We start from the raw sequence: 70,756 nt of genomic DNA, 5'->3' as shown, positions 1-70,756 counted from the left end.
CCTTGGGTGTGAATACTTCACGGCAGGAATAAATTGTGGCCATGCAACTGTGGAGCAGGTGGGACACAAGCCACAGAAGGCCACAAAGCCCACAGCCAGCACACAGGGCCAAAACAAGCTGACTAGAATGCTCTGTGTGACTGGGCAAGAGGAGAGGCTGCCAGATGCTGGTCATACCATTGTTTTGTCGTTTGCATCGACCCTGACTGGAACAGTCCGTTTACTCCGCAGCTATTGCAATGAGGATAGACATCTGGCAGTGTGTATATGCACAGTTAAGGTCAGATTTGGTGATGGTGGTTGGGGCCAGTTGTTGTAGGAGAGGGTGACCTTGTATCAATGCTCTCAAACACAATGCAGCAGGACTATGTATGGTCATAAATTATGATGGTTCTTAAACTGTACGCCGCTGCATCTTACATCCGACCACATGGACAAACGGACGGACCTGAGATGACTTCCAGTTATTTCGCTGCCGTCCACCAATGGATGACCATTCATGGAAGCGCTGCAGACACTGATCTCTTCTCGAAAACAATTCCTCTGTTTCGAAAACTGCAAATAAACACCAGGTCAAGAGCCCGCGGCAAGCACAGAGACAAGCTGGCTGTCTCTCTGCTCCACATCCAGTTCCTGGCCCCTGCATGTCAGAGCGGAGCCGCACGCTTTATTTAAAAACCAGAATCAAGAACCTGTGTCACAATATGCAGATGACGACGAGACGATAAATACAAAGACTCTCACGTTGTTGCTGTTCTTACACTTGTTTTGCCATCAGGACATTTGTGGTAAATATAGTTTAAACTCTCTTGAATTAGACCTTGTAATTAACCTTGGAGGAAAGCAAGCAGCCAGGACCTCTTTATGACCCCACACAGAGACTGCAGCTTGATCTGCCCGATGGAGAACAAGCTGTGGTGGAAGAAGACGACTGGAAATTAGAAAATAAACCAATCCCGGCATTTTTTTACCAGTTACAATGATGTATTAAGTTGCGGTGAAAAAGATTGGGTGACTGAGCACGCCGCAGTGATCAAGGCCACACAAAGCCCTTCATTTTATCCTGAGTCGTCTCAAAATGTAAGTTCATGCTTTCATTTTTGATGGATACGGACTGGGGGGAGCGGGACGGAGAGATAGGAAATCTGCACGGGTGATTACAGGAAGCAGAGTCCAATGAGGGTGGGAGAGGTGGAAAAAAGTCAGCGTGGATAATGACTGTGAGAGACTCGGAGACGAGCGGCAGCGAGAAGAAAGGGATGCTCAGACAGCAGAAGAAAAGAGGGATTGAGATAAAGAAAGATGTTGAGGAGCCTGACGCTGCGGTTGCTGCTGCCGCAGGGGATCAGCTGGTCAGGCTTCACACAGACACACACAGACAGAGGCCGTTAGGTCCCTGGTGGGTATCTCTGCACCTGTGTGTGTGTGTGTGTGTGTGTGTGTGTGTGTGTCATGTGTGTGTGTGTGTCATGTGTTTCTAGGTCAAGTGGGTCCCTGAAATCTAAGACGAGCCACAGCAGTGACTTTCTCCTTCTGTCACCGACACAGTATTCTTTTAACACAACGTCGTTCCTCTGTCCCCACCCCCTTGGAACACAGACACACAGACACACACACACACACACACACACACAAACACAAACAGACACACGTGCATGTGCATGTACAAATGGATATACATTATCACACATGCATGAGCACATGCACAGACACACACTTGCCAACCCTCCTTATCTCTCCTGTCTCCTCCTTGTGCGACTAATGAATTGAAACAGTGGGGATTGAGACATGATACACAGATGACTCTCCTCGCTTCTCCAGACACACACACACACACACACACGCGCACACACACACACACACACACACAAACTTGCCCTCTCCTAATCTGGGTCAGTGGTGCCCCTCATGGTCACCCCTGGCGGAGCCCTCCAGACGGGGGGGCAGAGTGGGAGCAGAGAGGTCTGGGCTCTCGGTGACCTGATTAAAAGCTCTTCCACAGAACGCTGAGCTCCGTAACCAATCATACACAACACACACCCCGGTCCACGCTACAGACCCGTCTCTCAGTCTGTCTGTCTGACTTGTCCTTGTCTGCATTCTCCATTTAGAGGTATTCCTCACACACACACACACCAAGATACAGTACTTTCCTCTGAGGTGGTGATAATCGGGGTGCTGGGATGAGCATCATGGGACGGACACGCTGCACAGACCTGGGGGACATGGACACTCGGCCAGCTGGTCGGCCGTGGTCAACCACGAATTATGGAGTGGGTTTTAATTGGGTTTGCCTGTGAAACGCAACATGTCCCTGTAAGACTGTAATAGTCTGGTGTGTTTGTCTTCGGCTGTGGGAGCTTTTCAAACTCATTGCTGTTCTTGCTGTGTCTAGGAACCATTTTAGGACACAATCTAGATTTAAAGAGACCATCCTCTCAGTCTGCGGCCGGCTGCAGCGTGCCAATGCGCCGCTCTACGCAAAAAATGCTGTAAATTCTGTGCTAAGTATTGTTCCTGAAAATAAAAAGCTGGAGTAACACAACAATGAGTCACCCTCAAACGCCACCAGGAAATGCCTATATCTGTGTAGGTCTGTGTGTATTGTGTTGTGGACATTTCCTGCTAACATTCTCTGGCTACCGTGTAATTTACTGAAAATATCCTCGTGCCACTGAGCTAAAAGTCTGGCCAGAGTTGAGGGTCAAAGCCACTTAAGATGTTGCTTCCTCCAGTCGTCCAGAAAGACCAAAAGAGGAATATGGATTCTGGTTCTCACAAACTGGAAACACTTAGTCCTAAAAAAGAGAAGAATTTCATTCATATGGCAACATGAAAAAAAACATTGGAAAAGAAGAGAAACATTAAAGGGTCAGTTCACAGAAATGATTAGAAATAACCCACATAGTCCTTTTGACCCGAAGTATTATTATATTTGTCGCTCAGATATTTACCTTATCAACAATGACGAGCATTTCCAGAAGCAGTGTTCTTGTTACTCTGGATAACCAACACAATCGGGTTTGTTGATCCGAACATTTTCTTGAATGTTTCCTGAGGGTATGTAAAAAGAATAAAGGATTATTTCAAGATAAAAAAAAGATGTGCCAGAACCCGCAGAAGACGCAGATGAAGATGTCTACTTGGAAAGATTTGAGAGCTTTGGATGATAGAATAATATTGTCAGGATCCAATTTTCCGGACATTTCATATCTGAAAACGTCTCTGGTGGTTTGAGTGGTTTCAGTTTGCGCTCAGAACAAACAGCCCTTCTTAAACACGACCTGCTCACTGATGTGTGGCTCCACCAACCAGTCAAACAGCATTTCATCCTGTTGTCTGTAATCAAAGTTATCAATACATCGACATGTTCGATTCCCCGGAACAGTGTTTGGGCCTGTGATCAGCCGCCACACTCAAACTGGCCGCCCTGGATCAAGTTTCATATATCCGCCCTGCACCTGTAGCACCATTTACCCACAGCAGTGCAGACACGTGCATTTTTTTTTTTTTTTGTTGTCGAGCTATTTTCAGTTTGAACTCTGGCTTAGACACCTGCATCGTTACTAGTTCAGTTCGGGGGAATCCATTTTTTCATGTTTTGTCACCTACTCTATTTTTTTAACCATGTTTATATATATACTTAGATATTTATATATATGTATATATATATAATATTATATGTTTTACTATAACATATTTGCATCCATTATCTACACCTCTTTTCCTTGCAGGGTCGTGGGGGTCTGGAGTAAATTCTACAACACTTTACTACACTACATTTTAGTTTATGATTTGATTTGATTGACTTTAATCTCTTTTATAATTTGCCTCCTATTTATTTCTTGTCAGTTTTATTTTCTTACTTTCGCTGTTTGAAGTTAGGTGTTTTTTCAATTCTGTCTCTGGTGTTTCCTCGTTGGTATCTTCGGGAGTTGTGCAGGTTTGCGTGGGCGGCTTGGCTTGCTTGAGTTTGTTGGGGACATTTTGCCTTTTTGTGCGATGGCTTCTTTGGTTCCAGGGGACTAGTGGGTAGTTACCTATAGGTGAAGATGCCTGGGACCAAGGTATAAGTGCTCTCTAAACAAAATCAGATTGACAGAGTCTGATATAATATATACTTTCAAAATAAAAGCAACACCATTACCACTCTCAAATCAGAACCTTAGCAAATAAAACCATAGTTATTAATATGGTAAGTTGGGGATTGAGGTTTTTTTTGTTGCCTTTTTTTTTTTATACAGCAGAAGTGACAGAAAAACAGTGAAGGCAGAGATAAGGACCCCCGGGTCAGGCTGCTGACCCCAACACAGTGAGCTCAGATAAAGACGAGCACTTCAAACACCACTGATAAGCTTCACAGTGAAGGACGCTCACCAGCTCCTTTGGCCAAAACAACAGATAGGCCCCGACAAAGCCCCGTTTATGAGAGGTGAGAATTCAGTGTTAAACTGATAGGAATCACCACGTCTCTGCATTGTATTCGCTAAAAAGAGGCAAGAGAGTAGTTTCCAACACGAGGGTCGATTGTCGGCAGTAAAGGTGTGGAGGCTCCTTTATCTAATCAGTGTTAATAAAGCCAACAGTGGCGTACTGTAACCGAATAAGCCTCAGTGTAACGTGACAGACAAGCTATGACAATGTCAGCGGGGCCAATCGAATTTGTGTGTGTGTGTGTGTGTGTGTTTGTTCATTCACGCCACAACAGCCCCATAATGACTGTTTAACAACCTGAGTAGCGCTCACCTGTGTCAACGCGCTGAGTGACTGGGAGTTAATTATTGTCCTCCAGACGTCTGCGAGGCCTCGGAGAGACGGAGAGATTACTGGGGACAAGCTGAGGATTAGCCGAACGCAGCAAACCGCCTCTCTTCTGGCCTGCGAGGCAAATCGATCGTGAAGATTTCAGATCCGAGAGGCGTTCTGCTGCCTCGGCGTCGCGGCTGGGCCAGAAGCATCCGCGCTGTTGTTCACGCTCGTTTGAGATAATGCTCATAAAGGACTTTTTCTCTGTTCACGCCAGATGTGCGCCCCCCTTGTTAGGGAGGCAGATGATTCCACCCTCCCCGACCAACAATAACACTCCGATGTTAGGCTAACCTCCTGGTGACTTTACCGCAGCATCTGGCAAACGTTAGGCTTCACCTAAACCCACCGTACGTGCTGTAATATGAGCACCGCTCTTACAGATGCGGCTTCAATAGGCCGGGCATTGTGTGCACATGTGTCTCTCTCTCTCTCTCTCTCTCTCCGTGTGTGTATGATCATGTGTGTGCCCCTGCATCTGTGTGCTCTCTGGGCTCGGCTCTGTTTGCAGGGTGTAAAAAAAAAAAGAAAGAAGAAGACAATTGCTCGGTTCAGGATGGGAACCAAAGAAGCCGGTGCAGGCACAGCAGGGGAGCTCTTTTCACTGCTCGCACAATAACCACCCAGCCCCAGAGAACACAGTGCCTGGCTTGCCTTGTGAACGCACAGCAGTGACAGTGTGGAGCGCACGTGGTCGAGACGGGTCTGTGTGTTCCTTTTGTTAGCAGCGACTGATAAAGAGGGAAAAAAAGAAGCAAAAAAACAGAGAAGACCTGTGAGACAATAATACCACGCTCCCTGCACAGCTGGCATATTTTCTGAGAAGCTATTTCCTGTAAAAAAAATTGTGACACGGGAATAATGATGGCTTTGATTGGGCCCCAGTTAACGGGAGGCACTTCCTGTTTCTTTGTATTGGTTTCATTGTGAGGCGATGGGGCGGGAGGGGGAGGCGGTGGGTGAGGCAGGGTTTGAGGGAAACAGCTGCTGGAGATGACACAGTCAAGAACATCCCTGTGACCCCCCCCAAACCCTGCACGCACGCACACACACACACACACACCCATGCACGCACGCATAATCACCTCTCGCTTTGGTGAGTTTGGTTGCGGCCGAAGTTTCTAAATCGACTTATTCCAGAAATCCCTGTCTGTCTGTGTGTGACTCAATGTGGACACGGGATACTTTCAATATTGATCAACCTTGAATAAACGGTTCTAGAAAGAAAGCCGCCACCAGCATCACCGCAGGCCGAGCACACAGGCAGGTTTAGAAGGGCCTGGACACGGTTGTGCAACATTCACTCTAAAATTTCAGGAGAATTGGTTTTTCAGAGATCAGCTTTCAGGCATCTCGACGTTCAGGAATAAGATACTCAGATCAGTCGTCTCCAGTTCCCAGTCCTGATGAGAATGTGTAGATTAGACAGCGGAGGGGACAATACCCACTGCACCGTATTACAAGAAACTAGGGTCAAACTAACTCCCCATTTATTCTAAACATTTCTTTTTAATTACAAGATAGAGAAGGTTTGTTTCAGCAGCATCATTTGGTTAAATTCTGGCTTGTTTACACATTTCTCCCTTGTTATCTGTAAAGGAAAGTCTGTGGTTCTCGAGTTAATCGCTGCAAAAGCCGACGCTGCAGTTGCATTTAGGACACTTTGATTTGTGAAGCCTTTGGAATAATAGCCTTTGGTTGCCTTTGGACAACCTGCAAGGCGCCTTCCACTCATATGCACACACACGCACATGCAAACACACACACACACCAAACACACGCACACCGGTGCTTTTGATGCACACACGCCCACGTTTTCCATTAGTGTTTTTGCAGAGATCACAGGTTGTTCTGTTTCCTGCCACAGAAGCTAACCAGTGTTCACGCTTTGTCTGCTCAGAAGATGATCACTGGAAAATCAGCACACCATAGTGCGCACACACACACACACACACACACACATCTACCACAAACACAGATGTTTGAGCCCAAACAGATAAATGAACACAGATACCCTTCAGCTCGATTTTGCATCACTGAAGGAAGTGAATATATCTTTAAACCGGTCTTTTTTTCTGCCATTTATCAGAGAGAACCATCCTCCTCCTTTTTCTCTGTGCCTCTTATCTTTTGTTTTCAGTTTTGTTGCTTTTCACTTTGCTTTACCGGTCTCTGAGGACGACTGATGTGAGCTCCAGATGTTGACGTAGACTGGCTGGAGACAGGGAGCACAGGGGGCTCTACCACACCTCCTTCCTCTCATCTCCAGCAAACGTTTTACCTGATCTTTTTATGTTTTGTTTTGCCTCTTTTGTCCTCTGAGGCATTTTTTTAAAAACTTTTTCGGTTTTTGAGGATACAAAAGAGAAAAGTTTGATATTTTGGGAAACATGCTTGACTTGCTTCTGAGAATTAGATGAGAAGATCGATGACACTCTCATGTTCGGGCAATACGTTCGGGGCCTTGAGCCAGCAGGGAATTAGCTTAGCTAAGCATAAAGACTGAACACTTGGGGAAACTGGCTCCGAATGTCATAAAGAAACATACCTACTGTGTTGAGCATTGGGTAAAGGGGATTATTTTTCATCTCAATCTTTAGGCCAGACTTTGTGAAAATACACAAAAGAAACACATTCCAGTGTATCCCTTTAAACTCCCATTGTTTATGTTCTGTTTAAATCCACGCATGTATTCTTATTTCTTTAAAATGTCTTTGTGATGTGAAAGATAATAAAACTTTATTAATGAAAAACGCACCTACTGACACCCCTTACACTCACACAATGTAGTCATAACAACTTTATAATCTAACTATTTGAATACCTAACTCTAATTATAGTGCACATGGCCAAGGCCGAACAAGCGAAGGATTGTTTAGTTCTTACAGTAAAAATATTCAAAATAGGTCTGATAACCTTTGCGATTTATTTGTCACGAACATAAATAAACCCTGGATTGGCCTCTCGTCCTCTTCTGCATCACAATGTTATGGGTTCTTCCCAGGTCCTATTGCTCCAACAAGTTTGGTGGAAATTGGTTTGGTAGTTTTGTATTATCTTACAATTAAATCAACCAGAATGTCACTGAGTAGAGCACATTCCTCCGCCAAGGCTCAGCAGTTCCCTTGAATTCACTAGATCTAGACATCTAGACAATTACACACACTCATAAACACCAGCTCCCTATATCTGTCTGATGGTTTTAATCAAAACCCGGGAATAGTTCTTTGAGAAATCTGTAAAAATGTCCAAAAACATGCAAAAAAAATAAAACCTGAATCTATAACCTTAATCGAACCCTCACCAAAATGCTATGGTTTCTTACTTGGCGGATCTTCAATCCTTCTGCCACTTTTTGTGGTGATCCGTCCAGTAGTTGTTGTGTAATGCTGTTAACTAACAGACAAACTCCAAGTAAAACATACCCTCCTTGTTATGGGCAAAATCTGAGTACATTATTCACACATATCACAGCCCAATGGTAAAGTATCAATGGCACCTAAGACGTCATTGTTATAATTATCCGTAGGACTCAACGTGTGCTGCACACAGTTTTTACCATCTCTCTTTGGTTTGTTTTTGAGTCTGGTCTCTTCTCGGCCAACTGACCCCTCTCTCGCTCTTTCTGACCCCTTACTCGCTCTTTCTCGGTTTCACAAATGAAGCTGAAGCTGTGTTCTCCCCATTAGGCCTTACTGGGGTTGGGTCGGAGGGGTCACCGAGCCTCTTAAGATACTATCTCTCTCTCTGGGAACGTCCATCCATCACCTGCGATACGACGTCACCTTCCTCACCTCTCGTCCCGCACCGCCTCTCTCCTCCTCCTCCTCGCCCTCTCCTCCGTCATCCACTCATAGGTCCTACGCTCGCTCACTCTTTCTCCCCCCCACCTTCAACCCCCCTCGGTGGGTGCTTCCCTCAAAGGAGACATTGATCACCGACAGACACTGATAGACATTTTAAGTGCGTGTGTGTGTGTGTGCAGCAGCAGGGGTCACACCATGAAATTAGGCTGCATGCCGGGGCTAATTGAACTAACATGCATGATCCACCATGCACGTTACTTAGCATATCTTAATGTACTGATAAGATTTAGAGGTTCTCTTCTGTGTGTGTTTCACAGGTAATTTGAGGTAAAATCAACAAACTGAACAACAAGGTAGCTGCTTGTAGATAAAAGGAGGGAAGAGGAGAGTTAAGTGGTTTTAAGTGTTATTGCTTTACGTTACGGGAAAACACTGCAGCTCTCAAGTTTTCTGCAATAAAAACCACTGAAGCATGACCATTTGATTTAAATTGACCAAACCATGACTACTTGAGTGTTGTTGTTGATCGCAGGAGGGATGGAGCTTGTGATTAAAAGGTAGAGCCGGTAATTTGTTTTTCTAACACTTTTAATCGTATATGTCGAAATCCTTTTTTACGTCCCATTAGCCATTAAAAATAAATAAGATCAAAGTCAATATCTTAGGCCCTTGCAGGACTGTAAGAAACACGATCAATGAATTTGATTCATACAGGATGAAACGATAAGCTGGCGTACCTCTCTGTCACTGAGATCTGACTAGCCTGCCTGCGTGCACCTTACCCAAGCTCTCACTGTGAGTCTTCAGCCTGAGAGAGGGAGAAGGTCCGCACAGTCGGGCCCAGACCTTCCCCTGAGTCTGCAGAACTCTCAGGGAGCGTTCAGGTGACGAGTGGCAACGCGCTGCAGAGACAGGATGTAGCGCGTTGCCACAGTAAATCAACACCCTGAATCAGCTCTTATCGCACGAAGCTCTCGACACCTTCGTCTGTGTGGCACCTCTTTTCCATCCGGAGATATTTGGTTTTCGTTGAATTTTTTTTTCATTTTTGCGTCATTTCCCGTGAGGATCTCCTGTTGTGTTCACACATCTGCTCATTCGGACACTTTCTGGAGCTTTTATTTTGGGGAATAGCAGGAGAAACTCTTGAGGCTCTCACTTGGACATTTACATTCTTACTTACAGCTTCTTTGGAGAATGTTGGGAGATTATCCGTGGCTCAGTGCACATCCAGAATGGCCGATGGGAGGCGGTGGGGTGTATCAGTTGGGTTTTTTCAAAGTGTAGCCTCCAGGATTACAAACCCTGGGTTTAACAAACTTAAGTTTCTATACATATGAATCATATATACTCGTGAAAATATGAAATAAAGAAGTCATGGTCAGTATTAACAAGGCCTTGTCAGGGATGCTGGAATAAACAGAAGCATAGGAAATGAAACATTTCACAGATCTCATGACTGCTCTCTGGAAACTTTCCGTCTCAATGTTTTGGCTGAAGTCTCTACAAATCTTCTATAACTCAATTTTATGTCCACGTCACTCTCAAAATAGAACATTCACCTTATTTCTGCAGCTGCAGGAACGAATGAGCAACAACTAACTTAAGAGTCACACACTGTCTATCTATTCAGAGGTCGCGTTAGGTAGGGGGCCCAGTTTGAAATAGCTGCTAAATCTACTTTGGTGTAATTAGAGCATTTAGAGCAGCACGCAGATGCGTCGTGCATTAGTCCGGTCCCATCCAGGCGAGTGAGACTGGTTTCATTTCACCTGCTGCGAGCACACGTCTCCTGCCCATTAGCCTGATAAGAAGCTGCTATTCTGGATTTCCTGAGAGAGTTAGAAAACGGAGAATCAGGCCACAGTTAGTAGCTCATGCAGTTCTTATCAAGAACGTGCACACTGCTTAAAACTAGAATGGCACTCAGGAGAGCGCAGTGCCTCCGACAAGGCCCAACAGTCCCCTGCACCATATTTCAAACACGCATAGATATCAGATCCCTACGTGCACCTGAATTATTCCCTGGGAAAACGGTCGAAATGTTTAAAAATGCCCACAAGGTTAATGAAAGTGAAAAGACAGTGAGCAAATTGACTTGGTAATAGTAGCTGCTCATTTCACAACAAGTGAAGCTGGAACAGTTAAACCTCTCCACTGAACCAACGTGTGCTTGACTGTTAATGAATTTAACTTATCACGTGCAACTGTAAAAATCGTTTTCATTCATTTCGTCTTTCAAGCACTGAAATCATTATAGCGAAATATTTTCAAACTTGCATCCTTCAAATTATCGTTACAAATAAATACTTTATGGCAGCAGTTTGGTTTTTACTTTCCGACCTCCAGAGAGTGAAGGAACACGCATTGTGTATTGAACTTAGTTGCTGTACAGATGTTGACCCTTGTTGTCGAGCCTGACCTCTTATCAAACCACAACTCTGGCAGACAAGCTGCAGGAGGGGCTGTGTGTGTGTGTGTGTGTGTGTGTGTGTGTGTGTGTGTGTGTGTGTGTGTGTGTGTGTGTGTGTGTGTGTGTGTGTGTGTGTGTGTGTGTGTGTGTGTGTGTGTGTGTGTGTGCGCGTGTGCGTGTGCTTACTTCAGAGCAGACACTCAATGCCTTCTTTGCTAATCTGGGGCAAAGATTCAAGAGTTGCAAGAGTATTGATGATGACTTTAATGAATGTATGTGATAGGGTGAGTGTGTGTGTGTGTGTGTGTGTGTGTGTGTGTGTGTGTGTGTGTGTGTGTGTGTGTGTGTGGTGTGCTTGTCGCCCCTGTGCTCCCTTTTCCTCTGCTGCGGTTCTCTGTGGCTTGACCTCTGACCTGCTCCTTTGACCTTTGCGACGCTGACCGCTCCTTGGCCGTCCAGCTGTGAAATAGGCTTCATGAGCACAGATGAGCACAATGAATGAAAAAGCCTGATAAACACATTTGTTTGCTTCCTCTCTGTCCTCCTGCAGGGTTTCCTCTTATCTGCGGCCTGTTTGCTCAGCCTTTAAACCAGCACTGAAAAATCCTTCTGCTCCACCATTGTGGTTCTCCCAGATTCCTTGCCCCCTCTGCAGAGGACCAGAGGAACTACATCCTAGTGTAGAGTGACACTTTCCAGGTATCTGACTGTGACACAGGAGAGGAAGGAGACCGGGCAAACAAACCACAACTGACTTAAATCAGTTTAAACCAAAATATAAATAATTGTAAGTGCTATACTTGTTTCCTGTCACGTGAGAGATAAATTATGACATTTGTCCAGATCGCATTAACAGGACTGTGCAAGATGCACAGGAAAAATGTATTAGTTAAAGTGGACGTGTTTAAGAAGACTGTCAAACCATCAGCACAGAGACAGAACAGAGCTCGCTGGTTCCCTCCCAACACCACGTGGCTGAGTCAGAAACTTTGTCTTTGAGGAGGAAATCTCATTTTCAGAGTGCAGCTCCTGTGAGTGTGCAGCTTGAAGATACAGTGTAAACCCAACGATGGCCTGAAAATCGAGTCCCTCCATTTCTGCCCATATCCTTCGACTTGCCGGGTACAGCACACAGGGCCCCCTTTTCGTCTCCTCCCATCCCTCTCTCTTTCTTCCTCTATCTCTCTCTCTCTCTCCCCCCTGCTAGGATCCCCACAGCTGCGCGGACCAGGTGCGTTCCGCCCCGACACACACACACACACACACTCACATACACACACACGTGCAAATACTCACACACACCCTCACACCCGCCAACGGACGCAGCAGGAAATGCCTAATACCAGTTTTAGAATGATGCCACTATGCCAGCGTGACAGGGAGGCTGCAGGATCTGTCACCAGAGAAGGCAAAGGAGACACAGAGAGAGAAAGTGAGACAGAGACGGAGAGAAGCATCTCCCAGGAACAAGCGGAAACTCAAAGGGATCTACTGGCTGAGACTGAATATAAAAAATAAACCTAACGACGTTTTCACTGGTGTGTTTCATCTAAATTGTAAGAATTGTATTTTTTTAATTAAAAAATGTATCATCGGTAGAGGGTCCTCTCTGTGGAGGCCGCCATGTTTTTTACAGTAGCCCAGACTGGACAAACTAATCACCTTTTGAGATTTTATGGCAACTGAAGGCTATCACAGGTTCTCCTTCATGTTTGGAAGGGGAGGGGGAGTTAAGGGGTATTCAGCTGCTACATGCAACTTCCCTTCTAGATGTTTTGAAATTCTACAAACTGGACCTTTAAAGAATAAGACAACTACCTTCCATTCACAAGCATTTGGTCCTGGTTTGAAGTCTTAACAGTCTCCTAAACAGTGTCTACACGTGCCCAGTTTCACTCCTCATGGTGGTGCATCTCCAACAAACACACACAAACACACACACACACCAAAATAAATCCATCCTACCCTTCTCTCCCGGCATCCTCATGTAAAAGGTGACCTCTGAATGTGTGTTAGTCTGCACGCATGTGTGACTTCATGTGTGGGTGGACGCACATGTGTGTATTTTTTTTTTTTTTTTTTTTATGAAGAAAAAGAAAGTACCAGTTATTTTGGTCTGTGGCTCACCACAGCTCACACTCTGCCCTGTCTTGTACTCATCTCACAGGGCCCCATGAGAAGAGGAGGCGCAGCAGTGTGACAGGCGGAGGAGCGAGACAGAGACTGATAACCGGAGGTTAAGACAGAGGAAGAGGAGGAAGAGGAGGAGGAAGGCAAACAGTATTTGTCAGATTTCCAATAAGTCATAAATCCGTATGGAGCAGTAGGAAGCATGAGGTGCCCAGTCATCTCATCTGCTCCTCAAATGTACTCAACACTTCATCTAATACATCACCAGAAATGATAAATGACAACATGAATACTATGACGCCTGAATGGACTTTTAGTTTCATTGTAACTGCGTAAACAATACATGTCCACCAATTCTGCAACTTATGGTTATTTCCATCACCAATTAATTCTGGTGTTGTTTCGTCAATCACAAGTCGGAAATAGTCAAAAAGCCCCAAAAAGGTTCAGATTAGCATTAAATTGTAAAAAAAAAAAAAAGTCTATAAAAGAACTGAGGTTAAATTTGGCTTTCAAGAAAAATGACAATCAAATTATATGAATAAATAAAATATCTATATATTCTTTTCAGCTGCATGTTTGATTTCACCCAGCACATTGCCTTGATACATAAACATAAATATTTTTGATTTAAAGTTCCTTTAGAAATTGTTTACTTTGACCAAGAAAGGCTGATGAAATACCTGCAAAAAAGAGTTGTAAACAAAACCAAACAAATTCTGTTCTTCAATATTTCCAAGCTCTAGTTTCCGTCAGTAATAGCGACTCAGTGTGAAGTGGCATCACTATAATGTAGCAGCTGAACACGTGCTGCTCCCCATCATTAGACTGTGGAGCAGCAGATGTAGCCAGCTCCAGCAACACACAGTAATATACAGAGGAGAAGCCTCCAGTCCTCCCAGTATCCACATCCACTTCAGTAACTGTTGGACAACATTTGATTACGTCTTGGCTACGGTCTGCATGTTTGGACACAAAGAGAACAACTGAGCTGACGAGTTGATTTTAATGACGTGTGTGTTTAGAAACATTTGTTGACTTCAGGCTCATCTGACTGTGAAGCAAAATCTCCTCTTTCTGCCTCTGTTCACTTACAAATTATATTGATTAAACATAGTCCATTTAAACTGGGTTTAGTTGGATTTACGTTCACTTTAAAAAGTGGAATGAGACTCAGGCCGCACCAACATGAACACACTCATAGATATCATCCCTGAGATCCATGAATCATTACCAGAGGAATTGGCGACTATTCAAAAATAACAACTACTTCACAATGCTAAAGAAATAATAAAAATAAACATTCCTGGATCCGCACCAACATTTAATGGGTTCTTCCCCGATCAATAACATATCCTTCTACAGAGTTTTGTGTTAATCAATTTCGTGTTTTTTTGTGTAATGCTGCAAAATAAACAAGTTCCGTGGTGATAATTAGCATTCCAGAAAAGAGTAACATTTATGATGATTATGCTAAAGACTTTATCACATTGTTGACGTGTTATGATAAGGCAACAGCTAATTTGTTTCATAGAAAGCGTTGACTTTCTCGCATTCGAATCAGAAACACACGTGACAGTGATGTCTCTGCAGAGGGCATCAGGTCAAAGGTCAACCTGAACAGATACAAAGGCGTTCTAAATAACCCTGCAGTCCATCTGAGCAACGTGGCAAAAGAAAAAAGCATTTCATTGTTATGGAAACTTAAAAAGACCGCCAAACACACATATACACACACTCACATTCGCAACTACACATTCGCACACCCTGCTGACACCTCAGTGTGGCCACACTCTCGCCTCAAACCTTTCCATTCACCGACTGCCAGGCCAGTGTTTCCACTGGCGGATGTTTTTTGAGGCCAGTGTGAAGTTCAAAAGACGCGGCGGGCCTGAGGAACAATACATTAATCTACTTTAGACCTCATCTTCTGTGGGACGCCTGAAATTTGACTTTTCAACACCACAACTCAACTGCTTTTGTTCGAAGCCATTTGATTGCCGAGGTCTGATCTGTCCTCACAGGGTGATTTTTTAAATTGTTTTAAAAAGAGTCAGACCACTATTGTAAAGCACCCACAATGAAATGTTACTGCATTAACATGTGTATCATATATGAAATGCACACGTACATTGAACCAGTCAAAATAGCAGGAGAATACATATTGATGTGCTTGAACAATACAGGTTCCTCTTTCCTTATGTTTTAGTAAAATAAACACACAAACAGACAGACAGACAGATAGACACACACACAAAGATATAAGTACATGCACACACACACACGCACCCACTCCAACAGGAAGAGAGTGGGTGTTTGGGAGCAGCTGCATGGAGAAGCATCAGACCCAGCTTCCTCCTGGTGCAGCCGGCACCATCTCTCCTCTCATTTCTCTCCTCCCTCTATCTGCTCATTTCCTTCACATCTATTTCTTCTCTTCCTCTGATTTCTTTCTCTCTCTCTCTCTCTCTCTCTTACACAGACAGACACATTTAGTCAGTCAACACCATCATTGCACCATCTCGTGTTGGCCCTTATCAGAAACCAAACAGCGGTTTCAATCTGCAGCGCAGGCAGGAATTAGCTGGCTGAAGCAATCGCAGAGCAGAACAAAAAACAGTTTGTGCATGTTGCAATGCAAACTCTGCATGTGTGTTTATGTGTGTGTGTGTGTGTGTGTCCTGTTTCTGTCCTGTTTCCTCAGAATTGTGACACGTCGATGCATCATGACCTGAAAGCCAGAATGTTGCACAACCCTCGACTTTCCTGTCTCCTATGCTAATCGAGGTCTTGTTGGCAAGCGATAAAAACACACCTGTGCAAGGGTGAGGCTCAGATGACTTAAGGTACAGATGGACGCAGCAGATGAAAGCCTGAACATGAATATGAAAGGGAGTGTGGGGGGGGGGTGATATGGAAATGTAACTGTTAGATTAGAGCCTTAGCTGTAAAATGTCAAAGTCTGATTGTTGCACAAGGATCTTTGTAGTGGTTTGATTATGAAAACATCTCTGCGTATGTCAGTGAATACGTTTAAATGCAAAATATGTGTCTGGATCAAAGCCGGTGGAAACTTCCTCCAGCAGGAGACTGCACAGGTGCATCAACATCTCGGTTTTTCACTTTCCTTTTCGAATTTTCTATTCTTGTTCAAACACCAGCACGCCGCACCATTCCAGCCGGTCGTCCTCTGTCTTCTGCTTTCCTTTACCCAACTCTCCCCAAGCCCCTCTCTTGTCAGCAGCACCCCCCCCCCCCAGCGAGTGGTTACCGTGCAGAAGACACTCAGCAGTTATTTCTGTGTTTCCTGTGTGTCATGTGGTGGTGAGCTTGAACCAGCGAGCATGGCTGACGACTCTCGCAGGCTTCCCAGGTGCAGAGTGTCACTGTGTGGGCCGTCAGCCAGAAAGCCAGTGGGCCAGTTAGAGAGCCAACCAGGGCCCTCCACCCCCCCCCCCACCCTAAACCCATCACTATTCCCAGTGGAGCGTAGAGCAGGCATGTGACGATTCCTCCACGGGAACGAACGTACATCTGTGTGCTGTGAGCGTGTGGGAGCTTGTTTTTAAAAATTTGCAATAAGGGCGATGTTGCACCAATCTGTTAGGATGATACAGTTTCTCGAAAAGCTGTTATCAACCATGTGGATGACTGAGACACAAGTACTTCTCTGCACTTCTACTGTATTTAGGAATAAGCTTGTCGTTCTCTCCTGGAGGTCAGGGGTCAGGCGGCGTCGCCGGAGAGGACCTCGAGTGAAACCGGCATGCAGGGGCACCAGGGTTCGCCCTCTTCCCCCGGCTCGCCCCCAGGCCGCAGATGCAGCGGCCCAGACAAGGGCTGCACTTCTCTGGACAGCACAGAGAGACTGCTGTGCTCCGGTTCCCGGGGCCCTGACGCTCTGATTGAGACCCTGCGCCCATGCAGGAACCAGAGGGAGGGGAAGGGAGAGCTGGGGAGGGCACGCAAACACATCTGGCAGCTGCAAAAGCCGGCGCACAACTATCGTATCGTCCTGAAAGAAATGTACGCGCCATTTATGGAAGCGTGAGCTCGGTTTCAGTACTGCTACAACGCAGGAGAGTATTATTTGAGAGGCAGGACAAGAGGGTACGACTACTCTCCAGCTGGTAGGACATCATCGGAACCCAAATACTCAAATATAGAGCTGTGGCTCTATTAATAAAGCTCACCAAACAATGCAATGCGTTGGTGTCTTATCTACAGAGGGGAAAAACCAAGGCTGTATAGTCTCAATGATCCAGGTTCATGTACATTTACATACAGTAAGATCTATTGGTGCTGTCGGGGGGGGGGGGGGGGAGATAAATGAAAAGCTGTGAAAGGAGGACACAGTACCGAACATATCAGAGTGCAAGAAAAATTTGTGTGGGTGCACGTCTCTGCAAGGTGTCTTTCTGGAGTGTTTGTTTCTCTTGCGTGGGCGATGCCGTGTGCATTAGACGCCAGTACAGGACGAAGTCAGAGGTAGTGGTTGGGACGTGTGTGTGTGAGTGTGTGTGGGTAAGAGTGCAGAGTACTTCTGATAAACAACCAGCACCTCCTCTCTGTTTCAGCCCACTGTTCCACACAACCACGCGTTTTCACGAATCCATTCTTTAGCACACATAACGGGGCAACAACTACTCTTCCGGAGCTTAGAGAGTCTGACACCGAGGACAGGGAACGCCGGATGAAAGAGGACTGTATATAAGAGTATAATAGAGTAAGATATTAAATTCACCAACATGGCGGCGCCCATGTGCCCCTCAGCCGCCTCCTCTCTTCGGGGTGAGCGAACATAGGTCGGTGAGAGGCGCAGCACCGAGCCGGAGTGCTGTGCTCTTTGTGGCCAGCTGTGGGGCCACCGAAGGCCCATCTGCAAACAATAGGCTCTGTCTGAAGGGCACGCACGGCCTGGTTCGTGTCCTGCCCTGCCTCACTGTGATTGTGTGTGGATGCGTGTATATGAGAGAACCACGTGTTTCCATGCCCCATTTGAATCTATCACAAAAGGAATACACTGAAAACATGCACTCACACATGCAGCTACTTGTGAGTGCTCTTCCTACATATTATCGACTCATGACCTTTGCATCTTCATATAACAGCTTTCTAATGTGGCAGAAATAAGAATCATGCCGTGCGGTGAAGTCAGATATCATTGCAGATGGGGAAAAAACGGATTTCTTCATGCGATTAAAGCGTTCACGCCATCGTAGAAGTGAAGATCGCTTTTATTAAAAAGGTTATCTCCTCTCGCACACTCGTCGTAACACAACAGCATGCAAAAAAATACAGACGGGCTGGAAAACAGCTAGCTGGCACAACCACATGTCACTCAGCGTGGTTCGATCAAGCAAGCCACAGCTTCACACGCCCCGGCACACACACACACACACACACACACGCACACCACACACACACACACACACGCATGCATACACGCACAGACACAAGCACACAAACACAGAGGCTGCTGCATGCAGGCACATGCAAAAATATCCGTCCCAATATTAAAATAGGCCCTGAGAGGTTGCACCTGCACCTGTGCCCTGGTCCACACCTACACACAGGTGTCAGGATGTGACACATACACACAGAGAAAGATAGATAGAAGAGAGGGAGGGGGAAAAACAAGAGCGGGGTGAATCACACTGCTGTGGTCGACCGAGAAGCTTTTTTCTCCCCAGATATCATCTCTGTATTTTGGAGTCAAACCATGAGTGTGATTTTATTTTTTTCCAAAAATGTCAGGTTAATGTGCGTGTTAATGTTTAATTATAACAAGAGAGGCACACAGAGCTTGTTCGGTTACTGACGGTTGCTCCGTGATATAATTATATGATGTGAAATAGGACTTTTATTCATAATTACCGGTTGTGGCGGGGGGGAGTGGAGCGGGAGATTAAGCAAAACGTTTATCATATTGCACACACGAGTGCCTCGGGTGTGTCATTGTGCAATTCAGAATGAGTAGACTCCGAAATGTGTGTGTCTGTCGCGGTGAGTCATATCCATTTGTCCCTCATAGAAACAGTGATACACACACACACACACGCACATAAGGTCAGACACCTGCCTGCATGAACACACGCAAAATGTCTGTTTTGATTGAGATTACTTCATACGCCTCGGTTATTTATGATGAAATTATAAGAGCAATCCAAAACAGAGTTAAAGTAAAGCTTATTGTGTTGACCTTGTTTGTAAAATACATATGATTATATTAATATCTGAATTTAAATCGTTACTTTGACAATAACGTGTGAACTCTCACTGTGTTCTGGCTTTAGGATGGGGGTGAAAAAAACAAAAAAGAGGATGTGCTGGTTTTGAAAACCGGTGAGGTTGATACATTTTCTTTCAATCCACAAACTGTAGATTATTTTCTTTGCCACAGTAGCTATTTTTTAAGAAATGTCGCCACCCAGTGGAAGCTGAAAGCTGCTACAATCCAACAGACACTGCTGTATCTTAAAAGCTTAATTCTATTATTTATCTTCTTTATTTCTTATTTGTATATTGTACATCACTCAGTTTTAATCTGAACAGTGCTACACAAAGACAGCTACTTTACTGTACACTGAGTTCTCAAGACTGACAGCAAGTGAGCACTTATTGAGGACTTAGTAATTAGTAATGATTTGACATGACCTTAAGTTAAAAATACTTACACATACAGTAGAAATATTCATACATAAAATAACAGTAAAAGACAACATTAGTACCCATACAAAAATACTCATCCATCACCTGATCCCATCTCTATATGTAATCTCACACTTCATCCTCTGTGGCTCCGATGGGACACGAGACTCCGGTGCCTTTGAGGCCGCAGAAGCCTTTCGGTACTTTCTTCAGGTACTGCTGGTGATAGTCCTCAGCGTAGTAAAACTGCTGCCCCTCCCGGACCTCTGTTGTGATGGGGCCGAAGCCTTTTTTATCCAACTCCTGGGGGTGAAAATACAGAATTAAATCCTAAATAAATACTCCTCAAAAGTGGAGCCAAAGTGTCTTGATTGCCACCTGGTGGCTGGCTGCAGTACACGTCATAAAGCCTGCCTCCTGTATGTTACAAGAAGGGACAGCAAAGACGGACTTGGGATTGGACGAAACGGGTGTGTATGCGGGACCACAGTCCTATGGCTACATCCGTCGGTTGCTACTGGGCAGACTCGTTTAACTTAATTTTTAGATAGGAGGAAGTGGAGACGTGTCGTCCATCTTTATATACTCAATGTCTTAAAGCATAAATATACACTAAGACTTTCCTCTGTAAGAATTGATTCCAAAGGGATCCTCAGATGTGAACAAGTTAAAACGATTTCTCTATGAGTATAATTCTAGTTGCAGCCAAGTGTTCCTGCAAACCCTTTCTGTCACCAAAGTCTTGGCAAGGATTCAACTCTTCCTCCTCAGAATGAGCCCAGCTTATAAGTGGTGTATTCGGTAGAGTATTGGATGTGAACTTTCGATACCTATCAGTAATACAGTAAAGAGTTTGTGCTCCACTCGAAAGCAGGGTGATTGAGTGACAGAAGAAAGGAACATCTCTCTGTCTTTCTTCTGCAGCGCGGCTTGCCTCTGTGGCGCTCTCCGTGGGACGACGCATCAAAGCGTAGCCGCTCTCTTTGAGAACTCCTCGAGACTCCTTCACACTTACACTTTTCTAAACATCCCGAGAGGAGGCTTCAAATGCACTTAAAAAAAAAAGAAGAAAGAAGCACACATACACACAATAAACACCTCTGACAGATGTATCAAAGGTGTACCTGCTGTGCTGAGTGGTTCTTTCCATCTAATAATACAGCCCTCTGTAGATCAGTGCTCCAGAGAGCTGACGAATTGGCACATTGTAGGTGCACTGAGGACCGTCTGTGGGCAACAAGTAGCTTGCATTCAGCGCGCTGCACCTTAGAACAGCGCAGCACCAAGGAGCTCGGCTCTGTGGAGGCGTCGATTGGCAGGGTTCAGCGAGCACCGCGATACCGAAGCAAAACGTTCCTCAATCCAGGCTCCACCTGCTCTCATCAGACTTCAGCATACACACTGTCTCTCTATGATACAGTCAGGGATGCTGTCGGGACAACTGTTCATCTGAAGGTGGGAGACCTGCAGAACTTTGAAATGTGTTGTCTGAGTTTGGTAGCTCGCTCCTTTATCGAGGCTGTGCCCAGGATGTTTTCACAGAGGTTACAATGGATTCTATGAGGACAAATGTGTAAGGCAGTAAGTGTCTGAAATGAAACATTTTAATACAAAAGCATTATAATTCACCTTTCTAAGCACATTGTTAAGATGATCTATTTTCAGAAATATGTTAAACATGGCATTTAATACTTTGGCCCAGCAGTCCCCTTATGAAACCACTTTGAATTCTCTAGATCCAGGTTTCTATTTATATCCGCACCAAATTGGACACATTCAAATAATGGTCCCCTACACATGTCTGATATCTTCATGTAGATCTATGAATTTTTCTCTGTATTGTGAGAAAACTGGCCAATCTCACAATACACAGAAACCCCTGGATTCCTTTCTTGACCTGAACCACATTCTTTCACCAAGCTTTGTGGTGACGTGTCCAGTAGTTTTGCGTAATCCTGCTGACTAACAAACAAACAGAGTAACAAACTCAGACAAAATCATCACCTCCTGGGCGGAAATATTCATGATCATACTTTGCAGATGTTGGTTTCACTCTCATTGCTCTCGTACTTTATTCCAGCAAACGTTTTCAGTAAAAAGCTCTAATAAACCAACTATACAACACCTGCATTGGAGTACACACAGACAAAGTAAGAGACAAGCAGGTACGGTGGAGAACTTCACAGCTAATGAGCCAGATATCTCCTCCAGGAGCTAGCTCAGTCTTAAGTCAATAGGTGGACAATAAAGTTGACACCTTATTGATCAATATCTTTCATGTCAACATGATTAGCTGCTGTGATGAAATGATCTTAACTCAATGGGTTGACTCAATGTTATGTAGAAAGGTTGCTTTGCTGCCACCAAGTGGCCAACGAGTATCAAGAACATCCTGAACAAAATGTATACTGTCCCGAGATGAGCCACAAATCAGATGAGTCTAGTCTCTTGGTATGAAACTGGATCAACGTGAGCCTCCGGTTCAGGTTATCAGCTGATCTTATCAAAGTCTCTGGAACTCTACTGTACCAGCGCTCTTTTATCGCTTCAAACCAACTGACTCAAAGTCTCCCATTGGTATTAATGCGGGCTAGGATCCACTTCATATTGAATCATGTGAATGTTTCACATCATTAAAGCAGCAACAGTGACTCATCTCCTGAGGAGTCACATCAATGTCACCTGAAGCTGCTTTAGAAGGCGTCCGTTTAAATAATTCTTTTAAGAATAAAAGCCAGTATACTGAATCCTGAAAGAAATCTAATTTAAAAATAGTATCTCTGAATGTTAAGTCAATAAAATAACCTCCAAGTTGTGTCCTAATATCATTTAAGTTCCAGCCAGGGGGATAATATTTCTCAGCGTCCTCAATAGAAACCAGGTCCCAACAGTCATCTCCTTGTTTGTCAACAGTCTGTTTATCTTATTGTTTAAAAATCCTCCAGTATTTGGATATGAATTTCATGAAGACAGCTGAGATGTTTCCTGCTGAAGTAACCGAGGAAAACACAAGTCACAGAGAAGGAACACGTGTCTCGCTGATGCTGGAACAGAATAACCGAAGCACTGAAATGAATTATTTTGGCCAGAACTATGTTTGCAGTCGGCACCTCCATTACCCGGGCGGCTGGAACTCTGCATGGTTTTTCTAAAAAGAAAAAAGTGTCATGTCATTTTTAAGAGGAAGAACTGTCAGTGAGGGGCAGGAGGGTAATGTGTGATTTTGTCCACATGGAGGCAGTGTGGTATTAGGTGTGTGTGTGTGTGTGTGTGTATACATGTTAGTGTGTGTGTGTGTGTGTTTGCTGGAGGTGATGCAGTGGAGTCAGTAAATCAAAGCTCCGCGCCCCACAGAGAGGCTGAGGCAGCAGCTGACCTCCAAGTCCTCAGTGGCTGCCCGCTACAATGTGAGGGCTCTAATCTCCCTGCAGGAAGGACCCGACGTCCACGCACACACGTGCAGCCTGAACGCAGCGCTCGCCACGCGCCCGCACAGAGCGTGTGTGAGTCAGAAAAACCAGTTTGGCCTGCTTAAATCCAACAGCACTGTGGTATAAAACGCCCCACACACACACATGCATGGAGACCAGTGCACCATGGCCTAATTAATCAGTCATCACCACCAAACCAGAGTACAGTGAAGCCTCCGGGGCGCGGGGTGCTGCTTCATGTGAGGAGAACACTACGTCCAAGGAAAAGGTCTGCTCTTCCAAGCAAGCGCTAAACCCCCACACCACTCCCTCGCCCGCTCTCCATCCAACCAACCCTCTACAGCAGTCACAACACGGCGGCCATTTTAGATCTATAAATCAGAATGCATGGCGTCACGCCACTGTGTATAACCTTATGTGGCTTTGCTTTCTCTCTTTCTCTCCCACTGCAGTAGCAGCAGCAGCAGAGGAATGGAGGGTAACAATGGCAAAGATGGAGGGAATGTGCAGAAGAGAAATAGACATCATCAAGTTGAGCATTTTGATGCCGCTGATGATGACGTTCAAATTTGTGTGTGTGTGTGGGTGAGGAGTGAAACCAAGGGATGCGTCATGTGTGAGTGTGTGTGTACGTACTGCTCAATTGTGGTGTCATAAAAAGACGCCTTATGGGGACTCGCCTCCTGCAGGTCCCCACAATGTAGTAACATCATGGCAACACTGTAAGGTTAAGACATGGTTACTGGTTAAGGTAATGATTATAGTTAGATTAAGAGTGATCATAATACTGAGTTAAATATTGAGGGAATGAATTCAAGTCAATGCAATGTCCACTTAAGTGACTAGAACATGTTGTGTGTGTGTGTGTGTGTGTGTGTGTGTGTGTGTGTGTGTGTGTGTGTGTGTGTGTGTGTGTGTGTGTGTGTCCAGGGCTGCGCTCACTCAGCCCAGTCAGCCTTTCCTTTCTTCACGCCTGTCGGAAAGACTCCCCTGTCAAAGACATGGCTGAACGGGTGCATCTCTCTCCCTCTCTCCACCTTTCTGAATCTCTCCATCTCCCTCCATTGCTGATTCTCTCCCATTCTCTTGCAATCTCTCTCTCTCTCTCTCTTTTCCCTCCCACGTGAACACAGACCATCTATTCGTGCCACAAAGTCGTCCCTGCTATCCAGCCAAGCGAGAGAGAGCAAGAGAGAAAGAGAGAGAGAGAGAGAGCCCCCTCTCGCCATCGCCATCACCAGAGTCAGCCCCGGGACACAAATAGGACGTGACACCCTGAGAGAGGGTTGAGGTGGCGGTGGAGGAAGAAGAAAGGGGAGGAGAAGGAGGAGTAAAAAAAAAATGTACGCTCTCCTCTCTTCCTTTAACCCGCTGTCTTGTTTCGCTCTCTTCGTCTTTTTTTTTTTTTTTCCTATCGGAAGGCCCACGGCTGGAGTGGTGGGGAAGAGAGTTTGTGACACCCGATGACTCATGGCGGAGACATTTGAAAAGGGATATGACCTCAATTCGGTGATTTATGTAATCACCCATTAATCCACTCCTGTTACTAGTGAATGGTTTATTACATCTTTTCATGAATTACTCTTTTCACCTCTCCCGCGGCATTCTTTTAATTTATTTTAGACTTCTCTGACTTGATTTCAAATTTAAAATCAAATTTGCTTAACAGGCCCAACAAGAATTAAATCCGAGCTGGAAAACTTTTTGTGAAAGATTAATCTACAGGCAAATTCTTATATCTTCAAAATCACTTAAAAAAAAATCTATTACAGTTGGGCTTGTTGATATCAGTATCAAAAATACTTCATTGATCCACGGTGGAAAATTGGGTTTCTGTGAGTCAGTGCAGCCCGGAACAGAAATAAATAATATTCCATAAACAATAAATAGAAATATATAAAATAACTTTATTGACACACCTTATCCCTCCAAACCCCTGGGTTACCCCTTTGCCGTAAAATGGAAGATCCTTTGTACGATGTTAATGAAAATGAAAATACAAAATCTTTAAAACTCTAGTTAAATAAAGCCTTTAGCTACTGTAACTCAGATTTTAAAGACAAAAGACATTAATGCAGAACGCAGATCGCTTTCTCTCACCGCAGCCGCACAACAGAACAAGTGTGCACACAAAAAAAAGCTTTAACATCTTACAAATTTAAAAACCCTATCGCTGTTACATAGAATGTGTCTGTGACTGAAAACACATGAAATGGCCCCGACATGATACTTATCAACTAGTCCACTGCACCACGCTTGCCCTCAATGACCTCAGGAAGAGAGAGAGAGAGAGAGAGAGAGAGAGAGAGAGAGAGAGAGAGAGAGAGAGAGAGAGGTTGAAGGAGAAAGACGGACAGGGAGAGAAAAGAGACACAGAGATGGTGCAGAGACACGCAGGGGAGAGAGGGAGCAAAGTGAAGGAGGAGAGGAGCCTGGGAGATTACACAGAGAGAGTGATGGAATGAAAAACAGCAGTGAAAGAGTGAAATAGAATGGAATGATCTGAAAAAGAGAAAAAGGTGGTGGTACGGTCGCTATGCTTCTTGTTGCTGTGAGGATCTATAAAATGCCCTACACGTGAAACAGCCATGTACTCACTATGACTGTGTGTGTGTGTGTGTGTGTGTGTGTGTGTGTGTGTGCTAAAGGATGTCTATTCCCTCCGCGTGTCTGTCTATGCACAGAGGATGAAGAGGGTTTTTTTCATCTCTCTCTCTCTCTCTCTCTCAGCGCGGGTCAGGCATCCATTTTAGCTGGGCTCTAATCTTCAGCGAGCGCGCCTACATTTTGTGAGCGAGGAAGCCAACGCTCCTACATTCTGAGAGGGAGAAGATGACGCACGCACTTCAGTCTCGGAGCGAGGCGGCGAGCGCTGCAATATGTTTTGGGGGTTTTGATATTTGTGTCTGTTCTTTTCCAGGGCAGACGACAAGTTGCTCAACATCTGTCGGCAGAAAAAAAAACGCAGAGATCAGTCAGAAAAAACGCCTTTTAGCGATTCAAAGAAAAACTTATTTCAGAAAATTAAACCAGTACGATTTTCTATTGCCGTCTTGTTTTGGTCTCGTTATCATCAATAAGTTTTGCACATAATCAGAACGAATGAGATTTACGTGTGAAACCCAGACAGACTGGAAAATGTGAGAGCCGGGGGAAGAGTTGGAGGAGTAAATCCGACTCTTGAACACTTTCCAAAACCAGAGACGAGAGCTTGTGTGACTTCGAGCCCGATTACAAAACCTGCTGATGCTGTGCCCCCTTTTAAATCAAACCCCAGGGCTTCTCCTCGAGACTTCTAGCCTCCAACGATTCCCCGTTTCTTTTTTTTTTCCACACATCATCCAAACCCCTGCGTCCCCCCCCTCCATCCCCCTTTCAAGCTCATTAAGTTAGGATGCCTTATCAGAGGGCACACTCACCCCTCCAAGGCCCTACACACATGCACGTGTGACAGACACAATATTCAAGCCGGCTTGATAAAGCCTATTGTCACACACACACACACACACACACACACACACACACACACACACACACACACACACACACACACACACACACACACACACACACACACACACACACACACACACACACACACACACACACACACACACACACACACACACACACACACACACACACACACAACCCCTGTTCTCCCGTTTTTCTCTCCTAACCCTAACCCATCTCTGACCCACCCCCACCCCGCACTCTCCTCCTAATCAACTCTTCCCAACCCTTCTCTCTTACCCTCCACTCATCCCCCCCCCACCCAGCTCTGGGGAGACACATTTTAGCAGAAAAAAAGGGAGGGATGGAGGGAAAGAGAGAGTGAGAGAAGGGGCAGACGGAGGGAGAGAAAGAGAGATGCACTCCTCCTCCTCCTCTCTGCTCTGCTGCCACAGAGGCTCGGCTACAGAAGCCTTTGATGTTCTGCAAATTTCAAATTTCATTATAGAGAACTCCCTTCTCCTCTCCCCTGCTCCCTCTCCTCCCCCTCTCTGCTCTTGCGCTTAAACAAGCTTTTCTGCCTCACTCTCCCTCCGCCTCCCCCCCCTCCATCCCCCAACCTCCTCCTTCGAAGCTGAAGTTAAGAAACTGAAAGCCCTGCAGAAGAGACTCTTCGTTTGGGTTAATTATTCATTGGGCTCTGCGTGTATGTGCCAAATGTATGTCTCTGTGTGTGTGTGTGTGTGTGTGTGCTACATGCGAGCGTGGCAGAGGACGGGCATCGGGGCTGAATCTGGATTTCGTGCCGCCCGACGATCTCTGGTCATTTTAGGTCGCCTCCACCTTCTCTGCCCAATGCACTTCTCTTCCGATAAGAGAGCATCAGCCCTTTTGGGATGAAACTCACACATAACCGCACACGCACCGACGGACAGACATGCAAACCGAAGCCCTGCTCCGTGGAGACGCCATCTTCAAGTCGGGCGTTCTTGAGACTCAGCATCAATGCGGCGATGCAGCCATTTCAGGGCAGGAAGCTGCCATTTTGGTTCATAGTGTGTCAGCGGCCTTGAGAAGATGCGTGTCCCAGTGGCCCTCAGATGAAACTGGGGTGCCACTGAAGTGGTTGACAGATCGGTGGTGTCAGCAGCGTTGGTGGGGAGAGAGAATAGTCGCAGTGTTGATTCTCCTGTGGGTGTTTGTAAATGTGCGAGTGTCTGCTGCAGTTCCTGCTGTAATATTAACTCAGTAAACCCTATAGGCTTGTTTTCTTAGTTGGGTTTTGACTCCGTGTGTTTATTAAAGACAACGTGATATCATGTCATTTAACAAGTACTTGTATATATGGCTGGAGGAGAATGTTAATGTTTCAGGAATAAAATTCTCCCCCAGATAAATTAAATGTATTATATTAGGTGACTGATTCTGTACACCTGTAAGAGGACTATAGGGAGAACCAGTATTTAAATGCCTCATCCCGCACAGAGGCAAGTCTAACAAGGACTGAAACATTTGCACCTTTGCACATCTTTCCATGTCTATAAATCCCTGCTATGTGTGAAATGAAGACAACTGATATATTTGTTTCTTCTGTCGTCCTCTTCTGCTTCATTGTGACCAGAAAAGACAGTTTTTCAAGATGCAGCAGCTCAACCCATCCCTTTCATTTCATATTAAGTGTAAAATAAAGCAAATGAATTTGATTCTTTTCCTTACAGTTGTTTTATTCTTTATCCTGTTTTTTTTTGAGAAACAAATCTCACCTCAAGGTCCATTTACTTGCTGATCTGTCTGGAGGTATGGAGTTAATATTCAGGAGACTGTGTCACATCGTCTCAAAAGTTAAGTTTCAAGTTCATTTAACTATTATTATGTTGTTATAATTATTAAGGGAATCATTGTATACAAATAGAAGTTGGATTTTTGTTTCCAAGGTCAAGAAAGAACTTTTAAGACAAGGATGATTAAAAATGTTATTCTACAGCTACAAGGGTTTTGAGTTGAGATTGTTTCATTGTCTCCTATTTCAAGTCAAGAAAGTTACTTATAATAATTTGTTTGTACCGAATATATTCCAACCTAACAGATTACAGTTGTGGCTTCACTTCGCAAACACAGGGATGGTGTATTCTGTGCGTGTGTGTGTGTGTGTGTGTGTGTGTGTGTGTGTGTGTGTGTGCGTGTGGGGTCACCGTCAGTTGATGTCAGTCATGGGCCTCTGATCTGATTGCCTCCATTCTTTTTTGGTTTGTTTCTTCTCCTCCCCCTCTTCCCCACCTTGCTGGTCCCAGCTGCGACTCCTATCTCACCTCTGACCCCAGCCCAAGGCCAAGGTCGGGAGGTTGTCGTCATGGCAACGTGGCAGCCCTGTGGCCCGTGACTGCTGACCCTCGGTGTCCTAAGTAACCATGACGAACATAATTTGCTCCCCTCTGCACCCCACAGCTTGTCCATGAATACCATTTAGAGAGTGAAGTGATGGAGGGATCAACGGATGGACGGACGGACAGATGGATGGAAAGAACAAAAGGGGGACGCGTGTGCCACTGAAAGGGATTTAGAAATGAGGTAGATGACCTATCGACCCCCTTTCCACTCTCTCAGTTTAATAAAGGGGACAGTGATTAGATGTAGGTGGGGATCAACTAAACAGAGTTGGCGTTGCTTAACTAAAGAGTATCCAACTCCGAGAGGTCACCACTCCAGAGGCTTTTGTTTGTTATTCAAATAACTGGAGCAACTCCACATTATACAGCCTAATCCCACTTAATGGCCGAAAAAAAGATATATATATATATACATGGTTTAAGAATAGCAAAATCATGTTTAGTTCATGCTGATAATTTTCCTAAACTCATAAACATCTATGATTAAAAGTCATCGCTCAATCGAAAAATGTTTTAGTCATTAATTATGCTTCTTTTATTGTTTTCTTTTACCAGTACTTCTAACAATGTTATACACTTTATCACTTATCTTAAATTCAACATGATTAGATCAGTTTTTTTGGGATTTCAAACGTTGTACTGTAGCATTTGCTGTGGTTTGAGTTATTGTGCTTGGTGTCTTCTCTTGTTACCCGTTAACGCCTCTGACCATTCAGCAGGATTACGCAAAAAAGAGACCTGGCGGAAAGATCAGAAAAAGGCCAAGAAGGAACCCATTCAAGTTTGGGCGGATAAGGACAAAATGGAGAACCAGGATTCTTTATAACCATTTTATGCCATTTTCACACATTTCCCAGGGAATAGTTTAATAATATTGAAGAAAATAGAAAATTAGGCACATTAATTGGAACTGATGTGTACAATATCGTGCATATCCAAATAAAAAGCAGGATCTAGTACATTTAAATGTGGTTTAGTAAGGGGTTTGTGGGCCATACTAGTTTTTGTCTACATATATAAAGTTATTTTTTAAATCGTTAACAGAATTTACATCATGACTTACTTTTCTAACAGGGATGTTGGGGTCATGCGTTTTATGCTATGTGTCAATACTGAATAAGAAATTACAACAAATGCTCTGCTGCTACTGCTTTACTTCTCACCTGGTTTGGTTTATGTGTAACCTGCTTGAGTAAATGTCATAAAGAAACCTTGTGGTGGCTGTGTGGGTATTATACCTGCTGGAAGACCACTTTGCTCTTCAATGCCAGCTCCAGTTGAGTGGGGCTGGATGTGTAAATAGCTGAACGATACTGAGAACCGTGGTCCCCCTGCTGCCTCATACCTGCATAAACACACACAGAGAGAAAATAAGGCTCCCCACAGATAAGCAGAAGTGCCCCAACAATTACATGAAAACGTTTTTCACAATCATGTCATCATCCTGCATCTTGAATTGATGAAGCCAAATTAATTCGGAGATCACAGCAGATTCGGGCTTTCATTAAGGAGGCCTGCGGTGGGTAGGTGTACGGGCTCACGCAGGTGGGCGCATTCTCTTCTGCGCTTTTGTCATCAATGTGGCACTGTCAGAATTTTCATCAGCTTTACATCAGTGTGTTTGGAGGAGGCCCAGGACCAGTGCACCTAGGACGCTTAAACAGCTTCCATCACTTCTATGCCTTTCAGATCCTACAATAGCTGCTGTTACATCCGCGGACCTCTCTCCATGGCAGCCGTTTCTCTGTCTTCTTCTTTCACCATCACTTTTTCAATCTTCGGCCCTCTGTTACAGGCTGGGGCCAGTGTCACCAGTGTTTCTTTTTACAGTGTTGCCTTTCAGCCTAATTAAGCTGCTTTCAGACATGCACTGAACTGGAGATCTCCAAAGGGACCGTATGTGTGAACGCAAATGTCAAACTGAGATCCTCCGGACTTTCTGCAGAGTTTCTCCAGCCAGGCCCTTTGTAAAATGTCCACAGAATGTCTGAAGGAGCCGATGTGAGAACACTGCAGGCGATCCGGGCGAGTTGACGACGTCTCTAACACATGAAAGACACAAACATTTTAAACACAAACAGAAAATAAGCATCTCAAGATGAAAAAAACAGTGTCGTACATGTAGAAGACACAGATGAAGATGACAAGAGAGCTTTTGGTGATAAGCGGCTGAGTTCATCTAAACAACAGACCTCCACCTCTTTCCTGCCTGGATCACTGAAGTGGCTCAAACGTTGTCTGCTGGTCAGTGATTTCCAAACAAAGATCCAAAGAAATAAATATCAGAGGAGACATCAAATTAAAGGGCTGATTCTGAATGTAAATTTGTTTACATGCAGCTTATTTGCCAAACAACAGTTTCTGCCTTTTTGTCGTTTCATATAATGTTTCTATTTGTTCTTTTGGCCACTTGCGGGGAGAGAAACAAGCTGTAAACACAACAACATGTATTCTCACCTTACAAAGCCAATATGCGAACATGTTGGCAAACAGTTGCCTATTTACACATCAGACACTCATCCACATTAGCATTCGTTTGGAGTTGAGTCTGTCTCTTTCCGATACATGAGAGTCCAACATTCACTTTCCTTTTTAGCTCTATTTTGCTCTCCACCAACCCCTCAGGGAGACTTCTGGCCTCTTAGCTGCTAAATTCTCCACCATGTTCTGCAGAAAAACTGCTGACAGTATCCAGCTGAGGTTTGCTTGGCAGGTTGTGCACAGGGAGGTTGTGTGACTTTTCTCTGCTGAACTGAGCAGAAGGCTGGGGCGGAAAATGAGGAGGATGAAGGTGGTGACACTGAGCAGTAACGTGGATGGCTGTTAAACCAAAACACAATCTGCTAAAAGACACAAAAATATCTGAAAGACACTTCAGGGTGGATATTTGATCTGCTCTGAATAAAAAAGGGCAGCTTTAAACTAATGAAAGAATCCATCTCCAATCTGTAATGGATGGTCTGAGTGATGAAATAATGTTTTGCACTTCAGCAGGTGTAAATATGTCAGGTCGTCTGAGAGCTGTGATCGGTAGGTCTTGTTCTCTTTAAATGAAATGTTATCTTACATCGCAGGGCGTCACAACCTTTCTGTGACACAGTCAGTCAGTGTATAACTGATTGGTCGCAGCCTTTGGGGGACTCGCCAAAGGTCTATACCACCTTTGTAGGCCACGTACAGTAGACCTGGTAGATCTACGGAGGATTTCCTATTTGCGTCACCAGCTTGTCCATCTTAACCATAGCGACATTAGCTAATTTGAGCGGCTGCACTTACTGGATTACTTACTGGAGGGGCGGCTGTGGCTCAGGGGGGTTGAGCAGCTCAGCAGCCGAAGCTTCCTTGGGCAAGATGCTGAACCCTGCCCCCCCACCCCCCCCCAAAAAAGGTCCCTTATAGATGTAGAATGCACTAATTGTAAGCTTGGGATAAAAGTTAAATGACATGAAATGTAATATAATGTACTGAAGCTAGGCCACCCGCATAAGTAGCTTGTTATCTTGGTCACCGGCATGCAATCCTGGGATAGGTTGGCCCACGAAGGATCATCCCGTTGGATCCTTGATTGCTCAAGAATGGAAGGACTCATTTTTACGCCTTGTTTGAAAGGAGCCTTCGATATGGGACAAGTCGTGGCGCTCTGACGCAATCAGTCTTCAAATGCAGTGACATTTAACACGAGGAAGACTGTGTGCCTCCCACTTTGCAGAAATTTCTGATTCCCTCATTCGTTTCCAGGAACCAAGTCACTGTAGTACCGAACAAACTTTGACCTGATATCTCGGCTATATAGGAAGATGGGAAATAACTAAAACTGGTGATTTATCTCGAGGCCGAGTGCATGAGTTACCAAACTTCCTGACAATTCATCAAGTAGTTGCTGAGATATTTCAGTCTGGATCAAACCGATGAACTTATTTAATATTGTACCATATTGTTAACATAAATTCACCAATTTGATTTATTTAAATCTTTTCTTTCTCTCATTTTTCTCCCTTCATCTCTGCATCCATCTCTACCTTCACCCTCTTTCTCTGGATGTCAGCCATCTTGCTCCCAGCGCTGTTGTTCAGTGACAAGGCTAATGGTGGCCCCTTCATCAAAGGCCACCGAGCCACTCTGTCATTGGCTGCCCACCAGAGCCTTTAATCTGATTGGCTGGCTGGCTGGCTGGCTGGCTGGCAGGGGTCTTGTGGCTTTACTGTTCCCTATGACCTTCCCTTCTGACCCTGAGGTTCTGACTAACACACACACACGCACTCACACAAACACCAACTTACATGAAATGGATTATGTATGATAAAATTATGCATAATATTTTTGAGAAGGCAACCTGTCATTTATCATCAAACTAATGGTTTGAATGCTTTAATTACATTAGAGCTGGACAAATCCTTTTTCTCTCTCTCAAAAAAAAAAAAGGAACAGCTTTAATATCTAAAATATAAAAACGTGAAGTCAGGGAAGGCTTTTCATCTGAAAGAAATGCTTGAGGATATGGGATATCAGAGCAAAGTCAGGAGACTAAAAACCCTCGAGTTGTAATAGTTGTCTCTGACACAAAGACAATTAAGATTAATCTCCTCTTCAGCGCTGCCTCCGCCATCAGAAGAATAACTGGTTATTGCCTAATCAAAATATTAACACTATCCCAAATATCAGCCTGGCTTTTGATTTTATTATACCAACCCTGAATCCATCCCCACAAGCGTTCAGTCCTCAAAGAACTACAACAGCAACAATACCACCCCCCCAAAAAAAAACACTCCGCTTCTTTGCTCCCGCCGCCATCCCTCTCCATTTTTAACAGCCCCCTTCGTTATTTTCTCCATCCATCAAAGGCGGCAGTAATTATTAATGAGAGCCTCCCTGTTCCCTCTGCATTATGCATGAGATGCTTGCCACTGAAAGCAGAGGGTAATGGGGGGTGGACAAAAGGGGAGGGGCAACGGGTCACACACGTGCACACTCGACGCACGCACACACGCCGCCTCTCGGGGGTCACTGACCTACACCCACATAAGCCAAAAATATTTATTAATTGCTCCACCCCTAAGTCCGGAAATTTAAAAGTCAACACAATTGGAAGACAAAAATCAGACAAGGTGGGAGGATGAAGTGACGCCCTCCTTTAAATGTGCATTTCTTCCGGTGTTCACCCTCGCACGGGAATAAAAATGGCTCCACTCAGCTCGTGACGGCACTGTTGGGGATAAACGCCAGCTACTTCATCTAATTCCAATTTAAACATCTCCTCCTTCTCACTGAAAATCATCCTCATTCCGTTGTCTTTCTTTCTGGCTCTTTCCTTTACCCATCCCCTCACTGATGTCCTTCCAACATCCATCCCATGTGTATATCAATATGTGTGCTTGAAGATTGGTGAAACGAAGCAGGGTGGGCTTAGTCAGACTTGAGGTTTTCAGTTGGAGGCTAAAAACGGGAATTAAACCGGACGGGACTGAAGAGAGAAGAAAGAGACGGAGGAAGAAATGAAAGGCCGAGAAAAAAGATGAGGGGACTCGACCAATATGGGTCGTACTTCTACTTGTCCCTTTCTTCCGGCCCCTGAACCTGACCCGGCCTCCTCTCCCGTCTTTTACACAATGATCTGTAAGTAAAAGTAAGAGCTGAGAATAGCCCAACCTCTCCACCTCTTAAGGTGATGTCCCTCCTGCAGCTCTCTCACTCCCTCTGCATTTCAGGAAGAGCAGTCAGCGCATCAAATACGTGTAGAACAAGAGGAGATCGCAAATGATGCAAAACACTTTTTTTATTAAATACGTCAACGAACTAATAAACATTTCAAGATATTGTCAGTGTCTGCAATCAGAAATGTTTCTGCCTAATTGGTGACTTTTTGCATCCTTCTGAGCGCAGAGGGAAAAAAACCATATGAAGTGAATTGGGAATCACTGCACTCGGCAGCGCGTACCAATTAGACTGCGGCAGAGTGAGCGCTAATGAAACAATCTAATGTAGTTTCTTTTCTCCTTTACCTCCCACTGACTCCAGCTCCCTGCACTGTCATTCAATGTAATATCACCCTCACTTCAGGCCGAGGAGGCAGAGACCCTGCCTTTTCTTAAACACATCGTCAAAAATCCACACTGACCAGCGACCGTCGTTTCTACCGTTCTGTCCCCGTGTGTGTGTGTGTGTGTGTGTGTGTGTGCGCGTGCGTGATAATACTCTGCGTTGTGCTGTGGCCTGCGGTCCCGTTACAACTGTGTGCGTGCCAGCAGAGCGCACTCCTCCTCCTCTCCTCTCTCAGCTGCTATTTTTGCCCTGTTCTTATGTAAGCTGCTCCTGACGGGCTGGAGACAGAGGCAGAGTACGGGAGCTGGGATGGTGAGAGCATCCCCAGCAGATACACACACAGACACACACACACAAGCACATATGCACTGTACATTTGTTAATATATGTATAGGGGATTGAATACGTGACATATGCAAGAGCAAAACAGAAGGCGATGCTCTGCTGGCTGTCGGATGGTGACACTACACACACTGAGGCAACCTTAAACCAATAGCAGAGCTGCGTGTGCCTCAGCCATGGTGCTCTGCATTTGTGTGTATACGACTCTACATGCACACCGTGTAGATACCTGTAGTTACGACTGTCATCTCGGTTTTTTTTGGGGGGGGGGGGGGGGGTTCTCTAGTGGAGCAGTGCTCTCTAACATGATCACTTCATGGTCCTGGACATGTTGTCAGAGCTGGGACTCTGGTCCTTGTACCGTTTATTTTTAGCCGCGTCTAAATCTGACAAGTGGAGCCTGCTCGACTGTATTAGCCGAATTTGTCCGGGTGAGGAGGATGAATTCAATTTTATTTAAAACTAGGATGTGATTTTTGACAATTACAAAAAAAAGAAAGTTAACATAAGACAGTTTTCTGGTCAGCAGGTTCAGCAAATGCTACACACATTAAACATTAAATAACATGGTTGCTCTGTCACATTTGTATCGTAGCTTTCGATCCCTGTCAGTATTAACACACAGTTTTGGGAAGAGAATAAAATCTTTACCAAAAGAAAAAGAAAAATATTTACATCGTTAAAACATTTTCAAAATAAACAATTATCCTGTTGTCATTGCTCCATATTTAATTGCAGATAATATTATTTTAACAAAAACTTACTCTAAGATTTTATGCTTGAAGTGAAGAGTCAACTTCACTCCCCTGCAGGGAATATTTGTAAGAAAATACAGATTTTTCCAAAGCTGCACATCTCATTTTAGAACAAAAATGTTTTAGTTCATTTTCTTATTTTTCTTGACTTTTTTTTTATCATTTGAAATTAAGACAGTCAATGTTTTAGCTCTGTGTGTTTCAGTGTGCTGCATGAAGTAATGTTTTATTTAAAATATTTATCATAAATCTATTAATCATATATTTATCATATGTATTAATTATAAACACCACCGATGCTGTCTAAAACCAAATATCAAAGCATTTTCTGAAGTTTTTCAGGATATTAGTTTTTTGCCTCTCTGTTCCTTATCATTTCATCTATCTCCCCCTCCTTTAATTTGCTGTTTTATTTATCCCTTACTGTTTCAGTTCTTATATGTGAGAATTGATTTCCAGGCGAGGTTAACAAGAAAATATAAAATATGTGTCTCACAAACACAACAGGACTTATAGAAAAACCACAAGTTACATAACTTATAACCTCCAACATAATCGAATGGACTCACATCTCCACCCCCACGCTGTGCACACACGTGCCGCAATCTCCATAAATTAGGGCTGTCGGCGTGTGTGAGGGTGTAATAAATGACACCTGGTAATGAGCACGCCATTCTCCGCCAACCAGGGGAGATGGAAGAGGTTGGATGGGTTAGAAGTGTGGGGGGTGGCGCAGGTCACAGGTCAGGGGTCAAGGTCAGATCCTGTGGGGTTTGGCTTTTAGATAGGAGGGAGACCCCTAAATTATGGGATGGGTGACACAGGGAGGACGTGGGGGGGGTACCCCCACAGGGAATTGGCGTGTGTCGCCGCCAGCTGGGCTGAAGATATTATATAAATGGAATATTCATGCTAATTTTGATTGTCAGAAAATAACGGCTGCCAGCGTGACTTAGCACATCCATCACAGCTTCATATATATGTCTAATCCCCATCCATGGTAAGTGTGTGATACGTGATAAGACACATTTTCACTTATCATAAGCTACTTTCATACTTTAACAAAGATTCGATATTTTAAGCAGCAACTACACAAAACACCTTACAATCATACGAAAAAAGAAAGAAAAGAAAATATTTTTCTTGAATTCATAAAAAAGGCCACATCATTGGTTGGTTTTGGAAAAGCATTTCCCCGCTTCACAGATCTGTTATACACCTCTTTTTCTACTGCATGACTCAAACATGTACCTGCAAGGGTGAGCGTGCACGTATGTGGGGACGCTATCAAACGAGGAAAGCCGCGTCGGCCATCTTAGCTGTGCATTTCGTGTTCCTGTGTCTACTGACGCAGCATCAGCAGCCAGGCCCATAAATATTGCATGGCCTCCAAAAGGATGGAGGGAACAAGGGAAGACGAAGGAAAGGAGGAGGAAAAAAGCAACGAGGAGGAAACAAAGAGGACGGGGGGGGGGGGGCTCGGTTGTTAAGATGAAGGGCAGCGGGGAGGGGGGGTGGAGGGGAACGGAGGAAAAGGGGTGTGGGGGGGTGACTAAGAGATAAAAGAGGAGTGAGTGAATGCGAGTGTGTTTGTGTGATGAGCGGATGGCCTCGGGGAGCAGTCAACTCCGAGCTGCGGTGCGGATGTGCTGACGGGCTCCGGGCCAGTTGCTCACTCGCTTGCCCCTCCGCTCAGCTCACTGCGAAGGAGAGAGAGGGGTGAGGCTGGGGGAGGGAGGTGGGGGGGGGGGGGGGGGGGGGGGGACAGGTGAAACGAGCGAGGTGTGGGGGGGGTGAGACAGGAGTAGGAATTTGAAAAAAAACTAATGGGGGTATGAAATCAAGAGCGGGGCAGAAAGGCAGCGAAAGAAATCAATAAAAGAAGTGCTGTGACCGTGTGCTAGTATGGGTTGAGGGAAAAAGTAAGAACGGTGACTAAGGGGGGGGGGGAGGAGTAGAAAAACAAATTGGAGGGGTGAGTAGACATGTTGGGCCGGGTTGGGAAGAGGCTAGCTCAGGCGTTTCTGTCCTCCACTGGGAGCGAAGGGGACATGAGATTCAGGGAGAGAAACGGGGGGGCCTACGGACTTCTGCAAGGAAGTGATCAAACTGACACGCCATTGGTGCAGCTGTGTGCACCCTCTGCATGCATGGTACGTGTGTGTGTGTGTGTGAGTGTGTTGTGCCCATTCGCATGCATGAACAAATGGAGTAAAGCTGTCTATGAGCAGACATAATGAGCATCTGTGCATAACGTGAAGTGAACAGTATGCTCGTCTACGGAAACTGTGTGGGCAATAGATCTGCAGTGTGCAGGAAGAGCACAACGTGTTTGCGTCTCCGCTGTGATCATTCTTCACGCATCAAATCCATGTTTTCAGCCAACACGACGAAACACAACTGCAGTTAGCTTCCGACATGTGGGCGTCCCTTCGACTGTGCCGAGTCGGCCTGTGCATCGGTGCCTCTGTGCACACTCACATGAGAAAGTTGTGTTACCGAAGAGTTGTCATAATGCAGACATAAGAAACTTATAACATGGGAGCGTGTTGAATCAGGGGTCTTTATGCAACATCCCAGGGAAGCCAGCAGATTGAGACTAGTGTTGCTGAATATGGAAAGAGGGCACACAGCAAAGGCTGCTGGGAGTTTCTGATTGGCTGCTAATGTTGCTATCCAGGCCGGGATTGGTGGAGCTGACGCAGCCCGACATCACGTTGTCGGGACTAAACCCTTTTGAACTGAGGCAAAGCAGGGAGGCACAGATCTCCAAACACATGTACACACAGACACACATATGTGCATAGACACACTCGCAGATACACATCCACATTAAAGGAAGTATTGCATGCATCTGATTATGTATATACATGATAGTTCTACAGGCGCTCCATGAGGGTATATATGAAGCAGGCTGGGCTCCGTGTTGATACGTGTCAGGAGAAAACAGAATCCCTAATGTTCCCGGGCGCGTCTCCATATACGATGATCTCTGGTGAATCTGCGCAGTTAAAAGGGAAACGAGCGAACTTCCTTAATTTATCCATTCTCTCTTAAGCCCAGCTCTAAGGTGGATGGAATAAATTGGAGCTTAAGCATGCGTGAAGGCACAGCCAGCGGGCCCCCTTCCACCTCTCCACACCACATTTGTCAAATCAGAGGAATTTCTGCAAGACATGAACTCAGAATCGGAGAGGAGATGAACACATCCAGAATGGGGGGGGGGGGGGGGAATTGCATGTTTAAGTTTGCGTTTCGAAATAGGTCACCTGGTCTAAACTGTGACAAAAGGACCAAAAACTTCATACACAATAAGCTGCGTGCTATTAATAAAACATGAGATGAGCCAAGGCGGTGAGACAGGGGAAATGCATGACTAGTCTTTTGGCCTCATTGCCCTGTGGCGTGTCGGCTCAACTCTGCCGGTGCCTTTGCCCATAGTAAGATGTGTCTCTGCCCTCGGCTACGGACGAAGAGCCGAAGAATCTCTCCCGATCGACATCCTCGTGGATCTCGGACGAGCCTCAATACTCAATCGATTTCTTCCTTCCCTTTGCCTGCTGCTGCAAATCCACCTCTGCTGTAGCCGGAGAGGGCGAGGGAAGATGTGAGGTACGTACGACGTATTTAACTGGGGAGTCAAAATGGCTGACGTTTCGGAGTAATCGGGTCACACGGTGTTCGAGAGCAGCGATCATGACAGATGTAAAAGAGATGATAGAACTGACATGGGCAGAAACGAGTGTGCATGTATGTGCGTGCGTGAGCCAGTTTTAAAGGTCTGGCTAATAAATCTTTGATCCGTCTCTTCCCAACTTGTCAGGCCCCTCCCTGACTTTTTGATACGAGTGAGCAGAGTACATCTTCGCCTGTCATTTCTCTCACACACACGGACACACACCGTACCACTGCAGTAATGTTCTTACATCACCTCCTCCAGTGAGCAGAGAAAACAAGAGACTTGAAGAGAGGAAGGGAGAGATGGCTTTTGGGGGGGGGGGTTGGGGTAAATGTCACGCACACTTTGCAGCGTATATATCTAAAGTTGGAACATGGTTCAGAACCCGACAACTAACCAAATATTTATCATGTGAATGAATGAGGCACCGTCGCTGCAAAGTTCCCTATGATTGACAATTTCAGAGCTGTCGTCAGGGGAGTAAACCCACCAATGAAACACAGGGAGCGCACTAAAACAAATATTCATTCGTTATTATTTGACCCAGAAAAGAAGAAATGTGATATAATGAGTGAAACAGACATCCACCTCACACGTGACGTGAATACCTGGTTCTCGTTGGATGAAGTACATGCTACTCACATGCACTAACACAGAAAGGTTTTTTTTTTTTTTGCAGTTGGGGCTGGAACATGCAACACACTGGTGTGGCTCTCTATGGATGGCTGGATCTCAGACACATTAACACTGTCTGGCGTTGACTTACACCCATGAGACCCTCCCCCCAAACCACAACGCACACGCAGGCACACGTCTGGGCATCAACCTTCTGCTCTAATACACCCCGTGCCCCTCGGGATCAGTCTTATTTGAGGGCAACGTTCGCGTGAGTGCGTGTTGCTACCTTGTGTAGGATTGTGGTTCTCCCAAAAGCGTTTAAGCAGCTCCTCAAGACTGATGTCTTCAGGGGAGAAGACCACCCTCACCACCTCAGTGTGAACCGTTAGACCTGAAGAAGAAACAAAAACGTGGATTAATACAAATCAAGATATATAATGTCTTTCGCCCCAAATTTCAAAATTTGCTGATCAAAATCAACTTGTATGGAAATTCATTGTGATCATGGGTAAGAGCCATTCAGGGTGAATCCACACAGAGCGACGCTACTGCTTATGGCACAAAGGGAGAGAAAAGAAGAGAGAAGGCACAGTTAAGGTTGGAGCTTATGGTGGAGTTTGCGGAAAAGGACACACACACACACACACACACTTGCGCCTGTCTGCAACAAGCTGCCAGCAGGCATTCTCAAACTAGGGGCTGCTTATGACTCACATGTAGGTGCACACACACACACAAAAACACACACACACACACACAAACCACTGAACGCATCCCACACCTCATCCCAACATACTTTAGCTGTATGTAAATACCAAGGTGTTAGCTTAGCGTTGTATCAATAAGAGCCATTCCCCTTAATTTGTTCACACATTGCAGACACGTGCGCAGGTGTACTCCCACTCACTAACGCACACCATTTACACAAAAGCATGCCCACACAGAGAGATGCATCAGGTGCATCCCAGAGAATAGGAGATCGCCATACGTCATATTCTTGCATCTGGCCTGAGACCCACTCTCTGTCTGGAATGACACTCGGCACAACAAGCGGATCAGCCAGTGCCAAACGATCATCGAAGACTTCACCTGTTTAAACGGCTGTTATACTTTTTTTATCTTTCATCTTCTATATATTTTTATCCAGAAATGTTTATGTAAAAATAAATGTTACTTTGTATAAATATTGGAAAAAAGTGAGTAAATAATAAGTAAACAGTGATATTGTGTTTTTATGTCCTATGTTCATTGTATGCACCAATTACCAGAGCAAATTCCTTGTAGGTGTAAACCTACTTGGCAATAAAATACTTCTGATCTGTTTCCTACATAAAGAACAAGCATCAAGATTTGCAAGCCCAACTTAAAAATGACTCATCAATAAGGTAAATACACCTACTTTGATAAAATAATAAACATTGTTCTGTTTCTGCATGTGTTTTTTCAAAAGACTATATATTCACCCACTGCACACGATAACACAGTATGTAGATTAACCATGCAAATGATTGGTATTTCAGCAGAAGAAACATTAAAGACAACTGTGTACTGGGCTCATCGCAATTCATTTGGCCATTCAAACCACGATTTAAAAATACTGTTTCATCTTTAATACATACTATGTCTCTCACCATATGGGGCTGCATGAATGTTGCGTGGGTTGTATGTTAACAATCTTGGCACAGGAAATTCAGTAAGAACAGTCGAAAGCAGAGAAAACAGAAAATTCAAATGAAACAGGACCTGCTGGAAAAACAAGGTGAATATGCACCATGCTGTTTCACACTTGTCCCATCTGAAGGGGGTTGAAAGTGCTGCAGACCAGCACCACTGAAGCTGCTGCGGATTCAATGTTTTGCTCAAGGACACTTCAGCAGGGTGAATGGCCTTCTGGGTTACGACCTCCCTCCCAAATCAACACGCCACCATGTTGCCCTTTTTTCATTTAATTATTCAAAAACAGTCAAATGGGACTTCATGGAGTTAAATTTGACTTTACTTTATGTGCTGCCATGAGATGAGCCCGGCATCACTGACTAAAGAACAGACAGATATAACAAACGTGTCCTCACCAAAAAGCAGTATTGGACGCTTCCAATACTTACTATGATCTACGTTAACATTGTCCCGATAAGCAACAGTTGCGAGTGTATTCTTGGCGTCTCTAAAGCTGGATTTATACGTATGTGTTAAGGTGTTACGAGGTACCGATAGCAGCTACACACAGAGGCTCTGGAGCTCAATGCAACCGACATGTGGCTCGTCAAAATTGTAATCACATGCTACCGAGATAAAATGTGGGTACTGCATGAATTGTCACTTGCCTGTGTTTCCTCCTGCAAGTTTATGATGCCGTTAGCGACGGATGAGCGTGAAAAAGTAAACAGACACGTGGAACACACCCATACACACAGTTACTGAGGAGAGTGTAATTAAAGCGCTATACGGCTCAATAATGTATGATACACCAGTTTAATGTGAACTCAAAGTGTGAAATACAACATTGAAATATGAATCAAAGCCCGCGCCAAAAGGTATCTACAGCAGAACTCTGTCATTGTCATATCGTTGTGAAACTTCTCCAGAAGGAGGTTAATGTAGATGTCGGAGTAAACAAACGTGTTACTCAAGGCAACCAAAGTTTATGTCTCGTCAATGCTAGTTTCTTTGGTTTCCCTGACCTTTTCCAGTTATCTGCATAAACCTTCATTGGAACAAAAGTCACTTTAGGAACAATTATATTGGTAATCAGAAAGATACGACATGACTGTGTCATCTCAATCACACCCTGGTGGCTGCCGGTTGTATAGGTCATTAACCCTGCCTTCTCTATGTTAGCAGATGGGACAAGGGTCAAACTAAAAAGTCAATGCACACAAATTACTTTTTTCACAAACATGGTTTTTGTCATTTTGGGTAGTTTGTATCACACAGATATTTGTTCAAGTGCTAATTTATCAGGCAAGTTTGGGTTTATTTTGTTATTTGGTGCTATGTAAACATTATTATTGACAGCTTGCAGTTTGTCCGTCATGTGTAACGATGTGATATCGACTGCGGCTCCATTCCGCAACTGCTACGCAGACTCTGGCTTCAAATGTACAAGATGATTACTGTGTCCGGGATATTTTAGCTTCATTTTAGGATAGTGGGAGGAAGTGTCTACTAGTGAAGACGAGTCGTCCATCTTTATTTACAGGTTATGGATTAAAGTCGATGCAGCACTGTGGAGTTAAAGCAGAAGAGGTTACAACATCAACTATTGATTCTAATCTGCAAAACAGAGTGTATTGTGTATTGGTTGAGATCAAATATGCTGATTGACAATAACGTCTCCCTCTCTCCACCTGTCAAATGTCTTTCCTATCCGTCCTCCCGAGGCAAACCTGACTGCGCCTCACGCTCTCTTATTTCTGACTGTCAGGCCGTCCAAGTGTCTTCCTGTCCTTCCATCCTTCCCTGGCTCTGCTGACAGTTCCATCGGCTCTCTCTTTTCTGTCCGTCCGTCTGTCTGTCTGTCCTAGCCTGGCTGTGTTGACAGCTCCTCAGTCTCATGCCATCACAGTGTTCTGCTCCGTCATGGCCACTGGAGCGACGCCTGCACTCCCTCAGACGATGGACAGGCAGCCATCCTTTCTCATACCTTATTTTCGGCCCTGAAATATTTTCTTTCTTCTAAAAATTTTATTTTACCGGTTCCCTCACTTGCCACAGCTCTCAATCTCTCTTTCTCTGTCATCATCCTCCTCCTCCGCTGACCCTCTTGTTGCTGGGGAGCTCATTGAGAGAGTGAGAGATAAAGCGAGAGAGAGAGAGAGATTGGGGGTAGACGGATAGGAAACATACAATCCCTTGAAGGACTCTGCTCAGAAACTCCACCAGCCAAGCCCACAGCATCTTTCCCCTCCTCTCCACGTCCCCCATGCTGTGCGTGCACCTCGACTCCACAACTGCCTCTGATGATGTGCCCTCAAAAATGGAGCAGCCCAAAACCATAAGCTTGTGACTTCCTAAACACGAGAGGGGCGCAAAAAAAAAAAAGAAGAGCCTAGACGTCTTCATTTGAATTATATATAAACCCCCCTACATGATATATGAGGAGGTAAACGTAGAGAAACAAATTCAGAGACGCGGACAGGTATAGCCAAATATTTTCACTGTCATTGTACCAATTTAATTCATCGACGTCTTGTTCACCGAATGACAGTCTCAACAAGGGAAGCTCGTTTTCGCTTCAAACACGGTAACCTCTGGTAGCAAAAAACGCCGCAGTACAGCACAGCACAGAGCCCAATCCTTACAAGTAGGTCATGGGGGGGGGGGGATGTGGGGTGTAGCCCATCTGGAGCAGTACATTCTGAGTAGTTGACTGCAGATGAAGAGAGGAAGGAGGCGAGAGGATGAGAGCGTTGTACTTAAAAAATCCATTTCCGAGCGCATTTCTTTTTTTTTTCCTTCACAGTTTTTGATCAAGTTGAACCTTGACTCATCTTACAGAGAAATGTTCTGCCAGCCCCCCTGGAGCGGACGTAGTGAGTAGTTCATACACATCCAAGCATAGACGCCGTAAATATACAAAATAGTGTAGTACCTGAGCAAACCTCGTGGTAGTCGGGGTTGGGTGTGAAACCGCCGGCGTAGCCCACTTGTGTGGAGAAGATCCCTGGAAGGCGCCAGAAAAGTTTCTCTGCGCCCCAGAAACAGCCCATACCTGGATATGAAGACAGCGCGCACACACACACACACACACACACACACACACACACACACACACACACACACACACACACACACACACACACACACACACACACACACACACACACACACACACACACACACACACACACACACACACACACACACACACACACACACACACACACACACACACACACACACACACACACACACACACACACACACACACACACACACACACACACACACAATGTGTTTGACCAGATTATTTCATACTGGGTTTGTTTCTGATTTGAAAAACTTGTGATTGTGTTTGTCTCACCAAACATGATGGTCTCCATGCCTTCTGGAAAAGGCTCCACAGTGGGATTCCCACTGACTGCATGCTTGTCTGTGAAGGGACAGAATGAGCAAATATGGCATCAGATCACAACACTCTTTCAACAACTCAAATTGCAGCATGCCAGCAGAAGAGGTCCATTATCTGCTTCTACTAGGCCGCATAGGTCTGCACTCTGTAACAGACTGACCCTGGCCAGCGGATCAGAGCCAGAAGCTTCTGTGCTGGAAGACATTTAAGAGATTACTCGGCTTTGACCGCCATTATATCCCTGCTGTCCTCTCCTCAATACCCACAAGTAAACACGGTTATTTTCTGATCTCTCTCTTACTCTAGAGTGTGGCTTTAAATGTTAGTGTGTTAAGTGCTGGGCTTGGCACCACCAGGTAGCCACGAACTCAGCTATGCTATGCCTCGATGATACGTCCTGGGAACACGCTTCTTTAACCCTACAAGCAGGGGAGGGCCTTGTAAGTAGACCCAATGCTATCTTAATCTTCACCATGGTAAAAAAAGCAATAAGTAAAACAAACTGCAGTGCTGAGAGGTGGCAGGAGGGTGGTACACTACTGCCAACTGTGCTGTGTGGAATTAGAGCACTAAAAAGGAAGCGTGTGTGTGTGTGAGTGTGTAAGTGTGGGTGTGCGTGTGTCTCCATGTAGCCCACAGATGTGTGAGGAGGATTAGGGTTTAAGAAGACTGAGGTGACTTAGCGTGCAAATCTCCACTAAGCAAGGCTGGTTTGTACTGCAACCACTAATATTAGTCTACAGATAAACAGGCCATAGGGTACACTCAGAGCTTAGGGCACATACCGATAATGGATGCTTGCTTGCTCTAAGTTTAATGTGTGATTGTCCTGGGGCCGCCTAGAGATGAGATGTGTGACAGTGACCTGAATACAAACAATCACTAATCTGACACAGGCATAATAGTTCATTTCCTAGATGGGCCCAGGGTGATCCCCAACAGGCCAAAGGCCAACAGCAACCTGCAGTTTATTGTAGGCTTTCAATGATTAGTGTAAAGCCACAAGGTACAGTTATGCTATGCTGGGATATGGTGAGAGTTCAATGCACTGCAACTGAAGAGGCTGCATGCCAATTGCAAAAGAAACATCTTTAATTTGATAACAAAAGTGTGGAAGTTAGAAAAACGCAAATACCCACAACACAACAAACAACTCTTAATACAACCAGATATTCACAATAACCAAATCCCCACAACACAACAGAATCCCAGACTTGGTGTTTACATGGCCTGTGACTAGGCTAAGTTGGCACTTCCTCAACCTTGTAAGAGAATTTGATAAATGCTTATTTATTTTAAATTGTGATGATTGCATTAAAATATATTTTTGTTAACCCTGGGTCAGACAAAACAGCAAGGCTAACGTCACGTTAGCTAGCTATATAACTTACAGCAGAACTGAATTGGAAAACCTCGGTCACCTTTTAGCTTCGTGGATGTAGGTGGCTGGACCTAAAACTATATGTATTTGATTTGCACGTATTTACTGAAATTGCAGGGCCACCGAACTGGGAGCCTAAAGATTACGATGTGTTAGAATATAGGTGATAAAAGAAGCATGGTGGCACTGATAAAGCCTGTCTTGGTGTGACACCTCAAGGGTACTTTTTGATAATAGACCAAACTGATTTTTTTCCGTGTAGTGACAGATTGTAGATCGTGGAAGCATAAAGGACTCCTAAAATGTCACAGAGGCCTGGCTGCCCTCAGGCAGTCCCTTTCTGCCCCACTGTAGTGCGACAGTTCTGTCTTTTAGCAGCGGGTTGTTTGGCGCTGCCAGGTCACGTTCACGGGCACAGTCAGTGCATCTGTCTGAGTGACTGCACTAGCTAAATATTGTGTTCAGGAGAGACTCAATGTTGTGGGAGGACAGGAAACATCTTCATTCTTCTCCTCGTCTTAATTTGTTTGGTCTCTATCCATTGCTCAATCTCACCCTCTTGTCCTCTGTTTCTGGCCACTGCGATTAAAAGTCCTAAAGTTGCCAATAGACAGGGAGAAAATGTGAGTGTGAGAGAAACAAGTGTGCAATAGGAGGAGGAGGAGTGGGAGGAGGAGAGTTCGGCCTGCCAAAACAATAAAAGGAGTAAATAGCCAGCGAGAAGCAACAGATGAGGGTAGCAGAGAGGCAGTGAGGGAGGCTTTTGGCCGTCAGACCACCATGCCTTTGGGCACTGTACGAAAAAGATCAGGCACTTCATCCAACAGAGAACGGAGAGAAAAAAAAGAAAGCAAACAAATAAGCAAACAAAGAAAAGGAGGTAAAAATGAAGACAGCCTATAACACGCCGACTCAGCACTGTCCAGAGAAGACAACACCGAGCCAGAACTCCCCGCGCTCTCGTCTCCCTCAGCTGCTCTCCCATCTTCACTTCACACTCCTTCTCACACCACCTTCCCATCATCCCTTGTGCTCCTCTTATAAACACGTGCACGCCAGCCTGCACGCACACAAGTGCGCAATCAGCTGTACAGTCCTCGAACACCAATCTCTGCTGTGGGTATTTCTCCCACCGAGCAGCTGGCAGAGGTCCAGGCAGTACCAGGCTGGGTCCTTTCACTGAGCCTAGACCAGCATTCCCCCCTGCCAGCCCAGTGCCCACACCCCATTCTGCCAGAATTACCCCACCTAACACACATACACACACACACACACACACACACACACACACACACACAGAGAAAGAACTGGCTGAATACCCTCACTACGATGCCTCACTACGCCAGCAAAAGAAAGAACAGAGGACGAAAAAAAACAAGCAGGGAGTGTGACTGACTAAGCTTTCAAAGAAAAGAAAACAGGCTGAATATGGGGGAAGGATTCGTGAAAAGGATTTTTTTCTAACTTGGATGAGATATGGGCGTAATTTCTTTTGTGCGCTTTTGTTTTTGAGGATATCTGAAGAGCGCAGTGCAGTCTAAACAGTACAGCCGAACTGAATTGGAATACTTCGGTCACCTTTTGTTGCTTTTAGCGAGGTGGTTGTAGGCGGCTGGACCAGAACCAAAACATCGGACCCGCTGCCCTGTAACGCTATTGTACCATGGTTACCACCAATGAACAATCTGTTGCTTAGCGAATAATAACATCCACTTTGCCTTGTGTGTTTAGTCTTTGTAACCCTCCGAATCCACTCGTGGGTCCGTGTTTCTCAGCCGTAAAACGGAAGTCCAAGTGCTGCTGCCCCCACACGCGGAAACACGGGTGAGGTTCTACCCCTGGATGCCAAAACTGGTGACGGAAAGGTCGATTTCCAGGCTGCTCTGTTTACATGCTTCCAAAAATCCATTCTCTCCCTTCCCCTCTTCCCTCCCTCTCACTATTCCGCTTCCTAGCTTCACACAGGTTGGCAGGGAGTCAGGCACGAGTCGTCGGAGGAGGCTGATGCTTTATACTGGTGCCAACTACCCGCTGCTGTATGGGAGGATGGGTTGGGGGCGAAAAAGAGTGGGGCAAAGAAGGGGAGGGGAGGAAAGAGGCAAGGCTGGTGGGAGGTGGTCCATTTTTAAAAACATTCAGGAGGTAAGTAACACAAAAGATGCTGATGCAGTCTTCAATCAACCCAACGTGGTATTATGGCGTAAGAACATGAAGCTGCAGGGTGGGGAAGCGGTCTAGACTCTGGAGAGGACAACTTTCAAGTCATCAATGCATTCCATACATTCAGTATCCTAGCAACGGAAACAGTTGCTATGGGGAAGACTATTTACTAAAGCGCTTGGCTTCATTATCTTCCCCCAGCAAGGTGGAGGTACATCCTGTTGTGCCGTGTTATCAACATCTTTCTCAACTTGCGAGGGAAGAAGGGGACGGTGTCCTGCTGGTCAGCATGAATTCATTAATGTACCTTTTCATACTCTCTTCGGTATGATTAGGGCACGATGCATGGTTCACTATTGTCTCATGTTTCTCTAAGTGACTGGGATGGAAACCCTAGCACCTGCAGGAAACTCATGTGGAGAACATGCAAACTCCATGCACTCAGGTTGGGTCCGAGCCCATTCTGTTCCTGTGCCGAGGCAACAGAGCTAATCACCAAGCTACAGAGCTGCCCAAGAGCAAATCGTTCTCCTTTATTTATTTAGTGTTTGTATTCTTAATTTGCGCGCTCGCCCTCTTGCTCTCTGAGCTTAATGCAAAAGCACAGAGAGCAAGGGCAACGTAGACAGAGGAAATGAGACAACAACAGAGAAATAATATCAGAGATATGTCTTCGCCGTGAGTTATAGAGAAGCATGCAACAGAGATTTATTTTGGTCAGCTGACCTCCCCCATCCCGTTTGGAAGAAATATTGGCAGTCTATGCTGCACTGACTCAAAATAATAGCTACTGTGCCCCTACCATGTAGCAATCTGCCACTGGATCACTCTCGCCAAGGTCACAGAGTACATTGCGCACACCGGAGCGAGGGAGGAAACGGAGGACACTGGGATGTCTAAACAAGGAATAACAAGCTTCTTTTAACAGGCTATGGGACTCAAATAGTAACTTTCCAAATAAAGTGATTTTCACTGTACAGGGGGGACAAACGTGTGCACTCGCTCTCCCACACAAGGCTGTGAAATGCAAAGGGCATATGCAGAGACAGTCCTTGCAATCCCCAAATTACTCATGCTTACTGGACCACACGGACAAACACAGAAGCGTTCTATTCCAACACACATATGCACAATCTAGAACAACCCCAGTCCCCACCTAAGCCGCCCCCCACGGTGAAAGGGGAGGAACAGATTTCTGCCATGCGGTGTCTCCGAGCTGCTTCGACAGACGGAGCAGGAACTTATGATGGGGCGGAGCCTTCATGCGCATAATGCCCAGATGGGCCCCTGTACGCTGCGGCACCTCTCTGTACCATGCACTAACACCCCAGCTCCCATAATGCACTTTGTGGATGCTCATGTCTGAGTAGGTGATGACTGGGAACGTCCGGTTCAAATTGGTTCAAAATGTTTCATTATTGTCACATTCCTCTGCAAGCCCTCCTGTACCAAACTAATTAGATCAGAAGATGAATGGAAGAATAAGATGTGAATAAGCAGTTTGAGTCTCTGCTACAAATCAAAATAAAACAATAAAAAAGGCTAAAGTAGGTGTAAAAAAAAAATCTAACTTCGCTCTAAACAAAATTAACTGAAATGTCATATTCTCTGCAAGTGCCACTATGTCTCTGTCAGTCCTAAGAACTTGATCCATACAGATTTGCCTCATCCCAGTTTAATCATCAACTATTTGTAACACAATCCAACCACACATCCCAGCAGGCTTTTGCTGCCACTTCGGATTCTGAGCTTGGCCCACAGATTGCATCACCGTTTCCAAACAGGCTAAAAACAAAACCATCCAAATGTAGGCAAACATGGTTTATAAGGTTAATTTTGCCAAATTAGGCTGTTTAAATTAAAAAGGGAGAAGCTACTACTGATAAAAAGGAGGTAAACTAACTCTAGCTGTTGGTTTGTTTTATTCTAAAGTCAGTGCAACAAAGACATACAAACATAACAAATTCCAAGTTGGCTGTGGCCCATCAAGAGTTTTTTTACAATCAGTTTCTACATCAAAAGTTATAATGGCCTGAAAAAAGCATCCGAATACTGCACCAGAATCCTGCACTTTGCTAATTGTGAAGAATGTACAACTTTGTGCTTCAGACTTTTAATATAGTCTGTGATTATAAGTCTGACATTGTGACCCTGCTGTATCATCACCACACATTGTAGATATCCATCAGACCACATGTTTAGACTGTGGACCAAACGTCCTCTGACACAAGGGTAGTAGTGTCAAGATGATCGTTGGTCAAATATTCTCAATTTTCTTATGTTGAGAACTCCCCAAGTCCCCTTTAAACCACTTCCAGACATCCACTTGGAAAAGGTTATATCTCTGGACCCTGTACTTTGTAAAATTGGTGTTTAATCTTGGAGGCATTAGAAAAGTTCAAGCACTTTGCTTTATTCAATGTTACAAATGTATTTTAAGTGTTTATTATATTGTTCTACTGCCCACTAGGCCAAGTGGTGAGTAGGAACATTACAGGCCACAAAGATCTTGCACCGGTCCATCTTGGGAGCTTAAGAAAGATTGTAAATGTGTCATTTAATCCCACCTGCAGCTTGTTGACTTTATCTCTACTGTAACTGCACCAGTACATTACAACATAATGTGTACACATGTGAAATTTGTGCACCAGCATATTGGCTGTGCATAGAGGTCACAACACACTGACCGTCATCATCACATAAATCATTCATGATGAGGCGACCCAGATATTTGACTTTGTTCAGTGAGTGCTTTGTTGAACATAAAAAAAGAATTTGTGAAATTTAGCTTTTTATCCTCATTGCTTTTATCAATCATAACCACAATCATAATCAATCCCCATATATGTCAAGATGCCTTGTGCAGGCACAGGGAGGAGGTGTAACACATCATTTCTCTATACTCTGTCCAAAAAGAAGGGTTTAAATTCACAACCTTCAGTCAGGAGCTTAAGTCAGTCTTTAAACTTCAAAGAAGTAATAGTGAGACCTTTATCATGATGCTACACCTTTATTTCACGGCAGCCACTTTGACATGAAATAGTTAAACACTGGTTTTGCTCACCACATTAATTACAACAATCTTAATGAATTTGATCCGTAAGGCCTGTTTTTACCTACCATCTTATGTCAAAAGGGCTGTAATGTTTGACCCCATCTACCAGCCCATCACAAGTCCAGTCATTCTATCAGCTTACTCGACCGTCTTGAATCAAAAACAGTTTCACAGCCCAACAACGTTTTGATATCACGTACCATCAATCATTACAATAACTCCTGAATAAAACAGCATGAAGTTATATATGTAAGTTATTCATGGCCGCTGAACTGTTCAGACACGATAAGATATAACCTTATGGATCCAGACCGAAGAAATGCACCTTTTTTTTTTTTTTACAGCAGCAGACAAGACAGAATCAGATAAGGCAATAAAAACCTAAACGGTCAATAGAATACAACTACAAAATTCAGTAGAAAACATATACCTAATACACACCGTTCACTAGAGAAACAGATTGATTAATGTTATTGAGTAAAGTGCAGTGGCACAGGATGATTGCACTGGCATGTCAAACTGTATTTGCGCAAATTTAGGAGATATTGAGATAGACGTGTCCATATAAGTGCAGATTAGACCGTTTATATTGGCAGATATGGTATAGACAAATTATTTAAGTAGAGAATGATATAAATATACATGCATACAGGTATATGGATATAATGCACCATAGTAAACAGTGTATGTATATAGTACAACTATAGAAAGTTGTATATAGGTATTAATGTAGTTTGAATATGTTTTTCCCACGCACGACTCTAGCACGTGGTGAGTCTAGCAGGTTCACTCCGTCACCATGTTGTCATTTCTTTACCTGCCACGACCATTTTCTCCTGCCTCCCCCTCAGAGCCCGCTCCCTGCTCGGCAGCTCGCTCTTATCTGCCATCGAGTCAGCGGCAGCAGCGACACACGCTCACAGACACACACACACTGGAAGGAGCCAAACGGTGTGTGTGTGTGTGTGTGTGTTTGGAGAAAATGTCTTCCGGGATGCCTCCATCACGCACGCGGCGCGCTGTTGCGTTTTCCTTTTTTCTATATTGACGGGCTGGGAAACGGGGGGGGGGGGGGGGCGGCGGCGGTGAAAAACTACATCCGTGTTATGAATATTCATCGTGCGTGGGCAACGTCGTGCACCGCATATCAACTAGTCAAGGGGTTAATATGACTTTGGCACAAAAGCCTACAGTGCGCAGTGTGCGGGAGCGAAATTAAATTTAAATAAATACCCGCGCCGCTCAGCATGCAAATGAGCTCGCGCCAATTATGAGCTCTCAGTCTGTGGGAGGTGCCACCGGTGGGTCAGGATGGATGGATGGATGATGGATGAGTGGATGGATGGATGTATAGCTGTATGAACAGTATGTATTGATTGATGATGGATGGATGGATGAATATCTGTTTGTACAGTATGTATTGATTGATGATGGATGGATGGATGCATTGATGTGTGTTTGAACAGTATGGATGGACGGATGGCTGTATGAAGAGTATTTATGGATGGATGGATGTATAGCTGTATGTACAGTATGTATTGATTGATGAGGGATGGATGGATGTGTGTTTGAACAGTATGGATGGATGGATGGATGGATGTATAGCTGTATGTACAGTGTGTATTGATTGATGAGGGATGGATGGATGCATGGGTGTGTGTATGAACAGTATGGATGGATGGATGGATGTATAGCTTCCTTTTTTAACATCAAGCGATGTGTGTTCAGGATTAATCCTGAGCAGCTTGGAGACTCCACTGTCAACAGCACATTTAATAAACTGCTCTATACCTTTAAAGAACGTATTATACAACCCGCTGCTGTGATGTTCCTACAGTTCATTCAGCCTGCGAACTACCGACACTCAGCACGGACCATATGATGCTCTTATCTCCAAACCCATCATCACGAGAGATCAATGTGTGCAGTCCGTTTGGAGCTGAGACATACGTGATTTTAACACAACTCATCCCGGCACTGACATGAGGGTCTCTTTATCTCTTTACCTCTCTCTCTCTTATTTGTACTCTAAACCTGTAAAACTCAATTTGCCTGCTGCATACATCTGCACAGTGTTTATTCACATCTGCTGACAAAAGGTCAAGTTACTCGATCAGTCTTTGTGAGACATAAAAAACACAACCTCGCGAAATACTGTGTCGTCTTTGCTCTAGTAGCCTATACGGAGAGTTGCAAGTAGTAGTTACAAGTCTCCAAGCTAATTGCATCACAAACCTGGGCCTACACATCTAACCAATCAAGATGCGTGTTGTTGCCAATGTCAAATTATGAAGCAGGAGCAGTAATAGTAGAAAAACCTCCTCCTCTATCCAGTCTGATGTTAACTTTATTTGTCAATTTATTTAAAAATATTTGTTTTTAGTAGTTGTTTTTGTTTATAAAAGGTTAAGATGTAGATGAAATTCACCTCGAAATCATTTGTCACCATGTGCCATTTATTCAGGTTGATGTGCAAAGTTCTTTATACTGAATATCCATGTCATATATCCATGTTTCATATCGCTGGACATTGGATATCTATGTTCTTTATGTCCCTGTGGACAATCTGGACGTATGTTTTATTTACAAACCATAATGAAAATGAATTGTTACCCGCAACCATAGACAATAATCTCAAAGAGTGTGACATCACGGTGGCCTTGTGGCCAAGGACACACATCACATGACTGCAACGTCCTTGGTTGTCTGGCTTGTCCAAGTCTGTCCCCACACTCACCTGACTGTCTGCTGTCTCCCCGACTATTAAAGGTGAAATATACAAAAGAGCTCACTCTCTGTTGATTTTCCTGCCCCTCTGATTTCCTTTCCACTCCCGATCAAGAGATGTGGTGGTGATGAGGAGGATTATTTAAAGTGTGGGAACTTCTCGCGCCTGCTTTGAACCAACAAATCTACCACTAACGAAGGATTCAGGGGCATTGTTTCCTCTATCCTCCAAACCAGAATAACATCACACCCTCCTGCAATCCCCCCTTTCCTTTCTTTTCTTCCTCTCTCTTCCTCTTTCTCGCTCTCTCTTATCTGCGGAAGAAATGAAGCTCAATCACCGGCAGAGGAGCTGAGGGCAGCACGGGGGACTTTGCAATGCAAATGCCTGGTAATTACCCGAAAGCTAGGAGAGTGGAAGTGCACAGATGAAAATAGAGCAGGCCGAGAGAGGAAGAGAGGGGGAGAGAGAGAGACACAGAGAGAGAGAGAGAGAGAGAGAGAGAGATGAACTGAACACCGGGTTCACATGCCTGTTGATGCAGGATGATTTGGGAGTTCTGGGATGTGTGTGAAGATGTAGGAAGAGGGGAGGGGAGGTAAGGGTGATGAGAGCCACACGCATGAAGGGAAAACACACACAGAGGCCCTGAATGTGTGTTCATTTCCTCCGTGTTTGTGTGTGTGTGTGTGTGTACATATCTCACCGATAATCCCTAAATTTAGTTTCTCGGCTGTGATGGAGGAGGGATCCACTTTTAATTCAGAAGAATACAACAAGGTTTTTACTAGGAGTGTGATACTAGTTGGAGCAGAAGTGTGTGTGGATGTCTGTTAGTGTGTGTGTGTGTGTGTGTGTGTGTCTGTATGAGCCAGTGCGCACCATTGTGTGCAAGCTCTCTAATGGGCACGAGTGTATGATAATGTTTGTGTGTGTGTGTGTGTGTGTGTGTGTGTGGTTTGTGTGTTGCAGCGGAGGAGTTAGTGAGAGTGCCAGCTTGCAGCTGTTTGATTGTCAGCGAGTGAGAGCAGAGACATGTGCAGATGTGAGCGAGTATCAAAGAGATTAGGAAATGACCTGGAATTAAACAGCGCAGTAGATTTCAACTGGGTGTCGCTGCACTTTTAAACCCTGCGTCTGAGACAAGGCTGAAAAGGCTGCGTGCTCACACACCTGGTTCGGACAGTCTATTCGATATGCCCAAAAAGCTTGTTTGTGCTTCGGTGCGGGACGCTGGCCTTTGTTTGTTTTATTGTTTGCGTGTTTGTGGATGATATTACTGAGCAAACAATGAGACTCACGAGCAGTTTGCACCTCAGAACAATAGCTGCCTCTGATTAACATCCGAGCAGAACTGGAGCCAGCCGACCAGAAAACCGTTTCGGCGATTTAGTGCAATTGTGGCTGTGCTAAAAGTCTCACTTTGACTAATTAGAATAATAAATCATGCCGCCTCGTTGTATTCAAAAGGTCCTCCGTCGTCTCGACGAAGCAGGTGGGATTGTGGGATGGTGTGAAAAAAAACAAAGGGTCTGATTGCTCGACTGAAGCTGCAGTCAGTTAAAAGCAATGCGGTGCTCTCCGGGGATTCATATTCAAAACTGTTGCTGTATCAATTCATAGACCTGACAGAGGGAAAAGCCAAACCTGACAATTTCTTATTCATACACCGGCCCGGGCCTGACATCACTTGACATGAATGACTTGGTTCATTGGAACACGGGGGTTTAGTCGAGACAGGTGGATTGAACGGTGCAGACGCTCCAAGATGGTTGATGTGTCTTTTAGTTGCTTTCGTGCTAAGCTACATGTACCAGGTGACCTTGCAATGTTAAATCCTCTCTCCCCCCCTCCCCCTCCCCCTCTCTCTCAAGTCAGTGAACTTTACTGACATGAAGTTGCACATACATAAGGTCTCGTTCTAATATTGAGTTAAGACTGTCAGGCCTGCAACTGATTGTTAGCTCCGTCAGGGAAGTTGTGTTTTATGTCTGTGTGAATTAACAGGATTACACAAAAACTTGGTGTTGTGGTCAGGGAAGAAAGCATTCAATGTCAGTGCAAGTCCGGATAATATGGCGAATCCAATACATTTATTTCACATTCTTTATGTCTTTGATGAGTATTTGGAATTTCATTTGGATCCAAAGATCTGGTACTAGGGGATTTCAATGTGGTATCAAACGGCTGTCGGCTCTTTTTGCCCGTGTCAAGTAAGAAACAGGGCTAGTGACCTGTTCCTGGAACCAATGTGTATCTGAGAAACGTAATGAAATCTTGTTGAGGGGCAGGGCATGCCCCACATAAGAAGCCATTCAATTTTTGGGTGGATCCGGTCAAACGGGGCGATCCAGGAATCAACTTTATTTAACAAGATCATTGCTAATGTGTTGTAACCTTAGTTTGTTTGTTTGCAGTTTTATGCAAAAACTGTGAATTCCACCGAACCTTGTGAAGGAATAAGGTCTGATACAAACCCACATACATGTTTTGGTGAGGATGTGGATTTAGGGGCGGATCCATGTTTTTTTTAACTGTTTTAAGACAAATAAATTATTTAGGTTATCAGACCACTTTGCCTTTTCTTTTATGTGTCGACTGTAAAAACGAGATATTCATGAGTAGGATCGTGTGGCCTTGGTGGAGGCTGCATTCTACTGAGTGCCACCATCATTAATTCATCTGCAGATGAGATTAATGTAAAAAGAAAAGAAAAAAAAGAAACAATAAATAAAATATACGTAGGGAAAAAGACAGTTTGAGCTCAGGGTATCAACATTATTTGTTAGGGTTAGAATATATGAGAATTTAAGGTTAAGAAAATTACCTCCATATTTACTGATTATCAAAATAGGTGCAGATTTAAACAACAGCATCTCTCTCAGCCGTCCTGCAGACAAGATGTCAAATAAATACAATGGCCCTCTTGTCCACAAATATTCTCAGTCAGTGTGAATTTGTGCAAATTGTTTTCTCTCAACAGTGAAGGAGGAAGTGCGTCCCTGTCTCCACCGTTGTTCTGTAATTACAAAGTGTTCACACTCCAGTCTGGGCAGCCATGTGTTTCTGTGTCTTCCTCTCATTTCCTTGAGTCTGTCTTCATAGTTTGGATGCGTTTCAGCTTCTGAACCGACAGTTTCTCTTATACTCACCAATTTGCAGCCTCTCTTTCGAGCCGTGCAGCATCTGATTTCATTGCGAGCTCTGCATATGTTATTGAAATAATATGGTTTAATTTGTTCAGTGATTTTGGATGATTGTAAAATGTTTTGCCGTGTAAGTGGTGCTTATGCTGTAAATCTGGAGGGTGCTTGGGACTGAAGGGCTTTGTACAGTGTTGCAGGGATTGAGAGGGACCGGATTTTAAATTTGACAGACCCCTTTTTCAATATTTATCATGAGCAGAGGAGAGGAGAGGCTCTACACCAATTCTTTCTTTCTCTTGGATCCTTACTTCACCCTTCAGACTTTATTATTTTAGACTACTGTTAGAGAACTGTTCCTTTAATGAAATAAAGCTGATGAAGCACGCAGATTATATATTTGTATTTATTCATTTTGAAAGAAATCCTCTACATCAGGTTCCGAAAATCGACCTTTCAGTACTTACATGTACTTAGTGGCTCTCCACCAACGACAGCAGGTTGAATTCACTTTGCATTGTCGTTTTAAAACAACATTTAATACAATCCCCTCTTACACCAATTCTTGTTCTCTCGCACGGATACCCCCCCCCCCCCCCCCCCATTTTTATGTATTTTTCAAATCGAGCCCCCTTTTGAGTTTCAGAACAGCAGGTTGAACTTGGGAAGTCACGGGCCTCAATGTGCAGGCTGCGAGGGAAGCGACAGCAAAGTGGTGAAGTTAAATTCAGAAAAAAAAACCCAGGAGGTGATCCAAGCGAAGATGAGCGCAGCTATATAAACCGCTCCAGTCCACTTCCTCTCCCTCTCGCTCTGGCGCTCCACCCGTGCTAAGAGTGGCTAGACTAAGCCACTCTTGCCCTACATACAGCCTAAACAGCAGATTACCGACTGTCCCTCTAATCCCATGCACCAGGGCATGTGCCACTGTCACCATGCACCAACCACCCAATCACCCTGCAGCCACCGTCACGGCGCCTGCTGTTCTGCTCGCTGTGCAAACCCCCCCCACCCCCCCCCACCCCCCACCCGTCCCAAACATCTTCTGTTTTTCGGTCAGCCATTTTGGTTTTTCGGTTTTATTTCGATCCAAGCAGAGGAGCGCTAGGAGCACAGATATTGAGACGCCTTGTTCCACTTGCACATCTTTTCTGCTTCTCTCTCTCTCTCTCCCTCTCTCTCTCTCTCTCTCTCTCTCTGTCTTCCCTAGCAACACCCTGTCCTGTCCTCATCCTCCCAGTGCCCCCATCCTCTCCCAGCATTAACCTCGTCATGACCACCTGGCACGGGACAGCTTCCTACGGTCCCTCAGCCTCACCTAAACCACCAGGCCTGAGATTAGGGTTAATCTGGACCTTGTGTCATCCTGTATCTATCCACCAACCCTGACAGCCCCATTCTTCCCTCCCTCCCCACCTCCCTCCCCACCTCCCTCTTTACCAAAGAGGCTTTGGACTGAAATCCTTTATTGTGAACCCCCGCTCCCGTTGCAGTGTCTTTCCTCCTGCTGCCAACTGCAACTTCTCCTCCTGCGCCACATCCTGAGCCAATCTCTAAACAGATACTGGTAGAACCTGTCCCCGAGCTATGTTGGTTAAGGGATGCGAGCAAAGGATTCTTGCATTGTCTCTCTCTTTAGAATAAATTTGGAATTAGGCGAGAACTGTCGTATTTTATGCAGGCACTGAGGAATAAATGGAAGCACTGGCTTGCATACGTGTTCACGAGCATGCAGTAATACGTGACTATTCATAGAAAGTGGGCCTTGCTGTAAAGGCATAAGTGCGCGTCTTTTGTTCAGGTCCACGATATTTTGCTCAATTCTTCTGGACGAGGGACTTAGACGAGAGTCAAAAGAATTCATCCTTCACTCTTCTGTCCCAGTCACCCAACCCCCAGCGCATTGAGCCGGCCGTGCTCTCCCGTATACCTCTCCCCCCGAGGACACAGTGAAAGCACGGAGGCCTGAGCTGGATGAAGAGACTCCACAATGGCGCAGGGAGCAAAGATGCGTAGAGAATGAAGACAAAAAAGAGGGGGGAAAAGATATAAAGTGCTAAAGCCTCTTTTCATTTTTGTTTTGTCTTTGGAAAGAAATGGCAGATTCTCCCTCAAGCAAAAGTCTCCTTTCTTGAGCAGGAGGAAAAAAAGCACTTTGTGCAGAGAGAGTGGTAGAATGGAGAGTGAGAGGTGGGGGGGCGGCAGGAGATGTAGGCCGGCAGTAGAGTGTATTACCGAGGCCCTTGAGCATGAGAACCTGCATCGGGTGGACACTTTAATGACAAAACGACACGGAGGGCCCAGTGAAACCATCATGAGATGCTGAGTTGATCATCTTAACTTCAAATTTCGAGTGTAGTCGTCAGCAGCCAATTTGTTTAACACAGTTTAAATTTGTTCCGATTACGTGGACAGTTTTTTTCCCCTTTCGCTCATTAAAGAATCTGAGTAAATGTGAAATAATGATTATTTATAGGGTTCATTGATGTGATTCCCTGCCAGCCGGAGGTTCCTCATGACACACACACTCAAACACACACCACCTGAACACACACACACACACACGTATGAACTCAATGACATTACCGCTTATGCAGCAGTCCTTAATGCATTGATGTAGGACGGGATGCTAACGGCCTTCCACGTGGATTAGGAATCCGGAATCCTGGAGCCCGGAGCGAAAGAACGGGCGGCAAGACGCAGGAGTGACTGGTAGAGTGAGAGTGACTGATTAGAGGGGAGAGAGAGAGAGAGCAATAGAACATGCTGAGAGAGGAAAAAGGCGAGCGAGCGAGCGAAGAAAGGAGGAATGTTCAAAGTGATTGTGCGAGAGTGCAAAATGTCCATAGAGAGCTAAAAAAAGAGAGAGAGAGAGAGAGATAGACGGAGAGCGATGTAGTTAATGGATGTAAATTAATTGCTGTCATGTGGATTCTGATCCCAATAAATCAGGGTCAGTGTGGTCTCCTGTGCCATCTCCGCTTGGCGAGGAAACAGAAACACACAGACTTGCACAAAACATGCAACTTTCAAGAGGAAGAACGAGAAATATATAAGAAACATCGAGAAATCTGCCAAATCCTTGTGGGACCAGATGTCAGGGAATTCCTGCGAATCAAGACTAAATATATCAGTTGAAATAAAACCTTTGGAGCCAGACAAAGTTTTGTAAGACACAAAGTTTAATGTAAATATATAAACAGTAGTATAACATTTTAAATTTATATATCACTATTATTTTGTTAAGCTACGGTTACTATCTCGCACAAACACTTGCCGCCGTATAATCCGCCCGCATGAGATAACCGGGATCCGAGGTGCCGTGCGATCCCTTTCATCAAGAGGAGCTTCTCTTTTTTTTTTTTTAAAATGCACCTCAAGTGCAAACAGGATGCCAACTAGTGCAGACCTAACTGGGTTGTAAATGCAATGTGGTCCAATGAATTAGCCATGCTTATTACTGAAAATTACCACTGTGCTTTCTGCTTAACTAGGCTGCAAAATTGATTTACCTTATTTCCCCAGTCTATGACCATCACAAAGACGCGCTCCTATTACGAGGGGCTGCGATTATTATTGTACGTGTTAATCGGAGAAAATATGTGAACCGTGTATTTTAATTACAAATCATACAATTTTATAAACAAAAGCCTTGGATGAAATCAAATAAATAAAAAAATGCATTGCCCGCACATCAAGAGAAGCTGCAGCAACACCGAATCCTGTCCACGCCGATGTGAACGTTTCCATATTAAAGAAATGAAATTCATTCATTACCCCTTACAGTTCAGATTTCCCCACGTTATATACGCCGTGTTTTCTTTGATACTGCATGCCCCAAAGCAAATCACTCATGTTCAAACAATAATATCTGAACATGAGAGGAATGGTGCAAAATGGGAAGTAGGTCACATAGCAATTTATTTGACAAAAAGGGATGGGGGTGGGGAACTGGGGCACGGTGTATGCAGAGGCAGCAGCGAGGGGGGAATGTTTTTTGGGGAATGCAGATCGGATGTTGTATGTTTGCGTGTGTGTGTGTGTGTGTGTGTGTGTGTGTGTGAGTGTGTGTGAGTGATTGAGCGTACACATGTGGAGCGTATATGCACGATGTGGAAGTTGAAAACGATCGAGATCAGCTTGGTCAGTGTGGAATCGGAAAAAAACAGACATCTTGCTGACACATGATCTCACACACACGTACACACACACACACAAACAAATACATATATTTTGTGTACATTTAAAAAAACTATGACCACACACACTCAACTGAGGTCGCACTGCTCACTCTAGTGAAATTGAAACTGATATTGCAATCACTGGACTATCTCAGCACATCTGACACAGAGAGCGTCAGCAGCATTGATCAGCTGTCAATGAACTACCCAGTTGCCCCCACCCCTGACAACACACACACACATACAAACACACTATCACACATACACACAGAAACACACACACTGATATTTACCAGAGTAAATGACTACGCTGCACTACTGTCATTGCATGTATTCCCCTGTACAGACACCCACACACACACGTAAGCTCCCTGGATTCCTCCTGATCCTGTTTAAATCCTGTCATCACCCAACGTAACAGCTGCATGATTTGCAAGTGCACGGAAGGCCGTGTATCGCTGTACTCTGCAGTGACCCACTGTGCTAAATGCTACAGCTTATCTGCCTATGCAGTTAGACATATAGAGCGGAAGCATTTTTTCTCGGAGACGCCCTCATTTGTCTTCGGGTTCACCTGCCTCCGGGACGGAATCTGTTTGTGAATAAACTCTGCTGAAGTTTTTCACTGTGTGTAAGTATAAGTAGTGACTTAAACAAAAATAACTTCTGATAATAAAGGAAGTGCAAAATTTAAGACAAGAAGTATAAAGAATAAACTGGGCAGTTAGACTGGCGTGGGTTATGCAGCGGATGCAAAAATAAAATCAAACTCAAATTAAATGAGGTTCTCTCACATCTACCAGAAAAGAAAAAAGGAACTAAAACAATGTCCAAATATTCTTGTAAATTCCAGAAAATACATTTCCTTCCCTGATTCATTTTCACTCACTTTAAATGGAAAGAATTTAAGAAAGCAGAGCATCAGTCATGAAAAGTGTTTCATTTCATTCGGCACATAAATGGCACATTTTCCCTCGAACAAAATCAATCTTTGCAGAATTTAGTTGACGCTGCCTTATTTACATATTGAAAGACTTATTTACTGCCAATACTCCGAACACGATCTACACGATCTGCGCAGACTGTGCTGGGGATCTGCAAAGCCACATTAACACATGAGAGCGGCTCTGGAGCACCAGTCTTTTCTAATGACTCGATAATCCGACCCAAATGCCGCCTGCTTGCTAATCTCTCCATCAGATTACCAAACTAGGGACGAGCACTGTCTATTTATCCCAGCCTGTCTCCCTGCCTTCCTGCCCGTCTGTCTCTCCCCCGGCTTGTCTCTTTGTATAACCGCTCGTGTCTTCCCCTTGTATTTTCTCTGGATGGTACAAATTCACGGCCTGCCTCTGTGTGATCTCCCTGGCTGTCTGCTGGCGGGGTTGCAATGCGTGTGTTGCCCGGCTCTCATCCTCACATGTGGAGACTTTTTAGACGGAGGACGGGCACGGCAAAGGGCATCAAAATGCACTCCACCGATCTCCCTTCTCTCTTCCCAACGCGCCCAACCTAAACATACGAATGCAAACGGGACAGTAAGCGTGAAATTCATGGCATGAAATTTATGCCTGCAAACAATACGGGTCCCGCCGAAAAACAGAAAATGGACATACCATTTACATAATTTGAAAAATGGTAGGTATGTTGGACAAAAACAAAGCGAACAAAGGAAAAGGTATTTTTTTTGTGTATGCGTCGGTCCAAACCATCTTCACCCACGCTCGCTCTTGAAATCCATCTCTCCGTCCCCAACAAAAGGCCGGGCTGTCTCCAGCGCTCTCCCCCAAAGTTCTCCCGCTAGCGTTATTGTGCGTTTGGTGTAAACAGATCCAAACTGATGTCCTGTTTGTCACACTTCCACCGTGTCTGATTCTATACATTTACTGTAAAACACTGCTGCAGTGTTGTGCCTGCGAGGCCCCCCCCCCGAAACGTCCCCTTGATTTTACAGAAATCACTCTGTGTCTGCCTCCGTACGTGAGTGTGTGTGTCTGTGTGTGTGTGTGTGTGTGTGTGTGTGTGTGTGAGCGCGCATCTGTGTGTCATGTTCGGGAGGCTATACATGAGCTTGTGTATTCTTGTCTTATACGCTGCAGCTCAAACTGCAGTTGACAGTCTGCAAAAACTTTTGACATTTAGCTTTTCACCAAAATAGCACTTGACGCCGCTAATGCTAATTGAACATGCCTCTGATTTATCCCTGGGTGTGTGCAGAGCAGTTTATGCAGATTCGGTGACAGACCGGAGACGGATCGTATTCTCCGTGAAAAAATTACACCTCACTTTTTCGGGGGTTTTATTCCATCGAGGTGAGTGATTCTTCCCGACTTATCGAAATAGATATTTGGTGGTTTCAGTGAAATGGAGATCATTAAAACGTGTGTCATATTGCGGCAGTGATTTAGCCTACGTGCTTTTGGTAACGTCCGACAAATACCGCACCACCGGCAGCGACCGAACCCGACGATTCAAACTTCCGACGACTGCACTGAAAATTATCATAATCACGTCGACAACACTGCCACTAATGCATTTGTGATCACCTCAACAGACGACAATTTCCTGAAATGGGTTTTTGGTGTTTATTTGATTAATTCTAACACATTAATGTATTTCACAGAATTTGTTGTATTTGATAAATACAATGGGGGGGGGGGGGGGGGGGGGCTCACTGCTTCAACAGCCACATGCAGCGCTGGGGATGAAACGTGAGTGTGTTGTGTCCAAGGTCCAGAACAGCTCCGGGTGAAGGAAACGGTCAAACTAACACTGCCACACGATATAAGTCCAAAAAAGTTCTTCAACACAACAGGATCAGTCACAACACGAGCACGCAGACAAAGATGCTCGTTCAGGATGGATCTGCTCCGCCGCAGATATGACAGTTGTGGATGTCGACACATTTCACAATAATGAGAGTGGTTAGGAGCGGGGGAGATCGGGACGAGCTAAGTGGTGAAGTGAGGCGTGAGACGGGAGAGAGCAACGGAGGGCTGCAGGGAGCGAGGGATGGAAGAGGATTGAGGGACGGAGGAGAGAAAGAGGAGTTGAGGCGGGCCCCTGGTAGATTCAGCGCTATTAGTGGATGAGTGTGTGTGTGTGTGTGTGTGTGTGTGTGTGTGTGTGTGTGTGTGTAGGATTTGAGCGGGAGGAAGAAAAGAGGAGGGGGGGGGGGGGGGGGGGTTACTGCGGCTGTCCATTTCCCGGGATCAGCTGATGGCCGCGGATGATGGAGCGGAGAGGGGTCAAGGGTCAAAGCCTTGCATTGTCAGCCCCAGCCTCCGCACTCCCGCGGAGTTCCCTCCCTCCCTCCCACTCGCGACCCCCCCCCCCCCCCCCCGCCCTCGGTCCCCGGTGCCTCGTGCACAATGACATACATTTATCAACTCTGTGCGTCGTGGCTCGCTGACTGAGGGGACGCACTTGCATGTATTACCGGGCCGAGTCTCCGCCACGCCGCAAAGTCCCATTTGTGAGCGTCTCACATTGTGCTCGGGCGCCGGTGCATGACACATAGCGTGCGTGTGCATGAAATGTGTCTGTGACAGTGAGACGTGCGTATCTACGTGCACATCTGTCCGCGTGTGTGCGTTTGTGTGCGTGGGTTGTGTGTGCGTGCAGGACAAGACATCAGGCCTCCCATCCCCCCCCCCCCCCCCCAGAATTATGCCTCCCCTCCTCACCCCTTGTCCCCCCCCCCCCTCCAATTCCCACCCCCCACACGCACACACTCACCTCCCCCACTTTGCCTGTGTAATCCCTGCCAGCTGGCCCCGATGGCTAATCCCTCTGCACTGATCAGCTGGGCCACGCATCCAGTACGGGACAGGACGCGGCCAGGGGCAGATAGGGGCGGGACGCTCTGTCTGTGTGCATCTGCATGGGTGTGTGCGTGTGTGTGTACGGGTGTGAGGCGGGGGGTGGTGTCGACCAGAAAGCATAAATTGAAGCCCGTGCCTTCGCCTCGGCGCAGTGTGTCTGTGTGTGAGGCAGTTGCCTGTTCCTCCTCATCCCTTATCTCTCTCCTTCTCCTCCTTCTCCCTCGGATCCTTATACATATATACCTGCCTGGCTTATATATGTATATTTTACATCTTGGGCTTTTTTTTTGTCTTCCTTTTTGGTTTTGTCTTGAGCAGATCCAAATGGATTTTTTCTAAAGATGGTGACTGGGTAGAATTTAGTTTTTTTCCCTTCTTTTTTTGTTCCTGCTGCCCTCCCTCCTCTTTCCCCTGACTGCATGCGTGACACCTGCCTGCCTCCCGTCCCTCCAGCCCCCTTGTCCGCCATCCCACCACCCCCAGTGTGCCTGCTCCCATGATCTTCCCGACCCACAAGGAACCTTCAGAGGATGGAGCTGCGCAGTCACAGCTACAACTACAGCAACAACAATAACAAAACCAGGACCAAGGACCTGAAGGAGGAAATACTCTGCAGCGCCCGCTGCTTTTTTGCCTGGTCTTTAGAGAGGAAGGATGTGTTTGATAGAAGCAAACATTATTCTGCTTGTGCTACAGTAGTATTCTATACAGGCAAGTGTTGAGTGCATGGGTCAAGAGTTAAAAAAAGACAGGGATAATGAATGTAGCAGATTTTCTGGATCTGAGAGTCTTAGATTATGGCAAAGAAAATTCATCCGCCTCCGTTTGAGATTTTTCTTATGCATCAGCATTTACCTTTTATTAAATTATTAATTTGTACTTCTTGGTCCGAGGACGGAGACTTGATGATTCCGATCCTCTTTTCCAGTTTGTACAGGGCTGTAGTTGCATGCGCAGAGTGCTCACACACACACACACACACACACACACAGAACTGTAGCGAAGAGATGGAGAGTAGGAGGGAGGGATGGATGGAGGGAGGGAGGGAGGGTGAGGAGGGGGGGATAACGACACAGCTTTACCAACTGTAATGAAGAACTGCTTGGTCTGGTTAAACCGAACACCAAGCTCTTAACCAGGAGCGGCGGAGGCAGAGCTGTGGCGGGGACGAGGCGCAGCGCCGTGTGCACTCATTGATATCTAGTCGTCATCCTTTGTTTTGCTCTGAGGGGAAGACGGTCTGCAGGAATGGCAGCAATCAGGTAGCCGGGCTGCTGCTCTCTTTATGGTGCAACGAAAGGTAGCGTTGCCCGCTGCTCTATCTCACTCCCTGTTCCTCTGTGCTCTCCTCTCTCTGAGGTGCTTTTTTAATGATGTGCTCTAAACAGAGAATGCCTTAATGCTGCGAATGCTGCCTTGATAATCACCAGTTGTATGTATTTTTTTTCTTTGTTCATATTGTGTTGCTGGAAAGCCTTTCTTCTTCTTCTGCTTTTTTTTTTTTTTTTGCACATCGACAAACGCGTGCATGCATTCACACGATTGGAGGACTCACAATGTCATTGGTTTGTATATCGTGAATGTATTTTTCAATGTATTGTCTGTATCGAAAAAAACGGTTTTCATTCCAAAAGGCTGAATGCATGTCGGTGTGGGATTAGCATGCGATGTACATGTTTGTCATGTGAAAGGACCGCATAGCCGCCTCCGGGTCCACTGGGAGGACAGATCACAGGTGAGGACAGAGAACGGGAAAGTCAAACAGGGGGTGGACTGGTAAAGAAAAAAAAAATTGATTGTATACTTTCATCAAATAAGAGTGCGAGTGGAAAATTGCTGTAGAATGTGAAAACCAAGGAGGGAAACTGTTGCCATAAAAGCAGGGTAAAGTGACCCGAGGAGAACCGGACGGAGAACGCTTTCGGAACTTTGGGTTTGAGCTCTTTGTGTTCACAGTGGACCTTGATTTAATTTCAATACAATTAAGGCACGCGGTGAATGCCAAGAGAGAAGCCACAGTCTTCGCTCACCTGCAGAGACGCAGCGTAAAGCGGCGATGTACAGGAAACAGGAGAGAGGCAGTGATAAGATGGATCTGCACTGCAATCCCATGAGATTAACACGCAACGACAGGAACAGTCACGGGAAGCCAGGAGGAGAGGTCTTAGGTAAAGAGGAGCGGTGACCTGCTGGTGTACAGGTCGGTCACTGCAAGTCAGATGTGGATATTTCGAATAAAGACACACAGGTAACAAAAGGTAGTGAATAAACGCCGGTCACCAGTCAAGCTAATTTACTGGTTTCCATAATGTCAGGCGGGACAGAGCTGAAGGCAGCCCACCAGTGTCGGTTCCGTGGCCAAATGGACAGAGGGATCACACCGGGGGTATTTTGCCATGTGGTGACGAAGGGCCACTTCAAAGGGTCTGTGTGTTTACGCATGAGCGGGCACTTGACTTATCTGAGAGGGAAGATGGAAAGAGCGGGTGAGAATGCAGTAAGTGCATGAAGCGCTGCACTGGAGATAAAAATCCACCAGCAGGCCGGTTATAACAAGCCACAACCTCCCGAATCTGCTCTCTCACGCATTGCCGATTTTATTTGATTTCGGTTGAACACATCTCCGACACCATCCTGAAAATACGGCTTTAAAAAAATATTTCTGTTTGTGAGTTTTTCAAATATCACGCCTTTGTTTGTTTTTGTTGTGTAAAAAAAAAAAGTCTCAATAAAAAAGTAATTTCATGGACCACATTTCTATCTGTTCTATCTAGTGTTTCTTCTCAAAGTCAAGGGGGGGGGGAAGGCCCAAAGCACATCAAGGCATTTAAATAATGAGCTTCATCGCCACTCGTATAATCACAGAGCTGCATCCAATGATTCCAGCTGTAAATCGCTGCAGGCGATAGAGATGCGAGTTGACCTACATCTCAGATGACGGAGGCGGACGATGTGTGCATAAAATAAATAAAGGAATCGGTGGAGTTTTAACTCTGCCACATTGTATCTCATCTTATTCTCAGTTTTTCTGGCTTTGGTGAAAATACGACTTAATATTGTGAACTGTAGGAAGAAGGGTCAAAATGACTCGTGCATCATTAATCCGTTTTAAACATTAGGGATTGAAAGCTTGAGATATAATAAAACACACAGATGCAGACAGCCTTTACGCCTTGCATCTATATCAGGCTTTTACAAATATATATATATATATATAGCCCTTGTATATATTATATATTCTTATATATACCGTTGGGTGACATTTAATTATGGCCTGTCAGCTCCACACAATGAGCGTGTGCGGAGGGTAAGCGTGCCACATATGTTGAGACAGAGGTCATCCAATGAGGCTATAGGCCCCCGACGCCCGTCCACACATTATTATGCATTTTCAAAAACTCTCAATAGAATTGGGACCCTAGAAAAGAAAATAGAGAAGGGGGGGGGGGGGGGGGGGGAGTTATACTCAATATGTCAACAGTGCAGGACCCCTGGCGATAGAGAGCAGGTGACCACATATAACCCCCCCCCCCCCCTCCTATCATGATAGAAACATTCATCATGGTGATATCCTTATTCCTAAATAGGCTGCATATTTATTTTTTTGCTGCTGCTGCTTTCGGTTATTATGCAAAATGAGGCGGATAATGTGATGACGGGGGTGGGGGGGGTGAGATTACGGAGGCCATTGAGAGGAGAAGTTTTATAGTCTATGTAATGTTTGTAGCATGTTATAAGAAATAATAGTTTGTCATCTGGAGGGAATTTCTGTGGCCCATTTGCACAATTGGAGCTAAATTAGTGTACATATATGCAATATCCGTGTCATTAATATATATTCTAACCAGGCCGGATCCATTGTCCTACATTTTCCTTTCATCATCTTCTTATGTTGAAAATTATTGTCAAGCTTTTCAATGCCGAAAAAAAAAAAAGCCCTGAAGAAATCTAATTTAGTCATGTAAATAGAGTTGGGGTTGGCGACATGGTGAAGCGTCACTAATGGAAGAAAGAGATGGATGCCTCATGGTAATTAGGGGAAATAAAGCAGAACCATGACCTTGCAGTTCAATGTGTGAGCCCATAAACACAACACGCTTTCATGTGTGGCTCGGTGACCAAACAATAGTTTCTATCAGACTAAATACAGACAGGGGGCGTTTTAATTATTATCCCTTCGATATGAAATGCAGGGTCACTGGGTTTAACCAGATTAAAGCAATAGAATAATCCCTGAAATGAGTCGATGCAAGTGAAACACAAAGCCAGCGGACTGCCACTGGGCCTTTTAGGGTAGCTTGAATGAAAACATTTCCCTAAATTTAGGGAAAGTAGTTTGATGAGTGACAATTTGAGTGGCTCTAGTGTAGGCTCTTAAATAGTGATGAGATTGTGCACGAGGGAAATGTCCCCCAACACAGACACACACACAACTGTCTCTATGAGTGAGGAATTTACTGCAACTTATTTCGTTTGTCCATCTCCTCAGTGCGCTCCGAGACATTAGTGCTGACCTTCGTCCCATCTTCCTCTTTCTCGCCGTGGTACCATTTCCCCCTTCTCTCTTCTGGTTCTCCTCCTCCATCGTCTCGGTGTCTGTTTGGGTCCCTCCCTCCTTTATGGCCGTTCATCCCAGGAGGCGTCTGAACGACGTCCCCGGGGACGCGCGGGTAAGGGTCACAGGAGATCCCCCTCGAGGCGGC

General features: G+C 45.0%; 1 protein-coding gene across 1 annotated transcript; it reads right to left on the bottom strand.

The window, feature by feature from the left end:
- Positions 1 to 19,659: 19,659 nt before the first annotated feature.
- Positions 19,660 to 53,198, bottom strand: msrab (methionine sulfoxide reductase Ab). The gene is made up of 6 exons (XM_062396577.1): positions 52,995 to 53,198; positions 45,534 to 45,602; positions 45,102 to 45,221; positions 40,797 to 40,901; positions 30,316 to 30,422; positions 19,660 to 20,109 (listed from the first exon to the last, which is right to left on the bottom strand). The coding sequence occupies exons 1-6, from the start codon at positions 53,065 to 53,067 to the stop codon at positions 19,936 to 19,938; spliced, it is 648 nt and encodes a 215-aa protein (XP_062252561.1). The 5' UTR covers positions 53,068 to 53,198; the 3' UTR covers positions 19,660 to 19,935.
- Between the last annotated feature and the right edge of the window lie 17,558 nt (positions 53,199 to 70,756).

Source organism: Platichthys flesus, chromosome 10 (genome assembly GCF_949316205.1).
Source record: "Platichthys flesus chromosome 10, fPlaFle2.1, whole genome shotgun sequence".
NCBI lineage: Eukaryota > Metazoa > Chordata > Actinopteri > Pleuronectiformes > Pleuronectidae > Platichthys > Platichthys flesus.
The sequence above is the reverse complement of the archived record's forward strand: the minus strand, read 5'-3'. Positions and strand labels throughout refer to the sequence as shown.

What these genes read in the sequence shown, in the direction of transcription:
- msrab (XM_062396577.1), bottom strand. Translation starts at nt 53,067, where the DNA reads ATGGCAGATAAGAGCGAGCTGCCGAGCAGGGAGCGGGCTCTGAGGGGG. An exon ending in GGAGAAAATGGTCGTGGCAG is followed by an intron (nt 45,603 to 52,994) that starts GTAAAGAAATGA and finishes GTCCCTTCACAG; the next exon opens with ACAAGCATGCAGTCAGTGGG. An exon ending in CATGGAGACCATCATGTTTG is followed by an intron (nt 45,222 to 45,533) that starts GTGAGACAAACA and finishes CTTCATATCCAG; the next exon opens with GTATGGGCTGTTTCTGGGGC.